This window comes from Pelobates fuscus, chromosome 8 (genome assembly GCF_036172605.1).
Source record: "Pelobates fuscus isolate aPelFus1 chromosome 8, aPelFus1.pri, whole genome shotgun sequence".
Lineage (NCBI taxonomy): Eukaryota > Metazoa > Chordata > Amphibia > Anura > Pelobatidae > Pelobates > Pelobates fuscus.
Window position 1 is genome coordinate 61304061 of NC_086324.1, and position 60948 is coordinate 61365008.

At 43.2% G+C, this 60948-nt stretch overlaps 1 protein-coding gene across 1 annotated transcript; it reads right to left on the reverse strand.

Moving 5' to 3' along the window:
* Nucleotides 1-33287: 33287 nt before the first annotated feature.
* On the reverse strand, nt 33288-55414 carry POFUT2 (protein O-fucosyltransferase 2). Its single transcript, XM_063429922.1, has 9 exons — nt 55189-55414; nt 43028-43278; nt 42294-42438; nt 40858-40965; nt 40703-40769; nt 40178-40303; nt 39068-39248; nt 35832-35955; nt 33288-34022 (listed from the first exon to the last, which is right to left on the reverse strand). The coding sequence occupies exons 1-9, from the start codon at nt 55344-55346 to the stop codon at nt 33869-33871; spliced, it is 1314 nt and encodes a 437-aa protein (XP_063285992.1). The 5' UTR covers nt 55347-55414; the 3' UTR covers nt 33288-33868.
* Between the last annotated feature and the right edge of the window lie 5534 nt (nt 55415-60948).

The following is a 60948-nucleotide window of genomic DNA, read 5'->3' on the forward strand; positions in this document are numbered from 1 at the left end:
TAACAAGCAGGACTAATGTAGCCTGCTCTTAGATATTACTTGCTCAAATATGCACCTACAAGACATACTTGGCTTTAAATGTCTTTTTACTTCTTGTCATTGAAATCCAGCATGTTCACTGAATGAAACGCCACGGCGGTGGAACGCATGGTGCGTTCCACCGAAGTGACGAATGCGGAAATCCGCATGCACGCTGGAACGCATATGCATTCCACCGGAATGACGTACGCGGAAGTTAACACACACACTGGAACGCACGTCACGTTCCGAAACGCAACCCGGAAGTGGAATGAGCGGGTGATTTAAATTCGAAGCAGGAAGATGGGAAACAGATGACAGCCAACTGAGGAAGCCCTTTGAAAGGGCGAAACGCGTATTGGACTACTGTTTAAAGACTATAAGTCTATCCAGAGATTTACCTGGTAAAACTATTTTAATTTATGTGTAGTAATTTTTTTACCAATAAAGCACCTTTTTTGGAACCCACCCCTCTGGACCTGGCATTTTTTATATTATATACCGGCCAAAGGGAGAAAGGGAGCACTGAGCACTTTAAAAGGGAAAGCACTGCTTAAAGAAAACACCAAGCCTTAAAGAAAAGAAAAAGGAGTTGGACATCCTTGAATGGTCCAGAAACGCATACCACCTGAGTCATATGAGGGTATGACTCTAGGCTTGTGAGTTACATTACTTTATTATTTACCCTTGAACCTTTTTATTTACTGTGTTGCACTATTTGTTGTACTATTTTGTTTTACAGAACATTGACTGAACACTTAAAAGCTCCACCTTTTTTATGTATGTATAATTATGTTTCAAGTGGTGTAGGGGATACCACTTCTTAGGTGTTTGAGCACTTTTATTCACCTCCACATTGTGCATATACCAAGTTGTATTACCTTTAACCCCTCATCCCGCTCCTACAGTTTTTCAAACTACTCACTATATTTCCTAATCCTAAACCTTATATTTCTTAAACCTATTTCACTAATTCACTAAAATTAAATACTCACTGTCAGGGTGGCGGTCCGAAGACCGGAACCCCTGTGCCTGATGTAGTTGATGAGGAGTCTTCAGCGTGGAAGTTGATAAGTAGGGCCTGGTGCAGCTTATACGGATACGAGGAGCAGATGATATGCTGAGATGTATCCAGTACTAGAAACAAGGTAAGGCTAGAATAGGCACCAAACAAGAAAACATGACAAAACTAGAAGACCCCAGAACCGGAGAAGGATATAAAGCTGAACCCTGGACATGTACACAATACATAAGGGAAACATTAACAGAATGGGGGCAGGACAGGACTGTATATGGACTGGGAATACAAAATAAAACAAGACAAGATATATAAGGCAAAACAAGAGGAGACAAAACCAAGTACTATATATGTAAAACATTCGAGATTTAGACATACATAAATTGCCAAGATATATGCAGCCCACCACTGTGCCAAAGTACTCCAAGTATGGTGGGTCCTAACTGCCTAGATATACATGACTAAATAAACAATAAAACACACACAGTACTTACCTGCAAAGAAAAGGGCAGAGGACATGAAGCAACTGCCTGCAGGAACCAACTGAAACAAAAGAATTAGTGGAAAAGGAAAGGGTGTGACAACATAAAACAAACATATAAAGGAATCCAGGAGACTGGAAATTTCAGGAACGGAATAAAGGAATGAACCCAGAACACCCAGAATAAAGAAAACCAGACGCAGAATAGAAAAACCGAAAAACCAAGAAAAACTAAACAAGAATTGTAAAGAGTACTGGATACCGGAAGCCATGGTCAGACACCAGAACAGGTCCTGACACTCACCCTATTTCCAAACTCCTAAATCTAATCCCTAACATAACCCTTCACTTTATTCCCTAGCCTGTGTCATGCATCATAATCCCTGATATCCTAACCCTTTGTGCTATTTCTCCAATAAGAGAACACCTGGGTCAGTAAAGAAAAAGGTAAGTAAACCTACCATTTTACTTCACACAGGATGAGGTAACCTAAATAGTGACCATTAAGAATATGTTTGAAAACCTTACTCTATAGTGTTGCTTTAAGGTCTCTTAAATTCTATTATGTTTGTCTTTATTTTATTATATATCAACATTGAGACCAGGTCTGTGTCTGAACAGCTGCTCTCTAGAAAAAGTCACCTTCCTTTCCGCTTGTACAATTTTTTTCCCTTCTTGAGAACAACTGAAATATGTATCATATTTACTAACCTGCAGCATTGCAGAGTTAAATTGATTCTATAGTGTTAGGAATACAAACCTGTGTTCTAACACTATCATGCACTCTGGTCCCCCCCTCCCCACCCCCTCCATCGCACCCCCTCCATCGCACCCCCCTCCCTCATGCCCCCTCCTCTACCTCAGCACATAAAGGGTTAAAAAAACCCTCTTTAGTCACATACTTGATTTTAGGACCGATGTCCCTCTGTGATTGGTCAGCCCTCCGCCTCCTCTGACATCATCCTTCAGGGGAACAAAGGCGCATGTGCAGCGACTGCTGCAGGCGCATTAGGCCATCCCCATAGGAAAGCATTGCCTCATTCAGATCACGAGGACAATCAGCGTTGTTTAACGGAGTCAAACTCCGCTAGAATCCAGGAAGCGCCTCTAGTAGCTGTCTGACAGACAGCCACTAGAGGCAGTCTTAGTCCTGCAAAGTAATCATTGCAGCTTTAGATTGCAGAATTACGGGGGACAGGGACACCGCACCCAGACCACTTCAATCAGCTGAAGTGGTCTGGGTGACTATTGTGTATCTTTAACTAATCTACTGGAACACAGGACTAGGCACTGCTTCAAAACATTGAAATAAAATATTTTCCATATTAGGCTACTAGAATGTAAATGTTACTGTGGCGGAACCAACCTCGCCACTGTCCACTGGAGAGGCCTGGTTGCTCGCCTGCTCCCTTTAGACTATGGTCCTGCATTTTAAACTTTTATTTTACCTGCAGAAAGGTTAATTCATGCCTTTCTGCGGACTGTTAAAGCCATGCTACCCCAGATAGCTATGCCATGGAGCCCAGCCGTATAATGAAAGACTGTATGAAAGACTTTGGCTCCATGGCGATTGAACTGTATGTATGTGATCTGAGCGCCATCCGGTAATAACATGCGCTCAGATCTAAGCTATCTGGGGATAGGTAGAATGTCTGTATTTTATGTATAAATGTAACCTTGTATATTTTATTGTATTTTACTGTATTTTTACTGCCATGTGCTTAATGGAGTTTTGCCTCTGTCCTTGGAGATAATTGGATTTCTCTTAATTACCGTATTTTTCGCTCCATAAGACGCACTTTTTTTCCCCTCAAAAGTGAGGGGAAATGTCTGTGCGTCTTATGGAGCGAATATGAAGCTTTACTTACCTGTCTTGCAGCGTTGGCCGGCAGCACAGGGCGCACCGCGGTAGTGGAACTTGAATTTCATGTTCCGGTTTCCGGCGGGACTGAAAGGAAGTGTGCACAAGCTGAGTGCGCACTTCCTTTCAGTCCCGCCGGAAACCGGAACATGAAATTCAAGTTCCACTACCGCGGTGCGCCCTGTGCTGCCGGCCAACGCTACAAGACAGGTAAGTAATTATGGGACAAGGGGAGGGGGACAGTATGGGAGAGAAGAATGCTAATGCATTTTCATTTGTAATAAAAACTTATTTAATATTTTATTAACTTTGAAAATGTGTAGTAAATGGTTGATGGGGTTATGGTATATTAAAGGAATAGTCTAAATCTAATGGTATATTAAGGAGATACCAAATATTTAATGCATTGTAAAGTAGTGAAAGGGCTAAAAATCAAAACAAATATCAGTAATTGTTAAAAAAGAAAACACAAAAAAAAAACAATGGATTACTGCTTTTTGGTGTGACCACTGACTAAAATTGAAATTATCTTACACCGTCAATACAATATGACATTTGCATAGTTGTAATATCAATATCTGGGCACATCTGGAGGCTTCTTATGAAGGCAGATTTATCTATGGGGAGGGGGGGGGATGAAGTCTATGGGGGGGATGGAGTCTATGGGGGGGATGAAGTCTATTGGGGGGGGATGAAGTCTATGGGGGGGATGAAGTCTATGGGGGGGATGAAGTCTATGGGGAGGGGGTGGATGAAGTCTATGGGGAGGGGGTGGGTGAAGACTATGGGGAGGGGGTGAGTGAAGACTATGGGAGAGAGGAGAAGACTATGGGAGGGGGGGACACTATGGGACAGGGGAGAAAAAAAATATTCTGTACAAACTGTCCCATAGTAAGAAACACTATGGGACAGTTTGTTCAGAATATTTTTTTTCTGTGTTTCTTCCTCTAAAAAGTAGGTGCGTCTTATGGTGAGGTGCGTCTTATGGAGCAAAAAATACGGTATCTCCAGGATAGAAGACTCTGTGGAACTGGTTTTGGGCAGAAAAGCCATGCTTCATTTGGTCACAAAGGACTTCGATCTATCTGTTGAACCAATGGACCAATTTGGATGATTTTGACATATGTTTGTATTTGGAGTATGCTGATTCGGAAAATGTATGTGAATGTGATGCATACTTTCAAAGTTATGAATATTGTGTAAAAACTGTATTCCTCTGCCTGTGATAATGAGATTACCCATTGTGTTCAGTACTCATATCACAGGCAGAGGGGAGGATTTTGTGTGGGAGTGTCTGTGTGTATTGTATGGATTGATTGGTTGTTCTGTAAAATCCTGTGGGCTGTACTATGTTTGTGGATTGGGAAAAAAAGAGACTGTATGTGCCAGTACAGGCAGTTCCTGCTTAACCCTCAAAGTGAAGTGTCGTCTCACTATTGGGGGGAGGATTTATTGTATGCTGTTCCAGTTTGACTGCTAGGAGTGTAAACCTATTCGCATGGTTTGTCCTATTCGGCTGTATACATCATTCATATGCTTGAGAGAATTTATATGTTTCTCCGGTTCTGTGGTTGTGGTGTCTGCTGAGGTGCTTGGAGTCCTCAGGGAGCGCTAAGAGCATCCTTCAACGGAGGTACCCAGTCGGGGTGCCAGGTGATCCGCGTCAGTTACCTATAACAGTCAAGCAATGCCGAACCAGACTGCCCTTTAAAACACTGATCTGGCCTAATATCTATATAATATGCAGATCTGATTTCCTCTTGCTGTTTATGTAATCAAACTGTCCTTTTTTTCTGTTAATGAATACTATTGTCATGCTTCCATTTAAGTAATTAAGAAATGCATTTGAAATTATTAGAGTAGCTCAGGCAGTAATAAATGTATTGCTATGCTCATTGCTTCCAATTGAAATTCAGCTGTGGAGGATACTTAATGTTGCTGATTAAGATACTCATAATGTCTAATTTAATACATTTTCCAGCCGTTTGAATGCACAAATTGTACCTCTGAATAAAACGTAAAATCACAGTCTCCGTAATGAATAATCCAGCACAAAATAAAAGAATTAAATTGTCGTGTCTGCTGTTATATATTAATGCTCAGCTTTGTGCCCCTACCTATAATGTATTATTAAGAATTTAAGTGAAATGTGTGTGCTTTATGAAAGATTGTATGCAGAGAAATATGTTTCAGTGATTACAAATTATCTCTAGCAGAGATTTCACATCGACAAAAGGTTAACCAGCTAGACAGAGTTCTCCTACTCCAATATACATAATTATGGGAATGTATGAATCACTACCCCCCTACCCTAAAGTCTTTTGTGTCACTCGGAATGAAGCCTCCCCCCCGCCCCTCCCCCCCACTATACATAATTCAAATACAGTACATTTACAGAGTAACGGTATGAGACTATTACATGCGTAACAGTACTGTACTAGTGACATGACTCAGTATTTAGGTATTTGGCACCCAAGATGGATTTGTTAGCTTACTACAGTGGTTATGGTGCAAGAGCATCCAAAGCCCACCCCTTCTCTCTGGGACAACATTATGAGTATGATGTCCCTTCCTCCGCCCATGTTGTTTGTACATGTTAGGGAAGCATTCTGTCCAGACAAATTACATTTAACCTATTACAGCTCCACTAATTTCACAAATGGGCTTTCTATATCTGTGCACTGCAGTGTCATTTGGGCTGTGTGTTGTGTGTAGTATGTTGCAAGTGTGTGATTTTGAATGCACTTCTGACTTTATGGTCTCCAAATTCCACCCTCTTGTGTTCTTCCTTCTGCTGTCCTCCCCTTGTATTCCTATGCCATGTTTCCCCAATTTTGTGTCTTGCTTCCATTTTGTTCTAAACATTTATCTTCGATCCGGCTTTTGTCCCCAGTTTCTATCTCTGAACTTCACCTTACCCATTCATGTTCCCCACTTTATTTGTTAATCTTTTCCACTTGTGTCCTCGTCACACATCCATTTTCTCTATCATCTCCCCCATTTATTACTCTTTCTATTGCTTTTTTAGCTCTAGCCTAATCCCTAAACCATGATTGCGATGTGGGAGAGTGGGACCTCGACGGAAGCTGAGCATGTTCTGCCCAGTGCCTCAGTGGACTTCCAAGAGTGTAGCTTGCAATGTGAGAGGATAGAGGCAGAGTATGATGCTAAGTCATATTCCCCTTCTCTCCACTTACCCAAACTACCACCTTGGGACTTCACTGAGACTGGGCAGAGGACCATGCTCAGCCTTTGAAACAATCACGCTCGCCATTCAATAACAAGTGAAGGGGCGCATAGCACCTCCCTCCTGGCAGCCACAAATGGTGGACCAACCACCATTTCCCCGTTACCTCCCTGCCCTGTATAATTGTGTACCCAGTGGATTTTATGACTTTGTTACCAATATTTCAAAAGTCTCTGCTTGATAACAAAGGGAAAATATCTTATTAATTGACAAATCAGGTTTGTGTTAGAAATATGAGGCTAGCTCAAACAAATCTTTTTGGTACGCTACTAAAGGTCTATTATGTTGGCAGGGATCAATAATAAAGTTCCGAGGTACGTACATACCATCCCTTCCTTTTTTAAAATTGTACTATTCATGTCCCACCCTGTTTTGCATCAGATTTGTAACCATATAAACATGTGCAGAAGGATTAACTGTTTTAATGAGAAATCGTTGATATTATGCAAAGAGCTCTCATCCTTACATTTTTTTTTTTTACATATCATATGAATTCTTCTCTCTCATTCACTACAATCACTGGACACGTCTACATAAAATGGTCCTTTCTGAGGGTCAATTGACTGCGATTTCCACATCACAAACCGAATTTACACTTTGGGTACACCTGAGTGTTTTACGAACAACACCACAAATAATGATCGTAACAGACATCCAGCAACCTGTACACTGCTACACCATTTTCACAATTTGAAGGCTGAAACATTAAAGGACCACTATAGTGCCAGGAAAATATATTCGTTTTCCTGGCACTATAGTGCCCTGAGTGTGCCCCACCCTCAGGGTCCCCCTCCCGTCGGGCTCTAGGGGGAGGAAGGGGTTAAACTTACCTCGTTCTCCAGCGCCGAGCGGGGAACTCTCCTCCTCCTCTCCTCCTCCATAGCGACGTCATTGGCTGAATGCGCATGCGCGGCAGGAGCCGCGCGCATTCAGCCAGTCCATAGGAAAGCATTCTCAATGCTTTCCTATGGACGCTGGCGTCTTCTCACTGTGAAAATCACAGTGAGAAGCGCGGAAGCGCCTCTAGCGGCTGTCAATGAGACAGCCACTAGAGGCCGGATTAACCCTATTATAAACATAGCAGTTTCTCTGAAACTGCTATGTTTACAGCAGAAAGGGTTAATCCTAGATGGACCTGGCACCCAGATCAATTCATTAAGCTGAAGTGGTCTGGGTGCCTATAGTGGACCTTTAAGTGTGTCATTGAATAAAAAGAAAAAATCATATAAATTAGTACTACACCATAGAAATTGTTCGGAATGTAGACAAATGTTTCAATTTTAGCATCTCTTGTACGCTCCAAAGGCTGTCTCTGACATGGATTTTTTTTTTATTGAAATCTCTGTTCTCATATAATCGTCCCTGGAAATAAGTCTTGAAATATAAAATGAAAGAATACCAAAAAAGGGGTCATTTAAAAAAAAAATAAAAAAAATCCCTGAGGCTAGTATTCCACTATAATCTGTCCCAGAGATTAACTTTTTTTTTTTTTTTTTTTAAGACAGACTGTTCATTGGAAATAATAGCATTTTGCCTAATTATCATTTAAACAATTTGTTCCTTAGCCATTGACAGAATCAAAATCAAGGTTAGACAGGCTCTGGAATTTGTTACACGGTGTCCTGAATGTCACTTTCGCAAATCTAATGCGAGGGTGAGGAATGAGTCACACAGGCAAGGAGTACAAAAGGTGGGCAAATGTCAAAAAGTTTATTACAAGCATAAATTTTTTTATTTTTTTTTAAAAAGATGAATTGAACGGGAAGACTTTTTAAATAGATGAAAATCAGATTTAAAAAAATAGGGGTGGCCACAATGTTAACCACAGCTCAGAGCTGTGGGTCAAAATTTTACACTTCACTCTCCCTGCTGTATAATATTTTTCTTTATTTTCAACATATACTTTGATGTATTGTTACTTTATATTCATAGACACCTCATACATTTTTTTTATTTTTTTTAAGAATCTTAATTTGAAAGGAATTTTCACATATTAACCAGTCACAAGTGTAAACTGCCAATACTTAAAGAAACATGTTAAGCAACATAACTAATACAGTGAGCTGTAGGGATTATTCTTTACCAAGAGTATTTAAATACTTTTTACTTTGGTGGCTGGTTAACAAACTGCTCTCAGCTAATCAGTGCATTCTGGCTTGGATGACATTGACATAGATAAAGGAGAAATGCCCTTTTTTTGTCAAACCAGCTCCAGGACTGCTAAGACAACATAAGAACGTCAATGGACTAGAATGGTTTTCCTGCTGTGATTGCCCCTTAAAACAGTCAAACTGTTACTTGATACTTTTAGTGAGTATGGTAATGTCAGCTTGTCTACAGAACTGAGCCCATTTTAAATGGATACCGTAGGCATTAAAATAACTTTAGCTTAATGAAACAGTTTTAGTGTTTAGATCATGCCCCTGCAGATTCACTGTTCAATTCTCCAGCATTTATGAGTTAAATCACTTTTGTTTCTGTTTATGCAGCCAGTGGCGGAACTACCGCTGTCACAGGGGTCACAGCTGCGACCAGGCCCATCACTTCAGAAAGAGCCGGAGCATCCATAAGGAGTCACAGGAGGCCACCTTAAGGCGCACCGGCTCAGGGGTGCAATTGTCCAGGTGGCCAGCAGTAGGGAAGCGCACAGCGCCCCTCTCCTGCCGGTCACTTCTCGTAGCATGGCCGAGCATCAGCAAACCCTTCCAGTCTGCCTTCCTTTCTGCAGTGCCTGCGCACTGTGTGGAGGGGCGGGGATATGAACACGTATCTCTGCTCCCCGTGTAGCACACAGCGCGGCTGGAGTTCAGCAGGGGCGGAGCTACCGCCTCACCCATTCTCATCGGCATGGGAGGACTTCCTCCCAAGAAGACTGGAGTGCGAGAGTAGGAGAAAGCAGAGAGGAGGGGGGCAGGGCAAGGCCAGCTCCTCCAACTTCCAACTACCTCAGGCAGCACTCTGGATCCCAGGTAAGCCACACTCCTGAACCCACAAGGTAGGAAACAGAAGGGTGGCTAGAAAAGTGTATATTTTGACCAGCATTTGTGTGTGGTTTTGTATGTCTGTCAGCATGTCTGTGTGTGTGTATATGTATCTGTATGTCTGTCGATATGTGTGTGTGTCTGTATGTCTGTCAATATGTATGTGTGTGTCAGTATGTCTATTTATGTGTGTGTGTGTATATGTATCTGTATGTCTGTCGATATGTGTGTGTGTGTCAGTATGTCTATTTGTGTGTGTGTGTGTGTGTGTGTGTGTCAGTATGTCTATTTGTGTGTGTGTGTATGTATATGTGTGTCAGTGTGTATATATACATATACATACACACACACACACACACATACATACATACATACATACATACATACATACATACACAAACATGAAAATAATACCAGCACGCTAGGTCTTCCAAAGATTGTTGGTTTATTGTAAATCAATCCAGAGGGTCAACGTTTCAGCTCCCGTTTGGAGCTTTTTATCAGGACACATCAAACTTTGATGTGTCCTGATGAAAGCTGCAAACGGGAGCTGAAACGTTGACCCTCTGGATTGATTTACAATAAACCAACGATCTTTGGAAGACCTAGAGTGCCGGTATTATTTTCATTTTTGTATATTGCATTTTGACTGGGCACCAGGCAATATTAATATATATAGTTGGAGTGCTGGAATTTCAAATTTGTCTCTCTCTATATATATGTCAGTGTGTTTGTATGTCAGTGTTATCTGTGTGTCTGCCTATCTGAATGTGTATCAGTTTGTGTATATTTGTATCTGCATATGTGTCAGTGTGTATCTTCATGTATGTGTATCACAATGTGTGTGTGTGTGTGTAAGGCAGTGTATGTGCATATGTGCATACATCTCAGCATTCAAACGCTAACACTACACACAAATAAACCCCTGCATGCAAACCTCAAAACTACATACACATCCCCGCATTCAAATGTCAACACTACATACAAACACACCTCTGTATTAGACACCAAAATTCTATATAAACACACCCCTGCATTTAAAAACCAACACTACACATAAACGCATGCTTGTATTCAGACACAAACACTACATACAAACACACCCCTACATTCACACAAACATACTCTATACAAAACCATGCTTACGTTCAAACACACAAATACTGGTCAGTGCTAAATACAGTCCTGCAAACATGGGGAATCGGTAGAGCCCCAGCTTTCAAAGCATTGTTGAAATTGCACGACAGATGTGGATCTATCTTTTAGCCACCCTGTGTATATTATGTGTGGCAAGGTCTGAGAGGCTTTCTATGTTAGTAATAGATTGGAGCGATCTCTATTCCCAGCATGATGGGGTTAATTGGTTTGAGTCACCCCTTGAATGTTATCAACCAGGTGAATGTAATTAACCAGCACTTGGGTTCTAAAAGGTTAGCCTCTGAAGACATCAGAGAGTCTAACAGCTGGGAGAGAGGAGGCAGACCGAGAAAAAGGTACTGTGTGAAACCTGCTTGTGAAAAAGCCCCAAAGAATGCCGAAACAAATGCAAGCGTAAATAAAAGCAGTTCATGGTGGGAGAAACAGAGACCAGGCAACACTTCAAGCAGAATTTGCAGAATCTCAAAAGACACCGGTATCCTGGTATCCGGTGTTCTCCGACCATTCTGAGAACCCTTTAATGCCTGACGAACTAAAATATTCTTAGTAATATCTTCCCAACCATTCAGCTTGAACAAAAATGCAAAGGCTGACATATACCTATAGACCACTGAAGGAGAAACCCCGTTAAAAAACAATCTGCACAAATACCACAACAGCATTTCCAACCGTACCTCCGAGGAGTGGCGTCCACCAGCACATACACATGCCTCATCCCAAGCCCTCCAAACCTTAACATACGCCATCCAAGTACTTGGAGCCAACGACTCTATGATCAAACGTGCAAGCAGGAGGTCCCTAGCTGTCACATGTCGTCCGGACAGACAAGACCCTACGACCGAGCACCCGGAGTCGCTGCGTGAATCTTTTCCCACTGTAAACGAGACAGCGCATCGGCAATGATATTCAAGAACCCAGGCACATGACGCGCCTGAAAAACAATATTAAATTGCATGCAAAACAACATGAAACGTTGCAGCAAGCGAATTACTGGAATAGAAGAAGCAGATTATAGATTAACCGCTGACACCACTGCTATGTTATCTGTGAAGAAAACTTTCTAATCCCTCAACATGGGTCCCCACAAAGCCAACGCAACTACTAAGGGAAAAAGATCCAAAAATGCAAGAATGCAAATGATGGGATTCACTTTCCAACCTTCGGCCATGGTTCCGCACACCAATGTCCCACGAAATATGCCCCAAAACCCACACTCCCCATAGCATCGGTAAAAAGTTCCAATTCCTAAAGTGGACCGCTGCATCCCAAAAAAGACCCGCCCATTGAATTCCCGAAGAAAAATATCCCAAACTTCTAAGTCCTCCTTCATTGGGACAGTAACTCTGAAAAAATGATGATGAGAACTGATCCCTCCCGACTCATTTTCCAAGAACCTATTCAAAATTTTCACCACTGGTACAATTTGACATGCAAAATTCAAACTTCCCGAATGCCCTGGCGAAGCACCACCAACTTATCCTCTGGCAAACGACATTCCCCTGCTACCAAATCGATTTCAAGACCCAAAAAACTGAGACAAGAGGTCAGTCAGAGGTTTTGTCAGCCATCAAAGGGACTCCAAGAACATTGGCAATCCATTCCAGTGTATGCAACCCTACATGACAGGCATCCGAACCGGAGGGACCGACACACAGGAAATCATCCAGATAATAAACCATAAACTTGTTACGCTATACTACCTTGACCACCCATTCCAGGAAAGTACTAAATATTTTAAAATAAGCACATGAGATGGAGCATCCCAGGGCAAACAAAGGTCTACAAAGTACTTAACCTCAAAGTAACAGCCAAGAAGATGGTGACAATCGGTATGAATTGGTAACAGACGGAAAGCCGATTCCATGTCAGCTTTAGCCATCAACCTCCTGCGTGCCTAAGCAGCTCAACAGCATTGTCCAATGATGCGTAGGACACCAAGCATGACATATGCCTATGCGTAGGACACCAAGCATAAGGCTGCATCAATGTCGTCATCAACTGACGACCCTTTTGGGTACAACAGATGATGTATACAACGGTACTTCACTGGCACATTTTTTGGCACAACTGAAGAGGCAAAAGAGGGTCATCAAAGGGCCCCGCCATTTTTCCCAATTAGACCTCTTTACCTAATTTAACCCTTACCACCTCCGGAAATTCGGCAACCGATCTTAAATTATGGAACCTGTGCTCCAGGAACCGATCCCCAAACAGAATGATCAAACCCTGTGTAAAACCTTCCCTCAGTAGCGCCGCATTTGCCTGGTTAACGTAGCGGTTTAGCCATGGCAGCATCGTGCTGACCCTCACCGGCATTGATCCCAGTGGAAGTAGATAGTGCCACGGTACTGCCCCCACCCCCTGTCACTGACTTCCCTCATTTGAGGGACAAATTAGCTGACTGGGACGGCAATGCTCTCCCTGACCACTCCCTTAAGGAATACCTGTCACTGCTGCGCAGTCTGCCTGATGACCTGTGCTGAGAACGCCAGCTGCTCCTAGATCTGCACTCAGCATGCCTGCCAGCCTCCCCTTGGGAAAGCACGCTAGGGGATCTGGAGTTACGGTCCTGTGAGCAGCGCAATCCGCCCACCCGTATGCAGTCAGCCCTAATGGGCCCCTCCGTAGTGTGCCCTGGAGGGGACACACTGCTGCTGTCCATGACCCCTTCTTCATGCCTACCCGGACTCCTCCGTGACATCAGGGGCCGTTCACTCCTGCGTCCAATCCTAATGGGGTACTCCGTCACCTGCTCTTGTTGCCTTCCCAGGTGCCACCTCACCACCTGCCCTTTTGCCCTTGCAGATGGCATGGGCATTATCTGCAGCTTGCTAGCTGGTCTCCTTTTGGGCCTACCTCCTTTGCAGCTGTGCTGTTCCTGGGCCTGAAAACCCGATGCTTGCTATCTCACCCTGAGCTGCTCCCAAGTCCTGAGTGGCCACCTACCCCAGTCCCCCCTTCTCCCATATGTGATGGCAGTGGACCACTGGGGTCCAACTCACCCATTACAGGACCCCCAACAGTCAGCAACAAATCAGCCCTAGCAGGCACTCCGTGAGCTTTTGGAGCCTGCTGTGGAAAGATCCTGTTCCGCCCTGCCGTCCGCTGTGGGCACGGCGTAGACATTTTTGCTGACCTGCCGTCTGCCGTGAGGCGCCATCTGTGCTGTCGTCAGCTGTGGTGCCCTCCATCCTGTCCTCCCACCGTCTGCCATAAGGTGCGGTGTTGTGTCTTCCGTGCCCGCAGCCACGCCTGCAGAAAAATAAAGCAGAAAAACACCACACAAACCTGCAGCACACAACAACAGGTAAGTATAGCTAATTAAAATGGCCTCTAATCTAAAATGTCCGTTATTAATAACTGATTTCAAATTAAGCCCCACCCCCACAACCACCTAGCCAATAAACACCCACCACTCCATATGCCTGCCCCCTAGCTCTGTCAAGGCCCAATCCCTTAGCTTCACTGGTCCCTGGGCTACAGTCAGCTGACCGAGCTCCTTCTTCCAAAAACATTGTTACTCAACAAAATGTGATGGAAAAAAACATATGAATGGTGGAACAATAGTCTCAGAGTGTGTACATCCTGCAAACGCTATCGGTGCTGGCTAAAGCATTACGGTCCATAGAATAGCACTCATTTATCTATTAAGTTATGGCCCATTATGTTCACATTATCTTTTAAATGATCTGCCATATCTATTTAAGAAATTGGGTGTACTGTTATTCATGATGTGAACAGCTTGTTTGAGCTTTTATTGGCCTGCATATTTGTTGCATTTATGCACGTCATAAATTAAACTACTGCTGAGAGCAGATTAACATGTTTTATAAAAGAATGTCTGTAAGGCTTATATATGATATCCTCAACAGCCCTATTTATAACAAAAGAATGTTCAGGATTGGCTGAGTATTCCCAACCCCTCTTGATCTGTGGAGTAAATAAAGATTAGCGGCAAACAATGAAAAATCTGTTGGTAACCTTTATGCAGTTTAATGTTTGCATCTTTCTAAAATGTTTATCTCTGTAATGTGTCTGCAGTGTCTAATTAATAAGAGATAATGAGACATAACAATTAAACATACGTTGCTTAGTAAATCAAAGCACATAAGTGAATCATTCACGTTCAACAAGTCTAACTTGAGGCAAAAAAGCTCAGATCAGGTGTTGCATTTGACCTAGGTTCTGATTAGAGAATGACCCACAACTGCAATTCTAGGTCAACTCAACATTTATCAAAGACATTATCCTGTTTTATATCATTACCTAAATGTGTGATATGCTAATCAAATGTCTCAGATTGAAGATTGGTCTACCATACATTTTTTTTTAAAACCACTGCGAAGGACATGTTATAAATTCAGCTCTAGATGTTCACAAAAACTTGGCAAGGGTACATGAAGAGGTCATGCTGTACTCAGGAGATATAGCTGAGCACAATTTAGTGATTGTTATAACAGTAGTACATATTAAGTCTACAAAATAAACAGCTAAATGTGCAATGTGTATGTAAAAAAGAAATGCATAAATAAAATACTATAAACTTTGAAAGAAATTAGTGCTTAAAAGGATGTATAGGGGGGCGGAGCCTGACACTGGACCAGAGCAGGCGCACTCTCCCAGAGCTCCTGCATAACCCACCATAATCCCACATAATCGGGGATACCCCGCAATAATCCTGGCCACACAATCCGCCACAGAGCCTGGAGAACCCCACTGTTACCACCGATGCCGTTTTTCCTGACGCCCGGCTCCAAAAAGCCTACCAGGTGGGGGGACAGTCACAGGCCATAGCTGGAGAACACTGGCCCTGGAATATACCAGACCTGGAGGATTGGCACCCCAGCACACTAAGTTCAGGTGAGATGGGACGCAGGTCACAAAAATCACCCCAAAACACCCCGAAATCGCAGCGCGACATAGGCCAAATGCTACAGGCCCCAAGTGCAGTGAGGACCTAGACCCCCCGCGCAGTATCCACGCTGCCCTCAGAGGAAGGAGAACCACAGGACAGTCCACACCCCTGTCCCCAACACCCCGCAAACACTTGGAGGCCAGAAGCCAGCACAGCAGCCTCAAAACAAGACATACAGGCAATGCTGACAGGCCTGCAACAGGACCTGAGACAAATGTGGGAAGCAGATATGGCAGTACTAAAACTAGATGTGCACGCAGTGACTGAACGCACCCAGGCGATAGAAGAGGACGTTAAGGGACTGAGGGAGAACTTCCAAGAACTGGGGCGAAGATACGACACCTACAATCCTCACAAGCGACTATGTTCAGACAAGTTAATCTTCTGGACGATAGAGGGCGTCGCAAAAACTTTAAGATTAGAGGGGTACAGGAGTCAGTGCCGCTGAAAGAATTGCCACACTTCACCAGGCACCTGGTGGCCGCACTCCTACTGACCAGACAAGCCGAAAAAAGTAGGGCCACACTGATATGGCGCAAGAGTATGCTCCCAATCACCAAACAACTCCAAGCGGCAGGCATGGCCTATAGGTGGTAAACCCAGGGACACTCTGGATCACCAAAGATGACAAGCACTACAAGGCCACTGATCATACAGGGGGCCCAGCATTGATGACTGCACAAAGACTCCCGAACCCCGCATCGGCCTAGACAACACGTCTAGGCTATCGACAGGGGCCTGCAGACCCAACAGCAACACCTGGAACAAGCAGGCGTCAGTTTAACTATTTTGTGTTGTTAAAATTGTTCTTTAATTTACTTATAATCATCACTTACTCGAATGGTTATTGCAGTGAGTAAAAAGGCACACTGGGGTAGGGATCGACCGATATTGATTTTTTAGAGCCGATACCGATACCGATATCCTGTGAACTTTCAGGCCGATAGCCGATATAATTTGCCGATATTCTGTACATTTACCATTTTGGAAAATAAAAAACTATTTCTAAAGGTAAATGCACAAAATATACATGCCACGTGTAGTGGATGCAGTGTGTTTAGACAGGGGAGCTGTGTATGTGTGTGTAGTGGATGCAGTGTTTGTGCAGTGTGTGTGTAGTGGATGCAGTGTTTGTGCAGTGTGTGTAGTGGATGCAGTGTGTGTAGTGGATGCAGTGTGTGTAGTGGATGCAGTGTGTGTGTAGTGGATGCAGTGTGTGTGTAGTGGATGCAGTGTGTGTGTGTAGTGGATGCAGTGTGTGTGTGTAGTGGATGCAGTGTGTGTGTAGTGGATGCAGTGTGTATATAATGCAGTGTGTGTTTGTATAGTGTGTGTATATAATGCAGTGTGTGTATATAATGCAGTGTGTGTGTATATAATGCAGTGTGTGTGTGTATATAATGCAGTGTGTGTGTATATAATGCAGTGTGTGTGTGTATATAATGCAGTGTGTGTGTATATAATGCAGTGTGTGTGTTTGTATAGTGTGTGTGTATATAATGCAGTGTGTGTGTGTATATAATGCAGTGTGTGTGTGTATATAATGCAGTGTGTGTGTGTGTATATAATGCAGTGTGTGTGTGTATATAATGCAGTGTGTGTGTTTGTATAGTGTGTGTGTGTATATAATGCAGTGTGTTTGTGTAGTGTGCATTATATATACACACACTGCATTATATATACACACACACTACACAAACACACTGAATTATAAACACAGTGTGTTTGTGTAGTGTATGTGTATAATAATAGTGTGTGTGTGAGGGGGCATTTTTTATTAAAACATTTTTTTTTAATTTTTATATTAAATTATTTATTTATTTTTTATATATTGAATTATTATCATTTATTTGTTGTTGTCCCCCCTCCCTGCTTGTTGCCTTGCCAGGGAGGGGGGATATGTTAATCCCTGGTGGTCCAGTGGCATTGGCTTAGCTGGGGGAGGGGAGGGAAGTGGGGTGGGCAGCAAGCGTTTACTCACCTCCGTGCAGCTCCTCCAGCTCCCCAGTGTAAATCTCGCGAGACCCGCGGCCGTCAGAGCTGGCCGTGGGTCTCGCGAGATTTACACTGGGGAGCTGGAGGAGCTGCTGGGAGGTGAGTAAACGCTTGCTGCCCGCCCCTCCAGGACCGCCGGGCTTGTAATGAGCCTGGCGGTCCTGGGAGGTATTATCGGCAATATCGGTATCTATATTGGCCGATACCGATATTGCCGAAAATACCGAATATCGGGCGATTATATCGGTAAAACCGATAATCGGTCGATCCCTACACTGGGGCCAACATTTACTGCTCTGGTGACACCACTCCCCCCCCCCCCCTCCCTGGGGCTAAAGGGAACTGACAGCAGGGGCAACCTAATAATTAGAGTTGAGCGAACCCAAACTGTAAAATTCAGGTTCGTACCGAACATTATAGTTTTTGGACCCCGGACCCGAACACGGACATTTCACTGTATGTTCGGGTTGGAGTTCAGTGTTCGGCGATTTAATGGCGCATTTTTAAAGGCTGCAGGGCAGCCAATCAACAAGCGTTTGACTTGTGTGCCCTTAGAAGCCATCACAGCCATGCCTACTAATGGCATGGCTGTGATTGACCAGTGCAGCATGTGAGCTATCTACCAAAAGGCTGAAAGACTTAAATTGGTCTTTCAGCCACATATACTAATACTAAGTAAAGTATTAGTAAATTCAGCCCCTACTCGCTATACCGCGAGTAGGGTCATGTCTAGTAAACAGTGAGCAGGCAGTGGCTGCTCACTGTAAAAAAACAAAACCAAAAAAAACTATTGGCCCCCATCCCCCACCCCTGCGCGGCGGGTGGGATCCCTAAATAACAATGAGGGGGGGACCTAAATACCCTGGGCATTGGGTGGGGGGCCTAAATACAAATGTAACCCCCCCCCCCCCGTTACCCACCTCCCCCCAAAAAATAAACCCTACCTATACCAGCCTTATCCTAAAAAGTAATGAGGGGGGACCATAAGCTAGATACCTGTAAAAAACAAACAAACAAAAAAAAACTTACCATTTGATGTCTTCTTTCTTCTAAAATTCTTGACCCCAAAATAGCAGTCAGATGTCTCCTTGGATCAAGCAGCTATTACCCCACTAATTAGAAAGTGTATCCCTGTATGTTATGTTTTTGCAAGTATTTATCCAATTGCAACTTAAACATCTGTATAGACAAAACCACCTCTTCCGGCAATGAATTCCATATCCTTATTGCTCTTACTGTAAAAAAAACCTTTTCTTTGCCTTAGATGAAATCTCCTTTCTTCAAGCCTAAATATGTGACCTCGTGTCCTATGTATAGCCCTGTTTACCTGTCACAGCACTCATGCTGTGTAATTTGACTCATAACAACACTCTGATTGGTGGATTGAAAGTAACCAATCAGAGAGTTATGAGTCAAATTACACAGCGTGGGAAAATTCCAAAGAACCTTCCCACGCTGTGTAAAATGACACAGAGCACTCTGATTGGCCCCCTCATTCTTATTTAGGGCCCCCACCCATCGCGCAGGGGTGGGGGCCGGGGGGTGGTGGACAATAGGTCCCCCCCTCTTATTCTAAATTTAGGGCCGCCACCCGCCGCACAGGGTTGGGGCCGGGGGGAGGACAGTGGGTCCCCCCCCACTCATTGTTATTTAGGGCCCCCAACCACTGCGCAGGGGTGGGGGCCGGGGTGGAGGACAGTAGGTCCCCCCCCTCATTCTTATTTAGGGCCCTCACCCACCACGCAGGGGTAGGGGCCGGCGGGTAGGACAGTAGGTCCCCCCCAATCTTATTTAGGGTCCCCACCCGCTGCTTTAGGTCTTTCAGCCTTTTGGTAGATAACTCCCTAATACCATGGGAATTAGGGAGTTATCTACTAACCGGCTGCTTATTTTAAGTGATTTCCCTATCCACATTTGTTTGCAGGGCACTTGTCCTACTCTTGCCCCCATTTTACTTCCTTTTGCAGCCAGGATTTTTTTAGAGGCATCTTAGTGCCCAAAAGTTCAGGTCCCCATTAACTTCAATGGGGTTCGGGGTCAAGTTCGAGCCCGAACTTGAACTTTTTGACGAAGTTCGTCCAAACTCGGCGAACCCGAACATCCAGGTGTCCGCTCAACTCTACTAGTAATCCTATAATCCTGGCTCACCACTAGGTCTAACACCTCTAGCATGAAGCCCCATGGGAACGGCTTGATCCTGTCACACCACAACGACTCCTACACACCTAGACTCACACTTTCCAGAGTCGCAAAACTAAGCAGCTTCAATGCATAGCCGCCCCTACGACAACATGACAACCCATGACTCACAGAGCACCACACACACTGGTGATAGCCAGTGCCCACAGTTAGGAGACAACAAGGGAGCGGGGCCAGTTCCAGAAGGAGAATTCGCGGCGGCCTCATCAGACAGGTGTCTTTCACCCCCACAGTTTTACCTGTTAATTACCTCATTATAACATTACGACCTATTATAACTAGAAAATGTGTGGGAATTGAACCTTACCATGCTTTGTACGTAATGTGCACTGATTTTGATTGACGTGTACGAGCTGTTGTGGCCCTACACATGTGCTTATCATCATTCCACACGAAAAATAAATAAAAAAAAGAAAAATAAAAAAGGCTGTATAACAAGGCACAAAATACACCATATCAAATATCCCATGGTGTCCTCTTTCCAAATTTAATGCATTTATGAGGTGCTTTGAACTGTGAAACTGCTACAATGCCCCAAAATGTAGAATAGGCCTATCAAATTCATTAATAAAAATCCTTATTGTAAAAACAGAAATAGTCAGGTCTCTAATATGGCACTGTAACTTTGCATATTAGTGCCAAAGTCGTACATTTAGGGTATTGATTTGTTCAGAAGAGTTGATCATAATTTGAGGGGTTTGGCACAGAGTTCAGATATGGCCAGTTAAATTGTAATTAGTTTGTAAAAACAAAAGCAAAAAAAATTATCACAAACTTTGACATAAACTGGCAAAAAAAAAGAAAAAAAAAAAAAGGCAGCACGCTAAGGTACAATATACACCATATCAGGTGTACCCTGAAATGTACACTCAGAAATAGTAGGCCTTTGTGGGGTAATTTCACCAGTCAACCCGCAATAACAACCCAAAATGAGACATAGGCCAATCAAACCCATCTGAAACAAATTCTAACTGTAAAAACTGAAATGCTCGGGTCTCTTATATGGTGCTATAGCTTCATAGGATAGTGGCATACATTGGGGGTATTGTTACACTCAAAAGATGTAGCTAAACACAATACAACCTTTTGTACAGTAGAAGCACACATCAGATTTACAAAATACTGATGGAAATAAACCTTGTTAAATGTGTGCATGTTAAAAATCAGAAGAAAAAAAAGCATTTAGCACAGATTGGCAGTAAATGGCTACATAAGTGTCAAAAAACCTTTAGGCAAATAACTTGTCTACTCTATATTAATATATACTTTTGTGTGGCAATTTTATTTTGATAAGATAAACACACCAAATTCTAAATTCGCTCCACACTGAAATTTCATTTTACACCTTGTATTTTGTGACCTGTAATTACCAGAAATAAACTAAACTCAAGTCCTAGACAATACATAAAAGTGCTGGTGCACAATATTTTAAAATCACTCTCTATCAATATTTTAAAAAAGGGGAAGGATAAGACTATCAAAAATGGCCTATAATCCAGAGTAAACACGTGTCTCGGACCAAAGAGCAAACTAAGTGTGTTGAAACCGTTAAATAGTGCACTTGTGATGTTTATACAAAGTGACATGTGCATATACTTGCGAGATAGTAATTCAAGTATCTGAGAGGGAGACAAAAAAAGAGAACTCCTAGTGCAATACAGTAAAACAATTATATATTAAAAGTTGCATAGGTCTTTAGGTATCTCACTCACAAGATCAGAGTAGTTAAAACACCACTTGTGGCTGTAGCGCTCAGGGAGGATCAGCCACTGGTGTGTGTGGGATCCATAGGATACACAGGATGTCAGGTACGTATATTCTTTTATTTCAATAACAAAATAAAAAAACATGTGCTAATGTATGAAGTCCACCAGCAGCTTACCAGCCCCTTGCAACGGATGGTTGTAACTTGCCAAACAGTCCTTTACGTCGCGTCCTCTTGGGGCTTTGTCAAATGTGCTGTGTATCCTCACATTTCTCATTGCTTTATATTGTGAGGAATTGTGGTCTAATTAGCAGTTTTTGATACAAAGTCCTTATATCAATAGAAATTCTAAAATAATTTCATAAAACTTCATAAATAACAATAGAAAAACAGAATTTAGTTATACACCGAACTTAAATGGGCATCATTCCCAATTATTAACAAATTAAACATATTTTAAGGTCAAGTGTATTTAATATTTATGTGCATTTAAGTAATAGGTAATATCATTGGAAAAGGGTTCTATGAAGGATAAATGGGGTAGATTATCTAAGCTGTAGTCTGTATCCTAAAAATAGAGCCCTGCTCCTATAAAGGAGCTGCCAACTTCAGAAGGGAAAAAATGGGTTTGAAGAAAGTACTTGGTAAAGAATATATAATAAAAAATAAACCTATCTCTAACCATTATGTTTATGCATATAGATACCTTATAGTGCAGACAGAAGTACAGTGAGGTAGCTCAGTTGGTAAATTCCCTGACTACAAACAGGGCCGCCATCAGGGGGTGACAACCATGATGGTTGTCACGGGCCCAGCGGTACTGGGGGGCCCGGACTGCTCTGGCAGTCCTGGGCCCCACTTTCCCTCTCTGCACACATAGATAGCGAATATCGCTATCTATGTGTGCAGCTGTGGGCTCCCTGTTACCACAGAGGGGGCCCAGCACACTGCTTCTACTCTTCTCCTCTCTTCTAATAACTCTCGCGAGACTCGGTTACCATGGCAACCCTCCGCGGGTCTCGCAAGAGTTATTGGAAGAGAAGAGAAGAGTAGAAGCAGTGTGCTGGGCCCCCTCTGCGGTAACAGGGAGCCAGGGGGCCCCTCATGCCACGAGACCACCAGGGATCATGGAATCTCCTCCCTCCCTGGACACAGGTAAGCAGGGAACATTTAATTACATTTCATATATACTAACACAACACACACTCTGCATACACTAAAACAACACACACTGCATACACTAACACAACACACACACTGCATACACTAACACAACACACACTCTGCATACACCAACACAACACACACACTGCATACACTAACACAACACACGACATACACTAACACAACACACACTCTGCATACACCAACACAACACACACACTGCATATACTAACACAACACACATTCTGCATACACCAACACAACACACACACTGCATACACTAACACACACACTGCATACACTAACACAACACACACACACTGCATACACTAACACTAACACAACACACACACTGCATACACTAATACTAACACACACACACTGCATACACTAACATACACACTGCATATACTAACACAACACACACTCTGCATACACTAACACAACACACACTCTGCATACACTAACACAACACACACACTGCATACACTAACACAACACACACTCTGCATACACTAACACAACACACACACTGCATACACTAACACAACACATCCACTACACTGACACACACTCTGCATTCGCTACACATTAACACTCTGCATTCACTACACTAACACACACTCTGCATTCACTACACTAACACACACTCTGCATCCGCTACACACTAACACACACTCTGCATCCGCTACACACTAACACACTCTCTGCATTCACTACACGAACACACACTCTGCATTCATTACAGACTAACACACACTCTGAATTCACTATACTGACACACACTCTGCATTCACTGTACACACAGCATCCACTACACAAACATCCTGTATTCACAGTGCACACACTACATCCACCACAAATTGAAACACACTACATCCACTACAGATACTGCATCCACGCGATACTCTGCCTCCAGGAAGTCTCCCGACCGCGAACACAACCGCATTAGGAATGTGCAAGAAAACTTTTGCCGGCCGGCAACTGCACGCGTTCCACAAGCAGGATCGTTCTGCCAAAGGGACCCGGGTGATATTCATGGCATTTTAATCTGTCTTCAATAAAGACTGTTCCCTCTAATAAACCAGGCAAAGTGAAAGTCTTTTGTTTTGGACTATCAAAGTTAGAGCAGATGAGTCTGCTCTATGTTCGTGAGTTTATTTCCTATCTCACCCTAATTCTGTGCTATTTATATTTTCCAATATCACACCATATATGCTTTTTATTCCTTTTTATGTTTCTACATTTGATGATGAGGTTTATTTGAAAATCTGCTGCTAGTGTAAGTTGCTATTTTTATACACTATATTACTAAGTGTTTTTTGAAGTTTGCACATTGGGACAATTTTTCACTTTACAGTGGATTATTCACACAGATTGTGTACATGTGAATAAGAGTGTTTTTACACGCAATACTGCACTTTGTTATTTCACTGCATATTTGCACTGAATGCTGCTAAATAAATTTGCACTTTAAATTTTAGCGCACCTATTTTTCTGTTTTTGGTTATATTTGGAGTGTTTTTTGAGCTAAGACACTTTTTAGGTCCATTTTAAGATATTCTATTGATCTTTAGAATTGGTAGCACCATTTTATTCACTTGTTTTATTGTGTTTTTAGTTATTATTATTAACCTATGGCATATTAAGATGCATACAGGCTGGAGGTAGATTGTCTAAATTAAATCATTGCAGTATCAAATTATGACAAACAATAGGCAGAAGGCACAATCACTAACAGATAAAATATGTCTGTTAATTTATTTATTTATATTCTTAACTACTTAAAAAATCAAAACAGGTAAAATATAATATAATATGGAGACTGGAGAGGGGATCACAAGATGAAAAAATGACCTAAAAAAAATGGTTAGAAAATCTAGAAAAATGTATTTTATTATAAACCTCTTTTTAAAAAAATGTTTCATAAAAATTAATTTACATGGTTCATAAAAAAATTACATGATACAAAATCGGATGGATCCAGCGATTCTAACTGGAAAATCCATTTCATCTCCTCCCATCCGATCTTCTGTATAAAATCGCCACCTCTCCAGTCTCTCATTACCTTTTTTATACCTAAAAAGTCTAATCCACTTGTGTCTTGTCTGTGTATTTTTTTTTAAAACGTTCTGATACGCTGTGACTTTCTACTCCTTTTTTAATGTTATAGATATGCTCTCTAATCCTTATGTGGAGACTGAGGGCGCGCCGTCCTTCCCATATATTGTAGATTGCAAGAAAACGTAATAAATAAATGACATTGTTACTATGACAAATGATGTGTTCTTTAATATTATACTCCTTCTGTGTTCTTTCTGATTTAAATTTTGATATTACATTTCCCTGTGTATATTGTGTATTTTTGCAGGTGGGGCACATCTTACATCTGTGGAAACCAATGGGGTGTCCCAGAAAGTTCTGCATTGTTTTTTTTTGTGTTCTTCTTTAAATGGCTATTTACTAATGAGTTTGGGGCCCCTCAAAAAGTAATCCTAGGTTTTAGTGGCGTGATCCGTGGCCCCCCACCCCCCCGCGCTTACTCTGCGTGGGCCGGAACACATGGCGGCAGGCACCTGGTCGCAGGGCTGCAACCCCTGCGACCGCGGTATGTATGCCAGTGCATGCAGATACACACACACTTAAAGGACCACTACAGACACCCAGATCACATCAGCATCAGCTCAATGCTATGTTTCACTGAGGGTTAATCCAGCCTCTAGTGGCCGTCTCACTGACAGCCACTAGAGGCACTTCCGCGATTCTCATTGTGAAAATCACAGTGAGAAGACGCTGGACGTCCATAGGAAAGCATTGAGTAATGCTTTCCTATGGGCGGTTTGAATGTGCGCGCAACTCTTGCCGCGCATGCAGTGGTGTATCCTGGTTTTGTGCTGCCCTAGGCAGGACAAAACTCAGGCGCCCCCTCCCCCCCTGCCCCGCCTTCTAAATGCACACACACATTCACTGACAGATATGCATACACTAGCTAACAGAAACACACACTCGCTAACAGACACACACACACTAACAGACAAACACACTCACACACACACTGAGACACACACTAACAAACACACACAGACACACTACCAGACATACACACACACTCACTCACATTAACACACTCACATTTTATTTATTTTATTTAACCCTCCCCAGCCTCCTTACCTTTGGGAATGCTGGGGGGGGGGGTGGATTCTACCTCTCCCTGGGGTCTAGTGGGGCTGCTGGTCGGTCGGTCGGGTGGCGCTGGCGATGACGTCATATTCAGGCTCCCGGCATCACTCTGCGGCGCGCGAGGGAGCTGAGCAGAGCACTCAGGGGAAAGTGCTCCCTGGCCAGCACCGCCCGCGTGGCTTGACAGTTAGCCGCAAGGCTAACAAGACATTTGCCCTGGGCATTTGGGGGCGGCTTTCTTTGCCGCTCCCTGGAAAATGCCGCCCAAGGCAAATGCCTTGTTTGCCTCGCGGCTAAAACGTCCCTGCACGCAAGCGCATTCGGAGCTGAGAGGCGGATCGGGGCGGAGGGATCCCCAGCGCCAAGGAGAAAGGTAAGTGCTGATGGGGTTTTAAACACACACACACACACACTCTTACGAACAGACGCATACACACTAGCTAACAGACACACACATTTACTGATAGAGACACACTCAGCAACATACATACATACACACTCACTGACAGACAGACACACATGCACACTCACTTACAAAACATACACTCTCACTGACCAACACACACTCACTAACGGACACACACAAACTAACACACTCAGTAACAGACACACACACACACTCACACTGACACAAAAACTAACACATACACACACACACACACATTTCTTTAAAATTTGATCCCCCAGCCTCCTTACCTTTGGGAGAGTTGAGGGGATTCCCTGGGGTCCAGTGGTGCTGCTGGGTGGCCGGTCACCGGACGGGCTGATGTCATAATCCGGCTCCGGCATCAGTGAGGTGCGCGCGCGCGAGTGAGCTGGGCAGAAAGCGCTCAGGGGAGAGTGCTCCCTTGCGCGCCCGCCAGCCCGGTGACACCAGAAGAGGCTGGCCACACTGGTGTACACATCGGGTCGCAGGGTGGCCGGGCCCCCTGGTGGGCGGGGCCAGGTTGCCGCCGCGACCCCGGTATGTACGCCACTGCTAGGTTTTGGTGGTAATAGCTCACTCAGGTCTCTACCAGTTTTTAATATAGGCCAAAATTTGTTGATTTTTTTTTTTAAGTTTATGTTGATTATTAATATCGAACACTAAAACTTCATTAAAATTATCCTGATCTTATTCATAATGGCACACGCCAAGGATGCCCCCTATCCCCACTATTTTTTTCCCTATCTCTGGAGCCCCTCCTTCAGAAGCTCCAACAGGACATATCTATAAAAATTTGCAACGAGGAATATAAAATTGTGACATACGCAGTCGACTTATTACTAACATTGACTGACCCCACTTCCTCCTTGCCGCCACTTCTGGCACCTTTGGACGATTGCGCAGATGTATCGGGATATAAGTTAAACCTAAGTAAAACAGAAGCTCTAGCAATCCATATCCCAACCGAGATGCTCGCGGAACTGAAACGGGACTACCCGTTCCACTACGAGACCCAGAATATACAGTATCTAGGCACACACCTACCAAGAGACCTACAACTCAATACCGTATTAATTATCTCCCACTGCTCGAAAAAGCACACCAGGACCTGGAGGCCTGGCAAAACATGTCCATCTCCTGGCTGGGTCACCTGGCATCCGTTAAAATTAGCCTGCTCCCACGCTTCCTTTATCTGTTTCAGGCTCTCCCCATCCCCATATACAGGTCAGATTTCAAGACCCTGAAATCCCGAATACACAAATTCATATGGGCAGGGAAAAGAGCCAGAATCAAACGATCAACGTTATATGTACCACATATGATAGGGGGACTAGGGCTACCCAACTTTTGGGACTATTTCCAAGCTGCCCAACATACAACATTTACATGCACCTGCAGGGCTCAAAACTGTGGGTTGACTTGGAGCACGATATGTTCATCCGCAACTTCCCCTCTCTATACATATGGCTACTGAAACACGACAGGCCGCAACCCCCCCCCCCCTTTCCCCCTTCCACATCACCTGCAATAACAAACCCAATCCAAATATGGGATAGGGTGACCCGCAAACACGACACCATTAACACCCCATCCCCATTAACGCAAATCTTATGGAACAATGAATTTCAACCAGGTATGTCACCACTTTGCAAGGTTCGAAGAGAACAACCTGGTTGGATTCTATCACTTCTTCCGGGGACATCAACTCATATCTTTTCCGGACATACCACGCACCACTCCCCTTACCACTTTCAACCATTTCAGGTATCTTCAGATCAGGAGCCTACAATCCAACCCAACCAACCGTAAAGCAGCCACCTCCACCCACACTGCCTTTGAGAGGATGTGCATACACACACCCATACAACGGGGACAAGTCTCCACTATATACAGTATCCTACACTCCACTAACTACCCTGACACCCTCTCATATATGGAGGCTTGAGAGGGCCCAACTCTGGCACAACATGGTCCAACCCGTCAATAGGACGTAACACAGCAATCTCCCAATGGACTCGTGGATCTGGCTCTTATCGAAACCTCACAAGTCCTTAACCAGGGTTCAAAACAAACTCACGATAGGGTCGCACTAGCCACCCGGAGAACCATAGCTAGGAGTAACGAACTGCCTTCCACACATCGGAAAATTGAGGAGGCTATGGAGATGGACAAACTGTCAGCCCTGGTCCAAGACACCTCAAAATCTTTCCATAGAATATGGGATCCATGGATAATGGAATCCACACCTGTACCTTGAGAGACGTGAGGGCCTACCCTCTCCACCTATACTTATCTCTCTTTCCCCTTGCTCCTTTTTTTCACAACATCTTCTCCCCCTCTGCTCCACCTACCCTACTCCCCTATCACCCACCCCTCTTTTTTTTTTCTTTCCCTTCCCCACCTACAGATCCTCTTACAACCCGCTATGACGTTGTAACATAGGAAAACACTCAACTCAAACACAGAAAGATAAAGTAAAACACTATTGAAGGGGCAATTCTGAGGGAGCAGAGGGTGGATGGGGACAACCGGGGAAACTCCCTTCCACACACTGAACACCTCACCTTACACTGGTGACGCAACCGACTGCTGCAACCACACACACCTCACCATAACGACACCACTTACTACAGCCTTTGGTAACTACCGGTCTTTCTAACTGAAAACCACAGTGTATCAAATTCATGTAATCTATTTCTGTATGCAAGATTATTCAACTTTTTGTTATGCCGTTTATCAGGAGCAGAGTGCCTGCCTCGACTCATCTTATACTATTGTTAAAACATACAATCCAGAATGTTATGTCAATACATTGTCAACCAAAATAAAGAATAATAAAAAAAATTATTATCCTGATCTTTTCAATTTGTTATGTCTTTTTGGATTAGTTCCATTTGTGTGATTGGTTTAACTTCTCTCGGGGCTATTTCTAAGATGTCTTCAGGATATTGTTTTCCCTAAATTTGTTCAGAAGGTCACCTGCTTGCTGTTTGAACACTTCCTCCTCCGTACAGATACGTTTTAATCTAAGTAATTGGCCCTTTGTTATGTTGTTTAGCGACGGAGAATAATGTCCTATGTTGTATGAAACATATCCATTCACATCTAGTTTCTTGAAGAAGGTTTGTGTTTTGAGGACTCCTCCTTCTACATAAATCTTAAGCTCTAGAAAGTCAATGTGGTACTAATACTACTTGTAAGACGTATTCCCCAAGTATTGTTATTAAGAAAAATCTAAAAATTTCTAAAACTGTCCTTGGGGCCTTCCCAAATAAAGATCATATCGTCTTTGTAGCTGCGATAGGCACTCCAGTTATGTTGGCCATGAATAAATAGATTCTCCCAATGGGCCATAAAGATGTTGGCATAACTGGGTGCATAAGTACTGTCCATTGCCGTTCCCCTTTTTTGCAGATAAAAAGAGGAGTTGAAACAAAAATAGTTATTCTCCAGGGTCCATGTAATACAATCTATAAGAAAGTAAATTTGTGTAGATCGTAATGTTTGATCTTGTTCCAAGAAATACTTGACAGCTGCACATCCCTTTTCATGTGGTATGCATGTATACAGGGAGGTAACACCACAGGTTACCAAGTGGTACCCATCCTTCCATATCTTTAGGACATCCGTTGTGTCTTTCAGGAAGGACTTTATTTTAATCACCACTGGTTGAAGATAAGAATTTATATACTTCAACAAGTTGTTTGAAATAGACCCAATCCCGGAGACAATAGGTCTCCCGGGTGGGTTGTATAAATCCTTGTGCACCTTTGGAAGAATATTAAAGACTGGGGATCTTGGTGATTTTATATTTAGGAACTCGTATTCTTTGAGTTTTAGAATGCCCTCCAGTTTTCCTCTATCCAAAAGTGCTGTCAAGGATTTTCTCATCTTCCCTAGTGGGTCTCCGTTTAGTCTTGTATAAACCTCAGTATCCTCCAATTGGCGTGTGCATTCTGCCACATATTTCTCAGTGTCTATTATCACCAAACTACCCCCCTTATCTGCGGGTTTGATGACAACTTGATCATTTTCTCTAAGTCCTTTAAGAAAAGCATGAGGTTCCAATTTTTACTCCTTCGCTCATTTTTAAAATCATTAAAAACGGCCTTCTCGAAAGCCTCTATACTTCCATGTTTAAGATGACTCGGGTTAAAATTAGATTTGTTTTGAAAAGTTGTATGTTTGAAATCATTGCTTTCTTCCACCTTCTGTCCTGTATTAAAACTTGAGTTTAAAAATAACTTTTTAGTAGATAGTCTCCTCCTATATTTCAATAGGTCAATATATGCAGAGAATGTGTTAAAATGCTTCATTGGTACACAGTTTAAGCCCTTGTTGAGGACCTTAATCTCATTTATGTTTAGGGAATGCGAGGAGATATTAGTAATGCCCAACGGAATTACCGATTGTGTCTTTTTTCTTTTGTTTTCCTTCTCTGCATCCCCGAAACTTGTTTTCCTTGTTCTTTTTATAGGAAAATGGTCCCTCCTCGGTACTCTCTCCAAAAATTCTGTCCCTACATTGCCATTTCTGAGGATCTTCAACCTATTGCTAAAAGTATCCCCCTGATGACTTGCATTTCTCCTCATCTTATCATCATCTTCCCTTTGTTTCGAGGGGGGATTGCTTTCTGTCACCATACCTTCTATTTCTGGGCCTTACTTGTACCCACTCTTCACTTTTGTTTTGTCTACTTTCCCTCCTACGTGGGGTCTCAGATTCCTGTTGAGGCGTCAAATCCTAGCCATATTTGTCCTGATTTTCAGAGTGTATAATAAATGTATTTATTTTTACTCTTAAGATACACTAATTATATAAACGTTATTATAGCCAAAAACTGTGAAAGGTGTATTTTTTTTTTCCATTTCTTTGTTGCATGTTTGTATATCTGTTTTAGAACAAATGAGAATTTATGTATAGGTCACATTAAATGAAACCCCTTTTGTCCTTAAAAAAAAAAAAAAAAAAAAAAAAAAGGTATATACAATGTTTTGGTGAGGTAAATGAGAGATGGAAATTGTGGTTGAAAACACACAAAGCAAAAAAATGCTTTGGTAATTAAGTGAAAAAACAACAACAAATTAAGCTTGGTCCTTAAGGGATTAGAGAGTAATGGCCATGCCCAATAGGTTACTTGTACTTGTTAGCAAATAATTGTTTATCTTCTTAGAAATGAGAAATCTGTTTAGCAATTTCTGTCAGCATGCAACAGATTTTCATTGGAGGATCACTTATGGTCAAACTGACTGCCAACTACAGAGATGACAGTATTTAGAAGGTCTGTTTATTTGGAATTTGAAGATCTACATAACCCTCACTTTTTATTTCCAAATCTTTATTTTTGACTGACATGTAGTACAAAAAGGTACAGTTTACAGAAATCCAGTATGTCGAGATAATAACAATTGAAGCAAAATTATACAAAAAATAGTAATCGTGTTGAGCTAAACCTCAGAACAAGCCCTTGTATCCACACTACCAGGTATTTTGCAAAAATATTAAAAGACAAAAGGATACATAAAATAGAACCCCATAACGTCATCCAGAGCTGATATATTACCATGAAAAAACAACCGTAGACTGTGTACTCAAAGGTTAGGTGCGCACATTATCCGTGGGAGACAAGTAAAAATCTGTGGCTATACACTTTTAATCCCATGGATATATCAAGGGATAGAGAACAACAAGGAAGAAGAATAGAGGAAAAGATACAAACAAGAAAAAGAAAGGTGGGGGAAAAAAGAGCAGTAAAGTGAAGCGTTTGTCACGGTTGGCACAACCAGTACTGACCATACGACTGACGAGAGAGGTCACGCCAAGGAAAGGGTGAAGCATTCCATTGTGATTTACTAGTTTGGTTTGTTATGATGGAATTATTCTGGTATTGATCCTTAAAGGGACACGAAGCACCAAAACAACTTTAGCTTAATTATGTGGTTTGGGTGTATACATCATGCTACTGCAGTCTTACTGCTCAATTCTTTGCCATGTAGGAGTGGATCTTGTTGGATAGAACACCAGCATAATGTTTTCTGTAGTTCCTTTATTCCCTCAAGGTATGAGGTTACAAAACACTAGAGGCGATTCCTAGTCCAGTGCTGCATAATGTGCAGCACTGGCGTTTAGCTTCTCCACCCTCTGCATGGAGACGCTGAATGTTCCCCATAGAGATGCGTTGATTCAATGCATTTCTTTTAAAGGAGGTGCTTACTTCCCGTGCATATGTGATAGCCTCCCAATGCTTTCCTATAGGAAAGCATTAAAGGGACACTATAGTCACCAGAACAACTACAGCTTAATGTAGTTGTTCTGGCGAGTATATTCATTGCCTTCAGGCATTTTCATGTAAACACTGCAGTGTTTACATTGCCTCTAGGGACACCTACAAGTGGCCACTCCTCCGATAGCCACTGGAGGGGCTTCCTGGCTCAGGGCTGCATAGCAAGCAGCCTTGCCGTTCAGTGTCCCCACCCTCTGCATGGAGATGCTGAATTTTCCTCATAGAGATGCATTGTTTCAATGCATCTCTATGAGGAGGTCCTAATTGGCCAAAATGGCATTTTGCCCCGCCCCGGTTTGAACTAATCCAATGCTTTCCCATGTGGGAGTTTTAAATTTTTATAGGGAGCCTAAGGGTGGGGCAAGCCACCTAAATGGTGGGTTAAACACTATAGGATCAGGAATACATGTTTGTGATCATATAGGATGAAGCAAGACTGGCGCGGTGTGGGAAAAAAAGGTGAGTAAAATACCTTTTTACTGAGACCGGAGGGGGACTGGTCATCTAAACAGTCATTTCAGGACTACAGTGTCAGGATTACATGTTTGTATTCCTTACACTATAATGTTCCTTAAAGTTCAAAAACAGAAAAAACAGGCTTCAATTTCTCTATACTTCTGCTTTTGCAAAGGTGGATCAAGCAACATTTAACCAGTTAACAAGAACTGATATTTTAATACCAAAAAGAAAAATACTGCAAATGGTTATAGTTCCAATTTCCTCTTCAATTAAAAAATACATTTCATATGAAGTCTGTTTAAACTGTGCCATCTAGTGGTGCAAATAGTGAAAAGCAAGTTTTGCAAGTGGTGATGCAGTGCTACAGTTTAACTGCCATTGTGGGTCTAAAAAGAACTTTTGCTGCAAACTAACAAATATATACAGAACACTTTAATTGCTTTATACATATAAAAACAGACAAATTTGAGGTATAAAAAAAGCAATCTGACTCTTTGTAGAAACAAAAATGTTATCATCCTCTGTTTTCTAAAAAAGATGGAGGCGTTTAAATGTAACACTGTACAGGTTACACAGTGGCTGTAAGGTAATGAACACAGGTAATATTCCTTTTCCAGTGGTATTCACATACATAATGTGTATCTGAAAGGAATAATTAGAATGGTTTGTTGATTTAAGTTTGACCAGAAGACTGGAGTTTGTGGTTTTCCTGAAGCAGCTTTATATTTCCATTCCATTACTTCTGGGTGCAAACTGTCCTGAGAGCAATTTGGTTTTTCAGTATACAATTTTCCAATGGGTAGGCTGCTCACAGTTCTTCTCCTTGTCCCCACAGAATCGATTGTACGTAGTCTTTGGATCAAAGCCTAGGATCTCTCTTTCTTCATGAATACGAAATGAGAACGTGGACACAGATGTGCCTATGAAATACCTGTACACAGAGGGAAGCATGAAATGTAAAAAGTTAACAATACAACCTTAAATGTTCACTCAGAACCCTTCGTTTTACTTAAAAAAAACCAAAAAAAACACTACGTTTGCATCTTTCTGCAGCATAACTCCCTCTTTTTTACAGTGCAATATCCTTATTAAATACCAAAACTAATATAAGGTAACTGACAAGAGGAATGATAATTATCAACTGCCGGGCTGCATCACATACAAGGGAGCGACTTAATTATATATAAAAAATACAAAATGGTATGTGGGGGCAGGTAAGGGTGATTTTACTTACCTTACCTTTATTTATCTTAAAATCGTTGTTGGAAAAAAAAAAAAAAAAAAAGTTTAGCTCCTTTCTTTAGCATAACTCTAACCTCTTAGCCATATCACAAAACACAAGGCAATTACAGACCAGTGAGTTGAGCTGCTGCCTTGACTCAGCCCCCTAGCAAAACCCTGTACTCTTAATTTTTTGTATTATATTTCTAAGTCATGCTAAGGGGCAAGGGAAGAAATAAGAGGACAGTGATTGGCTATGGACTAGAGTGATGTCACCAACTCACGCTGATCTCTGATTGGCTGAGCGGACTACGTGCTCAGAATAAGTTTATTAAGGATATTGAATAGTGACCACTGAAGCACTGTACCTCAATCAATATATCAAATAATAAAAAAAATACGACCTGGTAGCAACACAGGGTTAAAATAAATTAATAAGTGAGTAGCATTAATAATATTGCCGTGTGTCAAAAATATAAAACATTTATTGAACATAGACACAATGTAATAGTATCAAATCAATACTGCAAGAGTGTATATACACCGGCAAAACAAAAAGTCCAGAGCAGATGTTTAGGAAAAAATAAATAAACACAGTGTGGGGCCCCCTGAACACTGGTAAAGTGGCTTCTGGTGAAAAAATGTGCACATGTAAAAAAAATGTAAAAAAAATATAAAAAGAAAGATAAGCAGTCCCCCAGCTCCTGCACTATCCCTGTCAAGGGGAGCTCATAAACCAACCAGGCTACCGGGTCTGGGCTAAGAGGGGAGTGTAGCAATGGTGATAGCCCAGAGTAAAAAATATATAAGTATGAATACCCTGGGGATCAACCAGAGCCGCTTACCCTGTTCGCCTGACCGCCGAGCAGGTGAAGGGAGCACGCCAAACCCTTAGACACGAGACGAGGACAAGTAAGCGTTCCAATCACGACAGCTACCACAAATCACAGCCGGACCGCAAATGAAGGACCGGAAAGAAGGTACAGCGCAGAATAACGGGAAGACTGTCTACGCGTTTCGTCCTTACTAGAGGACTTTCTCAAGACCAAGTTCTACTATCACCGGACTGGGTATATATACCCTCCCTTAAAGTGGTCACAATTAGTTAATTGCCTATAAGCTGGAATCTCGCCGCCCAGGTCCACTCTCCCCTATGTGATTATATCCCGAGTTATTATAGCTCAGTGCAGATATCAAGTATCACTGCTCCACCCAAACACTAGTCGAGACTTAGTGAAGGGTAAAGAACTGCTTTATTGGGAAAACTGCTACACTTATATACCTGGGTCCTCAACATGAGATTCCCAGGAGAACAATGACATTGCGACATTGCCAATATTTTGTTTATATACAATAAATATTGTTTTTTTAAGTTTATCAAAAAAATATTAAATCCGGGCTTAATGAAAAAGCTAAATTCACACATACACCCACCAACTTAAAAGCTGAAATAGGTATTGTGTATAAAGAGCTACGGTGTCATGTTTGCATTACAGATGTGCATTAAGAGCTGCAGTACCTGGCGTGAGCACAGATCCACTGGTCTATTATCGCGATTCCTCCATCCTTGTAGAGTTCTAGCTCTTCCCAAGTCGGCTCAAATCTTACCATCTCAGGAATCAACTTCCTAAGAGCTTCTAGATCTAGAAGTAAAAAAAGGGAGATTACATATGCACAATCTTATTCTACTGTCACACTTTGCTAGTTATGACTTGGAGGAGAGGAATTCTCCTATATGCATTCAAATAAAAAAAGCAAGGCAACTTAAGCATCTTAAAAAAAGTAAATGTATTTCACCAATCTGACAGCATTGTAAATATGACAAATGCAATAAATTGTTCTACAGCACTATTCTGGTCAATCAGTGTAACTTCTCTGTCTGTGACCCTGTCAAGTCACACTGCTTTAAATGCATGCCTTTCTGCTTGATGTAATGACATGCTACATATTCTATAATCTACACAATAAGCACCCCAACCAAAAATAGTTCTCAAATCTTAGAGGGTTCAGAAGTTCATAGTGAGGGGATAACGTCTTAAATTGACAACTTATTTACAACACAGAGGTCTACAGCTCTAGAGTTATTTATATATAATAATCTGAGTAAAACAACTTTTAATTAGAATATAATATAATTTAAAACCTTGTTCGTCCAAAAGTGAAAAAGGTAAAACCAAAAAGAAAATAAATAAATAAAAATAAATGCACATTTTAGGGACACTATAGTAACCAGAACAACTACAGTTTAAAGGGACACTATAGGTCACCTGAACAACTTTAGCTTAATGAGGTTGTTCAGGTGAGAGCTATAGCTCCTTGCAGCCTCTCTCATGTAAACACTGTATTTTCTGAGAAAATAAAGTGTTTACATTGAAAGCTAGAAACACCTCCAGTTGCAGTCACTCAGAGTGAACCAGAGGGACATAATATGCCTCCATCCACTCACATCTGCTGTGCATGAGCATCCTGTGATTCAGTATCTCCTCCCACTGCATGCAGACACTGAATTTTCCTCATAGAGATTCATTGATTCAATTCATCTCTATGAGGAGATGCTGATTGGCCAGGGCTGTGTTTGAATCATGCTGGCTCTGCCCCTAATCTGCCTCCTTGTCAGTCTCAGCCAATCCTATGGGAAAGCACTGTGATTGGATCAGGCTATCACATGTCAGCAGACTGCTTGTTTTTATCCTGAGTCTAACAGCATGCAGATTTACAGCTTCTGGCTTGAATACACTAAGATTTTTTACTATATTTATGGAGGCATGAGGGGCCCAGGGGGGCTAGATGGTTGTGTTAACACTATAGGGTCAGGAATACATGTAGTTGCACTGGTGACTATAGTGTCCCTTTAATGTAGTTGTTCTGCTGTGTATAGTATGTCCCTGCAGGCATTTTATTGTAAACACTGCCTTTTTGGAGAAAGTGTTTACATTTTTGTCTAGGGACGCCTCTAGTGGCAGTCACTCAAACGACCAATAGAGGTGCTTCCTGGTCAACACTGACATTCAGCATCTTCACACTCTGCGTGGAGGCACTGAACGCTCCCCTTAAAGATGCACTGATTCAATGCATCTATATGAGGAGATGCGGATTTAGGCAGCGTATCCCAATCATTGGATTGGATGATATTGTCAGTTTTAATGATCTCAGCCAACGAGGCAGAGTAAGGGTGCGCTGCAATAAAGGCAAGTTTGAACCTTTTTAACCCCTTAAGGACACATGACATGTGTGACATGTCACGATTCCCTTTTATTCCAGAAGTTTGGTCCTTAAGGGGTTTAAGGAGGCTTGATGGGGAGGGGAGAGAGCCCCATAGGGTCAGGAATACATGTTTGAATTTCCCGACAATATAGTGTTTCTTTAAGAAATGTTCTTTATTTTATTTTTCCATTTTCCTTTTTTTGGGTCAGACAGGTTTCATATAATATTTGTAATTAAATACAAGGTAGGTTTTGCCCAAATTAGGGTGGATAATAAGCATAAGCCAAGATTCAACAAAATAAGGAATGCAACCAGAAAAGCCAGCAGCTGAATATCTGTAAATAAAAACTAGCTGTTATAACACAAGTTCCTTGTGTAATTACAAATGGTTACGATGGATCAAGGATTAGGCTTAGATGAAACATCAGTGGTACATAGGTAAGTTTGTCCACAAAACAGACTGCTATTTTTATTGTCTAACATTTCCTTTTTTTTTTTATGACTTAGTGCTAAATTATTAGTGTAGTGGAGATATTCTGCTCATATTTAAAATGGAAGCACGATTTGTGCTTGGAAATTAGAGACATTTAAGGTTGCTATCTATGGTGAAAAAAGGTTTGAAAGGTTTTCAAGCGATCATTTTCATGAATAAATTTTGAACATTATTATTCGTAGGAGTAGGTGTGAAGGACAGATCATGTCAAACTGTGGAAATTGCTTTCTGTGATGGACTCAAATGCATGCCAAGAAGATACAATATATTGTGTTTAGATCATTTTAAAAGCCAAAGTGTCAGAGATTATATTACAAACATAAATGTAGGGTAGTGTCACATACTATTTTACTAAAGGAGCCACCGTGGCAGGAGAAAGCAAACAGGACAGTCACATTTACCCCAAATTCATGTGGTCTACCAGTTTAGTTAATTTCTTCCTACAGAAAGCATAACATTTAAACAAACAGTGCAGACAACATTGAAATGTTAGCATAGAGCTTTTCAGAGGGGCTTAAGGTCTGATATTCCCAGTTTATATACCCCTGGAGACTCCCTCCGTAGCCTAACTTGTTTCTTTACTTATATCCCTTCTGTGTCACCCTCCCTCCTCTTGACATCATTACCTTAATCAATAATTTATTACTTGTTAGTATTTTTTTAAATATATTTAAAATGAAATTGTGTACTTGGTAGTGTGGCTGAGTGGGATGGGAGTTGATCTACAGGTAGGCATATAGTAAGAGTCTTCAATCTGCTCTGTAGATGGGATGGGGATATACGTCACGTCATACATCATCTCTTTTTCCGCACACAGAGCACAGTGCCTGTGTCCAAAGATTAGTGGCTCCTGAGCTGGCTCACTGCCTGGGCAATCACTACTATATCTCCCCCTTGAAAGGCTGCAGCAGTTGTGGATACTGCTTTCTGCAGGTGGGACATGTGCTACAGGTGAATCATGTGGCTTACTTTGAGCGATCAGTGAGGAGCCACAAAAGCTAAACAATGAGGAACTGTGGTATATGGGAAACAAATTGTACTGAGATAACAAATGGTACCTTCTCGGTCAGCATCTGTGGCTACAAATACTTTTTTGAGCTTGAGCTTCTTCAAAAGACTGTGAATTTCTTCTGCTGCCTTCCGAAGGCTAGGCACATCCTCTCTGTGGCCCCAAATAAAGTCTTTCCTCCTAAGGTGGACAGCAAGGTAAGGACCCCCTGATGCCATGTTTGGCTTTGCCTGGGAAAAAGATAACATATTTCCTCTGTTTGCCAGTATAACATTAACACTTTCAGTAGATATTGTTTTGATGTTTATAAAAAACAAAAATATACAAAAAAAAATTATTACACATGCTCCTCTCCACCAAAAGAAAATCTGTAAATAAAAACATTAATACAATATATTTATTTATTTTACTTCTTCAAAATTCCTAACCATTTTGCATTCTTAAACACAAAGAATATAGAGATAAAAAGATGGCGCTAAAACAATTAAAATATCTCAAATAAAACCAGTGCAGCATCCAAAAAAAAATCACCAAAGTGTATAGTCACTAAAAAACACTTACATATAGAAATAGAAAAGGAATATGGCGATTGCGCACACAGTAGATGATATTTTCGTATTAAGTAGATAATCCCTAGATTCTCGTGCTGTGCTGCCTTTGGCTGGACTGGCCAATGAGAACAATATTTTCTGAGATAATTTAGAACTGTAAGAGGCTTTCCAAAAGGAAAGGTAGAACCTGCAGCATACACAGGAGCAGGACTTTCACGGACATTGGATCTGCAGGGTTCCGATCTTGACATTTGAAATTTTCAGATGCCAGTCAACCTAGTTCTGGTTTTGCCTTCACATTAGATTTCGGTGACAGTCTCCTAGCTGGTAACACTCACCCCTATCTCTCCTTTGTACATAGGTTTGGGGGGGAGGTATGTATGCTATGTACTAAGGAGAGATAGGGGGTGAGGATTACCGGCTAATAGAGGGAGGAGACTGTCACCGAAATCTAATGTGAAGGCAAAACCAGAACTAGGTTGACTGGCATCTGAAAATTTCAAATGTCAAGATCGGAACCCTGCAGATCCAATTTCCATGAAAGTCCTGCTCCTGTGTACCTCGAGTTACAAGACCTTTTTCTGTCATAAGGATGTAACATGCATCACCTTTACTCTTGTCCAATCCTCAACAAATATGGTCTTGTCAGCCTCATCATTAGATTGCAAGACGTTGGCACGAAATTCATCCCCCACTATTCGCAGATGCTGAGCAAAAACCATACTGCGCCGTGCCTGAAATGAGAAGAAAAAAAAAAAAAAAGCCTGTCTGCAAATACAGCTGAATATTATTCTTTAACTGGAATTGTTTTTCTTTAAGACATATTGTACTATGTCTATGTGATATTTACATGAGTTGAGGAATAAAAACACTAAAAAGCTACTCGTGTTAAGGGTTTTACTCAACTGAATATGTAGTTGTTTTAGAGAGGGATCATTTGTTGTTCATTTGTTTTAGAGAGGCTATCAATATTTGTAATGCAAGTCTCTCTGGCAAAATTTTAAAAATACACAGCTCTGGTGGTCAGGACAGGAATAACTCGACTTTATTGCATGACGTTGGTCATATTTTAATTTCTGCTTCTACTGTGATCAGCATATACTGGGGTAGTAGGGAGTTACTTACGTACGTACATTCCAATAATCTCTGCCCCCATAGTGATCATGTAGAAGATTCTCAGCTCTGTCTAACATTATGGTCCTATAAGAAGTGGAGATAACTATATTATTGTTTAGTCTCTGTTTAAGATGCTTGTTATTTACAATAATTAGTGAGTCTTACTCCTCACCTTGCTGTTGTGTTCAACAGTATGTTGGCCATAATAGAAGCGGAGCCCTGTACGGATAAGCATGTGACATTTAAACCTCTTGTCTCCTCATAGCCCCAAAACCAGCCTCTAAAATAACAATAGAACAAGATGAAATTAGTTTCAGCCCGGATATTTAAAAACTTAATTTATGGCTTAGGACAGGGGTAGGCAACCTACGGCACTAGTGCCATGCACGGCACTCGTGGTGTCTTTGCACGGCACTCAAGGCTGCTAGAGCCAAACGCACTCTGGCCTATCAGGAGTCCCAGTAAAACTTCAGATATCTGCTAATATGAAGAGGTGGTGAAGGACAATCCTCAATTTATGCATTGCAGCACATAGAGGAAGTGATCTCAGATCACTTCCTCCCAGCACTTATGAATGTGAATCCACACTGTAGTAGAGCAGCCCTCGACAGCTATCGCAGCTCCTGTCCTTGACCTGTACCTGGCCAGCCTGGTCCCCACTGGAACCCACCCACACTGCTAGATATACACAGAAATGTAGAATAACCCTCCCCCTCATACAAATAATATGAACAGCCCACACACACAACACACAATCCCCACAAACGCAACACCACTAACAATATACATACATGCACACAACCCCACATGCAGCCTCTCATGTGCAATACCCCAAACAGCCCCCACACACTACCAAACACACAATGTGACATATCCATCCACACACAATTCCACAAGCAGCCCTCATACACAGCCCACATTCATATGTATCATACACGATACCATAAACTACTAATGAACATATACAATATAAAAGCTCATATACGCACAAATACAACGATACAAAGCAATAACAGTAAAAATAACAAGCAGAATACGGCAGCATACACACACCAATTTAAAAAAATAGGATCGGCATGCTACGGGACATCACAATCCTATATCGGCACAGTGCTGCTAAAAGGTTGCCTACCCCTGGCTTAGGACTTCAATTAACAGAACAAACAAGAGCTTTATTCACAACGCAGTGGCTATCAGGGAGTTGATAACCGACATTTGAAATGTAAGCCATATTCTTTTGTGTGTATTACATTGTTTATACATCTGCAAAACCTCAAACTGCACATGCATAGTGTGCAGCTCACCTCTCCTCTTGACATTCTTCCCATTATGCAAGCAACATATAACTTATTACCGGTAGTTTAATTGATTCCATGAGAAACACAGTTTTAATATCAACACTTGAAAAACACATTTTAAGGACAGCATTCAACCTAATATTGCCATGATGGCACGAATTATCAGGTTTAATCAACTTTTTTTGCAATTTAATTAGCAGTGAACCTTCCACAACCTTCAATTCGATAAACTTACTGCAAAATATACAGTTCATCTTTTGTTTTCACCCAAAACAAACAAACAATATAACATTCAGCAACATTCTGCTACCTGTAGTATCCGTGTTTGTCTTCAGAGTACATGAGCTGATCTATGCATGGTCTCTGATCCACCTTTTCTTCCCACGTCCCTTCCTTCCATCCCTCTGCATAGCCTTGCAAGACATAAACCTGTTCAATAAAAGGACCTCCAGATTCTGGAAAATGAATATGTTTAAGAGATCAGACTGGGAGCTGTTAGATTTAGAGCTGAAAAAGGACAGCGCTGTTTAAATAAACAATGAATTGTCACAAATTTTACATTTTAATTCAAAGTAGCAAAATTGGAAAAACTCTCCCGTCACCTAATTCTAGTGGAGAGTGTTTAGCCTAATATTTGCTGTGATATCCCACTTTACAAAAGTTGTTTTTCAAGCAGGCAAGGAAGAAAACAATATTTCAGTAGTTTTTAAATAGGTCTTGGGATTTGGGGCTATAGATCTTATCAAACTTTACGATATTCATTTCAGCAATCTCAGGAGGATAAAAGTCCAAGCTTACTCAGCTGAGAATCACACCTTTGACATTGAGGTTTAAAAAAAAAAAAAAAAAAAAAAAGAAAAAGAAAAAATGACTAGAGATATTACAGCTGGACTTCTAATTCACCAGGCTATCTCACCATATTGTAGGTACTGTGTACTTTATTCAGTAGGTGAAGCAAAGATGTGATTAGTCAAAGCTACAAAACAAATACAAAATAATAATTATTTAAAAAAAATAAAAAAATACACAAACTGAAATATTTACCTGCCAAAAAATCTTCATATTCAATAACAGGGATATTTTGGTTAAGGCTTTTAAGTTCGAAGAATTCTGCCCATGGAATCCGAACCTGGTGAATGTCAGGACTCTGCCAATGATAAAGGCGACCCCAGGGAGGAATGACTAGCACCCAGTCTTCACTTTTCTGTAAGGTTTTAAGAAGTGAGGCCATCCGAATATATACATCCCTGCGCAGGTTAAAACCTTCTGGAGGATTCACATCATACAACAAGTACCTACAAGGCAAACAAAATAAATATTTATAATCAAAGTGTAAGAATAAATAGTTGACTACATCTGCCATATACAGTTTTGTCTACACTTCATTTACCCCTTAAAGGGTTACTCCAACACAAAAACAGTGTTTATATAAAAAACACTGTCTTTAGTTAGAGCAACCCTTTCTGTAGTGGTCCCTTCCCCAAAAAAAGAAGAGAGTTTAAATTCACGTCCTTTCCATCGCAGAGGCCAAGATCTCCCCTCAGCCATATCATCCTTAGCTACATCACTTCACCTCGCCAGAGGGGTAGGAAGGACAGGGAGGGAGGACTATGGGGATTACACAGGTGGCCATGCATGACACACCAATTTTGCACATTACTGATACTAGCCAGCCCGGAACTCTTGTTACATGCTGAGGTTACACCTGTGGCAGCAAAGGAGTTAATCTCCATATGTGCACATTTCATAGGGAGATCTTCATTAAAACAAATTGAATATTCTAGGAGGAAGCACACAGTGGGAGAACTGACATTAGGTAGCCCAGAACAACATATTAATTTCATTTAATAGCTTAAACATGTGAAAACATTAAATTGCAAATGTTTGAAACTTCGTGAATACAAAAATATGTAACTACACCCAGAATTACAGAACAATCTGCAGTTTTCTGTGCCGATCAGAGTTAATTCCTCCAGAGTCCATAAAGAAGCCACCAGCTTTTCTGTGTCCCAATGGTAACCTAGACCAGCTTTCACTGGTTATTTTTTCCATCCAGAGGGGGTATGTGGAAATGATCATTTATACTTGCACTGTAAACTCATTTGAGCAATGCTGCAAATAACAGCATTACCATAAAACAGGGTGATCCTTACTAATAAGGAAAGAGTGTGTATATTTATTTACATAATATTTTACCAGGATGGATACATTGAGATTTCTCTTGTTTATATATTGCCCTTACAAATACATATGTGAAAAACAAGCAGCTCTAAAACACTCGTGTGGGAATACCTAATCTCCACACCTAGAACGGTACTGTAAAAAGGTGGTACATAGGTGATAAGCCTAAATTAAAGTGGAGCGGTTTTCAAAGAAAAAGTTATAAACATGCAAATATAGCTTGCCCCTCAATAATACAATACAGCAGGGGGTGTTTGGCGGTACACCCCCTGCTGTATTGCATTATTGAGGGGTAAGCTGTTTTTGCATGTTTATAACTTTTTCCTTTAACCCCTTAAGACCGCAGGACGTACCATGCCGTCCTTATTTGGGCGGCTCTAAACGCCGCAGGACGGCATGGTACGTCCTGGGCGTTCTTACCCCCCACGTGGCCGGCGGAACATGGGCGCTGCAGATCGCGGTCGGGGGGCATGCCTGGCCCCCCAGGCAGCCCCCCTGTGCCTGGGGACCGCGGTCTGCAGCTTCCGATCGCAGTGACAGGCTGTCACTGCGATCGGTATTTACCATGTGTCAGCCGATTTTAAAATCGGCTGACACATGGAGCCGGCCACATTTTCACTCTGCAGATCGCAGTCGGGGGACATGCCTGGCCCCCCAGGCAGTCCCCCTGCGGTCAGTGACCGCGATCTGCAGAGTATGATCGCAGGGAGAGCCTGTCACTGCGATCAGAGTTACTATGTGTCAGCCTATTGGCTGACCCATAGTAATTGCAGGCAGGATCCCCCTGCAGATCGCGGTGGGGGGCATGCCTGGCCACCCAGGCACTCCCCCTGTGGCCAATTACCGCGATCTGCAGGAGGTGATCACAGTGACAGGCAGTCACTGTGATCACTGATCCTGTGTGTCAGCCAGTGATGTAAAATCACTGGCTGACACTGTCTCTGCCCCTCTCCTCCCCTATTAACCCCTTAAAGTAAAAAAAAAAAAAAAAAAAATTAAAGTTAAAAATAAAATACACTTACATCATTTATATATATATATATTATATATATGATCTATATATATATATATATATATATATATATATATATATATGCACACATTTACACATACACTAAGTGTATTTTAATATTTATATATATAATTATATATATATATATATATATATATATATTAATATCAAAATACACGTAGAAGGATATTGATTAAATATATACATAATTATAATTATATATATATAATATATATATATATATATATATATATATATATATTATAATAAAAAATATGTAAATACGTAAAAAAATATATATATATATATATATATATATGTGTGTAATTTCGTTCTAACTGTATTTTGATATTAATATATATATATATATATATATCAAAATACACGTAGAACGAAATATATATATATATATATATATATATATATATATATATATATATATATGTATATACCCAAGTATATACGTATACATCACTATATGTATAACTATATATAAATAAAAAATAATAGTAAAAAAATTATATATATATATATATATACACACACACACACACACGTGTATATATAATAATTTTACATATATATTTATGTAATAATTTTACATAATTAGGTCCTTTTATTAATTACAATTTGCAGGACCTGCCTAACAACCCAGGCCGAAAGTATAGGGAATTTAATTTGCTAGCACTATATTTAACCCTATAACTTTCCAAGACACTATAAAACCTGTACAAGGGGGTTACTGTTTTACTCGGGAGACATCGCTGAATACAAATATTTGTGTTTCAAAACCGTAAAATTTATTACAACAATGATATCGTCAGGGAAAGTGAAATTTATTGCATTTTTCGCACACAAACGGCACTTACACTGACGATATTTTTGCTGTCATACTTTTTACTGTTTTGAAACACAAATATTTGTGTTCAGCAAAGTCTCCTGAGTATAACAGTACCCCTCATGTACAGGTTTTAGGGTGTTTTCAAAAGTTACAGAGTCAAATATAAGGCTTGCGTTTCAGTTTTTTCACAATGAAATTCGCCAGATTGGTTACGTTGGCTTTGAGACCGTATAGTAGCCCAGAAATAAGAATTACCTCCATAATGGCATACCATTTGCAAAAGTAGACAACCCAAGGTATTGCAAATGGGGTATGTTCAGTCTTTTTTAGTAGCCACTTAGTCATAAACACTGGCCAAAATTGGCTTTCAAATTAGTTTTTTGCATTTTTCACACACAAACAAATATTAACGTTAACTTTGGCTAGTGTTTGTGACCAAGTGGCTACTAAAAAAGACTGGACATACCCAATTTGCAATACCTTGGGTTGTCTACTTTTGCAAATGGTATGCCATCATGGGGGTAATTTTCATTCCTGGGCTACCATACAGTCTCAAAGGCAACGTAACCAAACTGGCAAATTTCAATGTGAAAAAACTGAAAAGTGTAACATGCTATATTTGACCCTGTAACTTCCCAAAACACCATAAAACCTGTACATAGGGGGTACTGTTTTACACGTGAGACATCGCTGAATACAAATATGTGTATTTTATTGCAGTAAAAGCAAACAGTATTATGACATTCACAGTTAGAATGTCACATAGAACTAAGAAAATTTAAAAAAAATCATATTTTCTCTCATTTTTTTTATATTTTATTCATATTACGTTATGTTCCATACCTAAATATTTGATGTTAAATGAAAGCCCTGTTTCCCCTGAACAAAATGATATATAATAAGTGTGGGTGCATTTAATATGAAAGAGGTAAATTATTGTTGAACCTACATATAGTCAAAATCTGTGGTTTGTTTACGTTTTTTTTGGTTCACAACTTGTACATTTGGCTGCGGTCTTAAGGGGTTAAAAGCGCTCCACTTTAATTTAGGCTTATCACCCAAATTTATCCTTATTATATAACCACATTAACATGTTTTAGAATATAAAGTTTTTTTAACTGTGTTAATTTAATTTCATTGACTGCCGTGATATAAACCAATCCCTACATTCACTTGTTTACATTTAAAATTACCGTATGTAGTTGGTGGTAAATAAATGTAATTCTGGATATAAAGATTGAGTAACTAACAAATTAATACTTAAAAGTTGCATGATTTTGAATGGGCTTGCATGGCTTCCCGCACACCCCGAAAAAACCTCTCCATGACCTACAATCTACTGAACGGCCAGGGTGGAGGCACAGTGGACACGCACATTCAGACATGGCAGACAGACTTGGGCCAAAAGTTTGACACAAGCGACTGGAAAAGGGCGTTCCTAGCACACAGAGGCACATCGCACCTAGAATTTATGCGGAAACTACAATACCGCTGGTATATGGTACCAGCCAGACTTGCCAGAATATATGCGGGTGCCATCAACCACTGTTGGAGGTGCTTTACTGGAAGGGGGACCATGTACCACATATGGTGGGCATGTGCTAAAATTCAGCCATATTGGGAGATGGCGGGTAGAATGGCTTCAGAAGTCCTGCAGCAACCAATCACCTTTCTCCGGAATTGTGCTTGCTCTTCATGACACTAAATAAATATAACAAATCAAACTCCACACTACTCTTCCACATCTTGATTGCTGCCGACACGCTCATAGCTAAGGCATGGAAATCTACAGAGATGCCTCTGCAAAGCCACCTAACACAGCAGATAACCACAAATCTTGATTATGAAATTATGACCATGCCTCAGAAACAAGCGAGACATTGCATCTTAAACACCAGAATGAGGTGGGAAACATAAGTCTCCTCGCACGGCAGAGTATAGGACAAGACTTTGACTGGAGGTGGAGGGAGAATGGGTGAATTTCTAAGAGGGGTAGAAGGAAGAGGGGGTGGGAGAAGGAGAGGGGAGGCAATTGGGGGGAAAGAGACAGACCAAGGGGAGAGGAAGCAAGGTCAACCACTCCTCATACTGGTTCATCTCCTCCATACCCAAACTGTTACAAAAACGATTCACTGATAGCACCAAGCACTCATACTCACAGTGAGATCCTACCAAGAAACCCACAATGTATATAGTTTTACTCTATTCTGTATATAGTTTTACCTTATTCTACTATAGCACTATCACTCAGTACAATGCGCAAGTCCTGTAGCATGCCGCAATTACATAGGCCGAAACCTAATACCACACAGTCATTGTAAACAAAAGCAACCGATAAGCTAAGTCTACGCCAGTTTCTTCAGTTTTTTTCTAACTTTGAAGTTTTACGCTGTGTCCATGTTCCGTTTTGGAGTAGTTTAGCTGGTTGGTTATTCAAACATCCCCACAAACACATACTATTTATTAAAGAATACACCCTGGGGTAATTCAAAAGACATATTTTGAACCTTAGCGTGGGATCACTTTTTTCTCGTTTGTTCCAGGTGTAGTGGTAATGAGCATATTTAAATGTATTTTTTTTCCTTTTTGAAACTTTTTAAAACTCGTTTTTAAACTTTTTTTTTGCTTATTACATTTTTTAAACTTTCCTAAACTGGGTAAGCAGGGTGGGATCTGTTTACTTTTTTTTTTAACAGGGAGAAGATCATCACTGATCTGTCTCCCTGCACTTCGCACAGCCTGTCAGAGCGATCGGGTGCTCCCAGTCTGCCTCGAATACAGAGGCAGACCGGAGGAGCGTTAACCCCGCAATCACCGTGAACTGGGGTTAACTTTAGAGCATGACGGACTGGGTCATCCGGTGTTAACTGCTTCAACGGCATGACGAACCGGGTCCGTCATTCATCACGAAGGGGTTAAATATTGTTTTTGTATTTTATTGTAGCCTATTATATCAATGCAATGTTTTGTGAACCCAGGACATACTTGAAAACGAGAGAAAAAAATAAATGTATCTTTCCTGGTAAAATATTTTATAAATAAATAAAGATAGCCATAACTGTGATAAGTAATAACCATAATTGTAGTAAAATAGCCATAACTGCGATAAGTGATAGCCATCATTGCAGTAAGATAGCCATAACTGCGATAAGTGATAGCCATAATTGCAGTAAGATAGCCATTACTGCGATAGGTTAATAGCCATAATTGCAGTAAGATAGCCATTACTGCGATAGGTTAATAGCCATAATTGCAGTAAGATAGCCATTACTGCGATAGGTTAATAGCCATAATTGCAGTAAGATAGCCATTACTGAGATAACTATTATTGCAGTAAGATAGCCATTACTGAGATAACTATTATTGCAGTAAGTCAATAGCCATTATTGCAATAAGCTAGCCATGCCTGCAGTAAGCTAGCCATTCCTGTTCTGGGTGGCAGGGCTCAGTATTAGACCATGGGGGGGGGGGGGGGGGGGGGGACTCAGTATTAGACCATGGGGGGGCTCAGTATTAGACCATGGGGGGGGGGGGCTCAGTATTAGACCATGGGGGGGGGGGGCTCAGTATTAGACCATGGGGGGGGGGCTCAGTATTAGACCATGGGGGGGGCTCAGTATTAGACCATGGGGGGGGGGGGGCTCAGTATTAGACCATGGGGGGGGGGGCTCAGTATTAGACCATGGGGGGGGGCTCAGTATTAGACCATGGGGGGGGGCTCAGTATTATACCATGGGGGGGGCTCAGTATTAGACCATGGGGGGGGGCTCAGTATTAGACCATGGGGGGGGGGGGGGGCTCAGTATTAGACCATGGGGGGGGGGCTCAGTATTAGACCATGGGGGGGGACTCAGTATTAGACCATGGGGGGGCTCAGTATTAGACCATGGGGGGGGGGGGCTCAGTATTAGACCATGGGGGGGGGCTCAGTATTAGACCATGGGGGGGGCTCAGTATTAGACCATGGGGGGGGCTCAGTATTAGACCATGGGGGGGGGGGCTCAGTATTAGACCATGGGGGGGGGGCTCAGTATTAGACCATGGGGGGGGGCTCAGTATTATACCATGGGGGGGGCTCAGTATTAGACCATGGGGGGGGGCCTCAGTATTAGACCATGGGGGGGGGGGCCTCAGTATTAGACCATGGGGGGGGGGCCTCAGTATTAGACCATGGGGGGGGGGGGGGCTCAGTATTAGACCATGGGGGGGGGGCCTCAGTATTAGACCATGGGGGGGGGGGCTCAGTATTAGACCATGGGGGGGGGGGCTCAGTATTAGACCATGGGGGGGGGGGCTCAGTATTAGACCATGGGGGGGGGGGCTCAGTATTAGACCATGGGGGGGGGGCTCAGTATTAGACCATGGGGGGGGGGGCTCAGTATTAGACCATGGGGGGGGGGCTCAGTATTAGACCATGGGGGGGGGGGCTCAGTATTAGACCATGGGGGGGGCTCAGTATTAGACCATGGGGGGGGGGCTCAGTATTAGACCATGGGGGGGGCTCAGTATTAGACCATGGGGGGGGCCTCAGTATTAGACCATGGGGGGGGGGCCTCAGTATTAGACCATGGGGGGGGGGCTCAGTATTAGACCATGGGGGGGGGCTCAGTATTAGACCATGGGGGGGGGGGGGCCTCAGTATTAGACCATGGGGGGGGGGGCTCAGTATTAGACCATGGGGGGGGCTCAGTATTAGACCATGGGGGGGGCTCAGTATTAGACCATGGGGGGGGGGCTCAGTATTAGACCATGGGGGGGGGGGCTCAGTATTAGACCATGGGGGGGGCTCAGTATTAGACCATGGGGGGGGCTCAGTATTAGACCATGGGGGGGGCTCAGTATTAGACCATGGGGGGGGGCTCAGTATTAGACCATGGGGGGGGGGGCTCAGTATTAGACCATGGGGGGGGGGGGGCTCAGTATTAGACCATGGGGGGGGGGGGGCTCAGTATTAGACCATGGGGGGGGGGCTCAGTATTAGACCATGGGGGGGGGGGCTCAGTATTAGACCATGGGGGGGGGGCTCAGTATTAGACCATGGGGGGGGGGCTCAGTATTAGACCATGGGGGGGGGGCTCAATATTAGACCATGAGGGGGGACTCAATATTAGACCATGAGGGGGGGCTCAGTATTAGACCATGGGGGGGGCTCAGTATTAGACCATGGGGGGGGGCTCAGTATTAGACCATGGGGGGGGGCTCAGTATTAGACCATATGGGGGGGGGGCTCAGTATTAGACCATGGGGGGTGGGGGCTCAGTATTAGACCATGGGGGGGGGGCTCAGTATTAGACCATGGGGGGGGGGGCTCAGTATTAGACCATGGGGGGGGCTCAGTATTAGACCATGGGGGGGGGCTCAGTATTAGACCATGGGGGGGGGGGGGGGCTTAGTATTAGACCATGGGGGGGGGCTCAGTATTAGACCATGGGGGGGGGCTCAGTATTAGACCATGGGGGGCTCAGTATTAGACCATGGGGGGGCTCAGTATTAGACCATGGGGGGGGGGGGGGCTCAGTATTAGACCATGGGGGGGGGGGGGCTCAGTATTAGACCATGGGGGGGGCTCAGTATTAGACCATGGGGGTGGGGCTCAGTATTAGACCATGGGGGGGGGGGCTCAGTATTAGACCATGGGGGGGCTCAATATTAGACCATGAGAGGGGGCTCAGTATTAGACCATGGGGGGTGCTCAGTATTAGACCATGGGGGGGGGCCTCAGTATTAGACCATGGGGGGGGGGCCTCAGTATTAGACCATGGGGGGGGGCTCAGTATTAGACCATGGGGGGGGGGCTCAGTATTAGACCATGGGGGGGGCTCAGTATTAGACCATGGGGGGGGGCTCAGTATTAGACCATGGGGGGGGCTCAGTATTAGACCATGGGGGGGCTCAGTATTAGACCATGGGGGGGGCTCAGTATTAGACCATGGGGGGCTCAGTATTAGACCATGGGGGGGGGGCTCAGTATTAGACCATGGGGGGGGGCTCAGTATTAGACCATGGGGGGGGGGCTCAGTATTAGACCATGGGGGGGGGGCTCAGTATTAGACCATGGGGGGGGGCTCAGTATTAGACCATGGGGGGGGGGCTCAGTATTAGACCATGGGGGGGGGCTCAGTATTAGACCATGGGGGGGGCTCAGTATTAGACCATGGGGGGGGCTCAGTATTAGACCATGGGGGGGGCTCAGTATTAGACCATGGGGGGGGGCTCAGTATTAGACCATGGGGGGGGGGGGCTCAGTATTAGACCATGGGGGGGGGGGCTCAGTATTAGACCATGGGGGGGGGGCTCAGTATTAGACCATGGGGGGGGCTCAGTATTAGACCATGGGGGGGGCTCAGTATTAGACCATGGGGGGGGGGCTCAGTATTAGACCATGGGGGGGGGGCTCAGTATTAGACCATGGGGGGGGGGGCTCAGTATTAGACCATGGGGGGGGCTCAGTATTAGACCATGGGGGGGGGCTCAGTATTAGACCATGGGGGGGGGCTCAGTATTAGACCATGGGGGGGGGGCTCAGTATTAGACCATGGGGGGGGCTCAGTATTAGACCATGGGGGGGGGCTCAGTATTAGACCATGGGGGGGGGGGCTCAGTATTAGACCATGGGGGGGGGGCTCAGTATTAGACGGGGGGGGGGCTCAGTATTAGACCATGGGGGGGGGCTCAGTATTAGACCATGGGGGGGGGGGCTCAGTATTAGACCATGGGGGGGGGGGCTCAGTATTAGACCATGGGGGGGGGGCTCAGTATTAGACCATGGGGGGGGGCTCAGTATTAGACCATGGGGGGGGGGGGCTCAGTATTAGACCATGGGGGGGGGGCTCAGTATTAGACCATGGGGGGGGGCTCAGTATTAGACCATGGGGGGGGGCTCAGTATTAGACCATGGGGGGGGCCTCAGTGTTAGACCATGGGGGGGGCCTCAGTATTAGACCATGGGGGGGGGGGCTCAGTATTAGACCATGGGGGGGGGGGGCTCAGTATTAGACCATGGGGGGGGGGCTCAGTATTAGACCATGGGGGGGGGGCTCAGTATTAGACCATGGGGGGGGGCTCAGTATTAGACCATGGGGGGGGCTCAGTATTAGACCATGGGGGGGGGGCTCAGTATTAGACCATGGGGGGGGGGGCTCAGTATTAGACCATGGGGGGGGGGGCTCAGTATTAGACCATGGGGGGGGGGCTCAGTATTAGACCATGGGGGGGGGGCTCAGTATTAGACCATGGGGGGGGGCTCAGTATTAGACCATGGGGGGGGGGGCTCAATATTAGACCATGGGGGGGGGGCTCAGTATTAGACCATGGGGGGGGGGGCTCAGTATTAGACCATGGGGGGGGGGGGCTCAGTATTAGACCATGGGGGGGGGGGGCTCAGTATTAGACCATGGGGAGGGGGGCTCAGTATTAGACCATGGGGAGGGGGGCTCAGTATTAGACCATGGGGGGGGGGGGGGCTCAGTATTAGACCATGGGGGGGCTCAGTATTAGACCATGGGGGGGCTCAATATTAGACCATGAGGGGGGGCTCAGTATTAGACCATGGGGGGGGGGCTCAGTATTAGACCATGGGGGGGGGCTCAGTATTAGACCATATGGGGGGGGGCTCAGTATTAGACCATATGGGGGGGGGGCTCAGTATTAGACCATGGGGGGTGGGGGCTCAGTATTAGACCATGGGGGGGGGGCTCAGTATTAGACCATGGGGGGGGGGCTCAGTATTAGACCATGGGGGGGGGGCTCAGTATTAGACCATGGGGGGGGGCTCAGTATTAGACCATGGGGGGGGCTCAGTATTAGACCATGGGGGGGGGGGGCTCAGTATTAGACCATGGGGGGGGGGGCTCAGTATTAGACCATGGGGGGGGGGCTCAGTATTAGACCATGGGGGGGGGCTCAGTATTAGACCATGGGGGGGGGGCTCAGTATTAGACCATGGGGGGGGGGGCTCAGTATTAGACCATGGGGGGGGGGGGCTCAGTATTAGACCATGGGGGGGGGCTCAGTATTAGACCATGGGGGGGGGCTCAGTATTAGACCATGGGGGGGGCTCAGTATTAGACCATGGGGGGGGCTCAGTATTAGACCATGGGGAGGGGGGGCTCAGTATTAGACCATGGGGAGGGGGGGCTCAGTATTAGACCATGGGGAGGGGGGGCTCAGTATTAGACCATGGGGGGGGTGGCTCAGTATTAGACCATGGGGGGGCTCAATATTAGACCATGAGGGGGCTCAATATTAGACCCTGAGGGGGGGCTCAGTATTAGACCATGGGGGGTGCTCAGTATTAGATCATGGGGGGGGGCTCAGTATTAGACCATGGGGGGGGGGGGCCTCAGTATTAGACCATGGGGGGGGGGGGGCCTCAGTATTAGACCATGGGGGGGGGGCTCAGTATTAGACCATGGGGGGGGGGCTCAGTATTAGACCATGGGGGGGGGGCTCAGTATTAGACCATGGGGGGGGGGGGCTCAGTATTAGACCATGGGGGGGGGGCTCAGTATTAGACCATGGGGGGGGGCTCAGTATTAGACCATGGGGGGGGGCTCAGTATTAGACCATGGGGGGGGCTCAGTATTAGACCATGGGGGGGGGGCTCAGTATTAGACCATGGGGGGGGGCTCAGTATTAGACCATGGGGGGGGGGGCTCAGTATTAGACCATGGGGGGGGGGGCTCAGTATTAGACCATGGGGGGGGGGCTCAGTATTAGACCATGGGGGGGGGGCTCAGTATTAGACCATGGGGGGGGATCGGTATTAGACCATGGGGGGGGGGCTCAGTATTAGACCATGGGGGGGGGGCTCAGTATTAGACCATGGGGGGGGGGCTCAGTATTAGACCATGGGGGGGGGGGCTCAGTATTAGACCATGGGGGGGGGGCTCAGTATTAGACCATGGGGGGGGCTCAGTATTAGACCATGGGGGGGGGGGCTCAGTATTAGACCATGGGGGGGGGGGGGCTCAGTATTAGACCATGGGGGGGGGGGGGTTCAGTATTAGACCATGGGGGGGGGGGGGGCTCAGTATTAGACCATGGGGGGGGGGGGCTCAGTATTAGACCATGGGGGGGGGGGGCTCAGTGTTAGACCATGGGGGGGGGGGCTCAGTATTAGACAGGAGGCCCCTGCTGAGAGCTGCCACGTCCCCACACTCCCCCCTATACCTCCTCTCCTGTGCGGCAGCTCCCACGGGCATGGATCCCACGGACTGCCCGGGGCTGAACTCTCCGAGATCGGCCAGGGCCTGGGACACGAGCAGGGCGAGCAGGCAGCATTGCGGGGAGAGCACAGTAATCCCAGCCCGGGGAGAGCGGGGCGCCATGTCCTGGCCAGGCTCTGCAGGCCGCACTTCCGTCGCCCATAGTCAGGCATTCCGTTACCATGGTAACCCGCATTCCGGCCATTTCCGTCTCGCAGACTTTGGTTCTGCTATCTCTGAGCTGAAATAACATTTATTGACATGTGTATCCAGTTTATTATACAATGTATATTCTGATTAATTTTGGAGGCTAATACAAAAAAATAAAATGTAATGCTTTGGCGACATCTTGTGGTTACAGATTGTATTACACCTGTAATACAGAGTTTATCTTATACATAACGTTCCATAGTCTTCACCAGTGAGCAGGAATAGTGGTTTTGGTGCCAGGAGTACTCTGATGCTATTCCACACTAAATAGGCAAATTGTTTTCGAGTAATTTAACTCTTAACCGCGTCCCCTGCGGCCTGCAGTCCAGCTCCCTTCTCAGATATCACAAATGCAGGTTATAGCGTCTTTGTCGCCATATGCAGTTTGCAAAGACCTCAGATGGTCAGATGGTGACTGCTACGCTGGCAGTGTGGGGTCAAGGAACCGGGTAGGGGAAGGTGAGTTTTACTTTCCTTAACCTATCGCTTCTGACCACCGCCATATTTTCCTATTGGTCCTCTTCTGCTCCTGGCACTCTCATTGATAGTACTACATACTGAGGTCTATGGGGAATCTGGGGAGATCGTGGTATCCAACAGAGACAGAGGTAGCTTCACTTTTTGTAAAGCGTAGGAAAAATACTAAGACAAAGTTCCAGTGAGATTCCATCACAGTCAATGTGAGTGCTTCATAAATATTTTATCTTTATGAAATACTAATTTTGGATGGGGAGGTGGTGACAAAGCCAATTTTAGTGCTCTTGTTTAATGGTAAATGCTATTTTTAATTTTATTTATAAGGCACCAATATATTCTGCAGAGCTGTGAAGACATGCAAATGAGAGTATGTCCAATACAAAGTAACACAATATGGAAAGAATTGATCAGGCAACCTGGAATTGAGTGTTCCTGCTGTCTTATAGCGCCAACATTTTTTTTTTTTTTTTACAAATCACAGCCACTAAATACTCTAACAGAAATAACAGTAGGTGCTCAAGGAACACTAAGCACCATAAAAAGCGGGGTTTTGTCATTTTTAGTAATATATACTCATACCATGTATTGAACAAATATTCTTATGCGAAGTATATAAAATAAAATTAAATGTAGAAATCTGCATCTTTTTAGCCTACATCTTGGTGCCATCATCTTCAATCCCTGTCAATCGTTATTATGAGCTCTGTCCTTTGTACCTGGCATTCAACAAATATAAAACATACATGGAAGAGGAGAAATGAATTAATCAGTTATTTACTAAACACTGAATTATAGCAATTTAAATTCAAATGGCAAAAATTAGGCTAATCTTAATGATCTAACTTGGTTCTAGTCACAGCTTGACTATTTCCGCCTTAGTTTTGCAATTCATGTTTTTTTTTAGTTAAACCCTGACTGTTTTTCTATTTCTCAACCTCATTTGCAGTGGCTGGCCTGGCTTTGCTAGAACTGAACCAGATTGTCATGTCATTTGATAAATCTTGTTGTGTGTGCACCAGGGCTCTTTGCTTATTAGTTCCTCCACTAGGCAGAGGGAAGAAACCAGCAAGGGAAGCAGGCCATCACAGCATAACTCGGCTACGCTAAACCGTTAAACAAGTAGTATATAGTTTTAAAAAAAAAAAGTGAGTCATTGTAGACAAGGAGCAGAGGGCCAGGAGAAAACAAAAATAGTGGAGAGGTATGGAGAGAAGAAAAATGTGGAAGGATGCAAAAAGGGTGGATAGAGTTAATAAATGTATTTACACACAAATATTTACAACCCATAAAACACCACACTACCTCACACATCCCAACATTTCAAATGGACAGAGAGGGAAACTTTTATTTTAGTGGTGTGAGTGGGGGTGTAGCCAGGGGCTGGCTGTTCAGATAAATTGAAGGTGATTTACTAATAACAATTTATGCAACTAAAATGTAATTAAAACAGTGTATCTTATTTAGACAGACTGATTTCTAAACACATTTATTGTAGTTTAAAGACACTTTACTCCGAGTATTTTTGCTGTGTAGCTCTGGTATACACTCAGCCACACCAACAGTATGGAGGTCTGACAAAAGAAGGGCATTATGAGAAAAAAGGGGTTAAGGGATTTGGGCCCAAAATATGGACTGTCCCCTGGGCTTTATTGCTGTGAAACTCTGTAATGCAATGCTTTATGTTTGAATGCATTGAGTGCCCCGCAGTGTACACACAATAATGTGAATTTGCTGTGAAATTTAAGAAAACTCTTTTGAAATATATACGCAGTTCAGCCACAATATTAAGACCGCTTATAGGTGAAGTGAATAACATTGCTTATATCCTTACAATGGCACCTATCTAGGGGTGTGATATATTATACAGCAAGTGGGCAGTCAGTTCTTGAATGTGTGTGTTAGAAGCAGGAAAAATAGGCAAGCAAAAAGATCTGAGTGACTTTGACAAGCCATGGCTAGATGACTGAGCATCTCCAAAATGGCAAGTCTTTTAGGGTGTTCCCAGAATGCAGTGGTTAATACCTACCAAAAGTAGTGCAAGGAAGAAAAACAGGTGAACCGGCTTCTGGGGTATGGGTGCCCAAGGCTCACTGATGTACATGGGGAGTGAAGGCTAGCCTGTCTGGTTCGATCACACAGAAGAGTTAATGTAGGTTAAATTGCTGAAAAACTTAATGCTGGCCATGATAGGTGTCAGAACACAGTGCATCTCAGATTGCTGCGTATGGAACTGCGTAGATGCAGTCCAGTCAGAGTGCCCATGATGACCCCTGTCCATTGCCATAAGTGTGTACAATGGGGATATGAGGAATGGAAGAAGGTTGCCTGGTCTGATGAATCATGTTTTCTTTTAGATCGGGTGGATGGCCGCGTGCTTGCACGTACTTTACCTATGGAAGAGTTGGCAGCAGGACGTACTTTTGGAATAAGGTAGGCCAGTGGAGGCAGTGCTATGCTCTGGGCAATTTTCTGCAGGGAAACCCTGGGTCCTGGCATTCATGTGGATGGTACTTTGACACATACCACATACCTATAGATTATTTGCAGACCACAACCCTTCATTGCAATGGTGTTCCCTGAGTGCAGTGGCCTCTTTCAGCAGGATAATGCACCCTTTCACACTGCAAACATTGTTCAGGAATGGTTTGAGGCACATGACAAAGAGTTCAAGGTGTTGCCTTGGCCTTCAAATTCCCCAGATTTAAATCCGATTCAGCATTTATGGGATGTGCTGGATAAACAAATCTGATTCACAGACACCCCACCTTGCAACTTGCCAGACTTAAAGGATCTCCTGCTAATGTCTTGGTGCCAGAAAATACAGGACATGTTCAGAGTTCTTGTGGAGTTCACCCCCAGACACATCAGAGCTGTTTTGGCAGCACAAGGGGATTTTACACGATATTAGGCAAGTCGTTTTATTTTTTTCAGTTCTTTATTTTTGTGTGACTAATAGCATAATCAGTGATTACATTGAAATCCAATAATACCAAGACCTTCATAATACAAAACAATATCTAACACAGGCAACTGTTGTACATAATATACATGTAACCACGTTTCCAAGCCCGTAGGTCCCCAGTTAGTTGCTATCGTCACATTTTGAGTTTTATATTGTTTAAAATGCCTATATGGGCAAAAGGAACTTAGACATAAGAACTCTAATGTTGACTTAACGCATCAGTCCTAACACATTATAGCTCACTTTTGCATTTGTCTGTGGGTCATTGATGCCGTTTGAGCAGTTATCTTGTTCCTACCTTAAAGGACCACTATAGGCACCCAGACCACCTCAGCTCAATGAAGTGGTCTGGGTGCCAGGTCCATCTAGGATTAACCCTGCCTGCTGTAAACATAGCAGTTTCAGAGAAACTGCTATGTTTACAAATGGGTTAATCCAGCCTCTAGTGGCTGTCTCATTGACAGCCGCTAAAAGTGCTTCTCAATGTGATTTTCACAGTGAGAAGACGCCAGCGTCCATAGGAAAGCATTGAGAATGCTTTCCTATGAGACTGGCTGAATGTGCGCACGGCTCTTGCCGCGCATGCGCATTCAGCCGATGACGGCAGAAGAAAGAGGAGATTCCCCAGCGCCGAGGGAGCCCGGCTCTGGAAAAAGGTAGGATTTAACCCCTTCCTCACCCTAGAGCCCGGAGGGAGGGGGACCCAGAGGTTGAGGGGGACCCAAGGACCCTATAAAGCCAGGAAAATGAGTATGTTTTCCTGGCACTATAGTGGTCCTTTAAGTGTAGCTTATATACCTCAAAGGAGGTAGAAAAAAGACAAAGAGAAGAATGAAGATAGATAGTTAAGAGAAAAGAAGAAAATCTCATAGAAATTGTAGAAGCCCGGCCGTCTTGCGTCCATCAACAGGACCACCCTCGGGCCCTGGCGGCTCATGTGGTTGGGTGAGAAGGGGATTAAGAGCATGCCCACGGGGCTCCAGTCACACCCTCAGCGGCTCGGCTGTTCTCTCTCTCGTCGCCCCATCTAGCTTCCAATTAGCGGCCAGTCCACTACCTAGGGACTGTTCACTTTCGCTCCTCCACAGGGCAAGTGGTTTTAATGTTGTGGCTGATCAGGGTATGAAGAGCTGTAATTAGAGCTGCATGACCATCTGTATTCATACATCAGCGATATATAATTTTCTGCATGAAAATGAAAGTCAAAATGAATGAACTGATGTGAAATCTGTTTTTTTTATTACTGAATCGATTAAAAGCTTTTTGCAGCTTTGCACTACAGAACATGCGGTGATGTGAAGCTTTCCCCTCATCCATGTTTACAAATATCCCATTCTATATCTTTACCATTATTGTCATAACATGTTGATATATTTATCCATGAAATGTTGTTCAATATTGCATTTATATTATTACTGAATAGATATTAACACATGATGTGATTTTTGCATCTAGTACTGACAGTGAAGATGAGAACAATTCTCCAACAAAAGGACAATGTACACACAATGTTTTCACCCGACTGTAGGAAAAGCTGAAACTGAAAGCTCATAATACAGGCCTACCAGATGTCCAAAACTAATCTGATTTTAATAAATATGTATTTGATTAAATAATTTCATGTAAAATGCATGTTTTTTCTCACCATTTCTCCAACTCATATTTTCTCATCCTCACTCATTCATTTTTCTCCTTGTTACCCTCATTCGTCCCAGCTTTTACCAATTCAATACTAATATTTTTTCCACTTCCACAAAGTATTTTAAACATTTTGTTGAGTCTTTTCCTCTTCTTTCTTTATCTAATCCTGGATTTTTATTTTATATATTCAGTGTATTTGTATGTATAACCTGTGTAATGTTGGGTGAACAAAAGTCTAATTACGACTCTTTAATTACCAAAACCGGTTGATAGCAAATCAAAGTACAATATAGTTTCATTTCATTGGAATCTTAGTAATGAAAACATCTTGTGAGTCTAAAGGGAGTGCCCGAAGCATATGCAGCGTCAGCAAACCTGATAGTACTTTGTAATAATACGTACCGTAGATCCAGCAAGGCCAAGTCTCGTCCACAA

Bases quoted from the DNA above. Each gene is read 5' to 3' on its own strand.
- POFUT2 (XM_063429922.1), bottom strand. From the start codon at position 55,346: ATGGCGCCCCGCTCTCCCCGGGCTGGGATTACTGTGCTCTCCCCGCAA. The intron at 40,770-40,857 runs GTGAGGAGTAAG...CACTTCTTATAG, and splicing joins CTGTTGAACACAACAGCAAG to GACCATAATGTTAGACAGAG. The intron at 39,249-40,177 runs GTGATGCATGTT...TCTTTTTCCCAG, and splicing joins AGGATTGGACAAGAGTAAAG to GCAAAGCCAAACATGGCATC.